At 31.9% G+C, this 60,948-nt stretch overlaps 4 protein-coding genes across 9 annotated transcripts; 1 reads left to right on the forward strand and 3 right to left on the reverse strand.

Annotated features, from left to right (window-relative positions):
- Nucleotides 1-18,803: 18,803 nt before the first annotated feature.
- Nucleotides 18,804-25,485, reverse strand: LOC145635076 (protein CLAVATA3 INSENSITIVE RECEPTOR KINASE 4-like). 4 transcript variants are annotated; one of them, XM_081686367.1, is made up of 11 exons: nucleotides 24,964-25,485; nucleotides 24,634-24,769; nucleotides 24,449-24,520; nucleotides 23,322-23,465; nucleotides 23,172-23,243; nucleotides 23,030-23,089; nucleotides 21,391-21,467; nucleotides 21,122-21,259; nucleotides 20,663-21,001; nucleotides 19,654-20,045; nucleotides 18,804-19,246 (listed from the first exon to the last, which is right to left on the reverse strand). In XM_081686367.1, exons 1-11 carry the CDS (start codon nucleotides 25,052-25,054, stop codon nucleotides 18,920-18,922), a joined length of 1,848 nt encoding a protein of 615 aa, XP_081542493.1. In that variant the 5' UTR covers nucleotides 25,055-25,485; the 3' UTR covers nucleotides 18,804-18,919. The 4 variants fall into 4 exon arrangements, with proteins under 4 accessions (XP_081542493.1, XP_081542494.1, XP_081542495.1 ...); XM_081686368.1 differs by having other exon boundaries at nucleotides 21,122-21,274; nucleotides 24,634-24,751; nucleotides 24,964-25,484; XM_081686369.1 differs by having other exon boundaries at nucleotides 21,122-21,274; nucleotides 24,634-24,746; nucleotides 24,964-25,483.
- Nucleotides 25,486-31,175: 5,690 nt separating this feature from the next.
- On the reverse strand, nucleotides 31,176-35,891 carry LOC145636202 (shaggy-related protein kinase eta-like). Its single transcript, XM_081687694.1, has 12 exons — nucleotides 35,722-35,891; nucleotides 35,070-35,162; nucleotides 34,659-34,718; nucleotides 34,300-34,572; nucleotides 34,144-34,218; nucleotides 34,011-34,067; nucleotides 33,442-33,582; nucleotides 33,285-33,335; nucleotides 33,063-33,158; nucleotides 32,698-32,781; nucleotides 32,404-32,505; nucleotides 31,176-31,761 (listed from the first exon to the last, which is right to left on the reverse strand). Exons 1-12 carry the CDS (start codon nucleotides 35,734-35,736, stop codon nucleotides 31,666-31,668), a joined length of 1,143 nt encoding a protein of 380 aa, XP_081543820.1. The 5' UTR covers nucleotides 35,737-35,891; the 3' UTR covers nucleotides 31,176-31,665.
- Nucleotides 35,892-46,053: 10,162 nt separating this feature from the next.
- On the forward strand, nucleotides 46,054-54,818 carry LOC145635078 (O-fucosyltransferase 8-like). Of its 3 annotated transcripts, XM_081686371.1 has the most exons (11): nucleotides 46,054-46,291; nucleotides 46,441-46,545; nucleotides 48,885-48,974; nucleotides 49,079-49,178; nucleotides 49,422-49,492; nucleotides 50,449-50,537; nucleotides 51,185-51,305; nucleotides 51,402-51,545; nucleotides 51,977-52,311; nucleotides 52,423-52,663; nucleotides 54,285-54,818. In XM_081686371.1, the coding sequence occupies exons 1-11, from the start codon at nucleotides 46,193-46,195 to the stop codon at nucleotides 54,591-54,593; spliced, it is 1,704 nt and encodes a 567-aa protein (XP_081542497.1). In that variant the 5' UTR covers nucleotides 46,054-46,192; the 3' UTR covers nucleotides 54,594-54,818. The 3 variants fall into 3 exon arrangements, with proteins under 3 accessions (XP_081542497.1, XP_081542498.1, XP_081542496.1); XM_081686372.1 differs by having other exon boundaries at nucleotides 46,218-46,545; nucleotides 48,840-48,974; XM_081686370.1 differs by lacking the exons at nucleotides 46,054-46,291; nucleotides 46,441-46,545 and adding an exon at nucleotides 46,848-47,345.
- Nucleotides 54,819-55,016: 198 nt separating this feature from the next.
- On the reverse strand, nucleotides 55,017-60,745 carry LOC145635079 (nucleobase-ascorbate transporter 2-like). Its single transcript, XM_081686373.1, has 14 exons — nucleotides 60,329-60,745; nucleotides 60,079-60,176; nucleotides 59,166-59,342; nucleotides 58,549-58,649; nucleotides 57,757-57,832; nucleotides 57,313-57,372; nucleotides 56,774-56,958; nucleotides 56,567-56,663; nucleotides 56,388-56,474; nucleotides 56,213-56,271; nucleotides 56,029-56,120; nucleotides 55,862-55,939; nucleotides 55,602-55,762; nucleotides 55,017-55,508 (listed from the first exon to the last, which is right to left on the reverse strand). The coding sequence occupies exons 1-14, from the start codon at nucleotides 60,417-60,419 to the stop codon at nucleotides 55,296-55,298; spliced, it is 1,575 nt and encodes a 524-aa protein (XP_081542499.1). The 5' UTR covers nucleotides 60,420-60,745; the 3' UTR covers nucleotides 55,017-55,295.
- Nucleotides 60,746-60,948: the final 203 nt, after the last annotated feature.

Here is a 60,948-nt window from a genome sequence, read left to right on the forward strand (position 1 = left end):
TCCAATCACGGATTCAAGACTTTTTTTTTCCTTTTTTTTTTTTTTTTTTTTTTTTTGGTGTTTAGCTATAATCATAAAAAAATAAATAAAATAAAAATTAAAAAAAAAAACGGAATTTTGATTTTAAATTTTAAATATAATTATTAAGATAAAAAATACCGAAAATTAAGATGCTAGTGTTTCAAAAAAAAATTAAGATGCTTAATTGGGATGGGTTAATTTTTTTTTTTTTTTTTTAACTTCAATTTTCTTATTTGTATGAAACAAAAATTCAAGATTTAAAATTTTCTATTTAAACAAATTACTCGGAGGACAAAAACTTTTTAAAGATAATTAATGTGATTAGAAGACTATGGAATATAATTTGAAGTTAAATTAATACCATTATAGGAGTTTTATGGATCTTGTGAGTTGTGAGTTGAGTTGTTACATCAATCAAAAGGGAGTTGCTAATATTTTATATTCATATGGTAATTTATGGTTGATGATCTTCCACAAATATTTTAAGGTTTATATTATATAAGTAGAACTATTTAATAAAAAAAAAGGTGGGTCCACCATGTGAGAAATTTATGTTTCAACGGTGATTCTGTCCACAACTTGGTGTATGGATGTCGAATCCCAATAAACCTGTAAATAGATATTTTAATTTAGGAGGTTTTAAGCATTAATAATTTTTAAAAATAAGCACTTAATTGAGTTAATTCACTAAATTTAAATTAATTTTAGTGTAATGATATATGTAGCCTAGGGTCATGTATAAGCATTAAATATAGTTCCTAAAATGGAATTAAGAGTTTGTTCACATTTACTTAATTTCAGTTCAGTTCAGCTCCAATCAGTTCAGTTCAACTCTTAATTTTTCTCTCTCATAAAATATTCATTTCAGCTCAGTTCAGTTCAGTTCAGCTCAGCTCCAATCAGTTCAATTCAGTTTAGCTCCAATCAGTCCAGTTCAGTTCAATTCAGTTTAGCTCCAATCAGTCCAGTTCAGTTCAGTTCAGTTCAGTTAGTTCAGTTCAGTTCAGTAAATGTGAACAGGCTCTAAGTTAGGAATAATGTTAATCTTTTCCCATTATTTCTTTTTTTTTTTAGCTTCTTATACTGTTATACAAGTGTTATGTATATCCTTTTCCTTAATTTTAAGGCAAAAGTCGTCTTGATAGCACCAATTATGGATTGTGTGCACCCAATATAGACCTGGAAAAAAGGTCGTTCGGGTCAAATGTAGATCGGGTCAATTTCGGGTTGAGTCATTTTTGGATCAAGTATGTCAGATCAGGTTATGTTAATAATTTTATATTTTATTTTTGCTATAATAAGAACTATCAATTCAGTTTATGAGATTGGCTACAGTTGAAGATGAACAATTATTTGAGTTATTTTGGCACAAGACATTTTTAGTTCAATTATAAGGTAATTTTAGTTCGGGTCATTTTGGGTCAATTTTGGGTCGGGCCATTTCGGGTTTGGGTCACCTTCGGGTCGGTCGTTGCGGGTATCAGGTCAGGATCGGGTCAACTCCATTTTTTTGGATCAGGTCGAATCAGGTCAATTTCGGGTCATTTTCGAGTCATCAAATCTAGGTCAAAATTGCCAAGTCTAACCCAATAACACAATCTTAGATGGTTGCAACTCACACCATGAACTATAAGCTTGGGCATAGTCCAGAACACAAATTATGAAATTGTTGCAATAATGACCTATATGAAATGACACAATTGACTATTTTATTTCACATATGATGATCTATCTATGTCATTTGATCATTTCATGAACTACCTGGACATATGTGCGAGAAATAACATACTACTCCAATGTTTATTACTACCTCCAACTTTTTAAGTTGCAATTTTGAGGTATAATTTGAGAGATAAAATATATCAAAGTTGTAACTAAAAAAAATCGGAGATAGTAGAAGAAATAGTATTGTATGCTCCCTCCGTTTAAATACTTGCTCCATTTCTCCATGTGTGGAATTTTAGGAGAAATTGAAGAAAGTACTCTCTTCGTTTTTAAATACTAGCTCCATTTCTCCATGCGCGGAGTTTTAGGAGAAATTGGATAAAGTAATAAAATAGAGTAAACTACACAACTACTCCCTAAACTTTGCACAAAGTTGCAGATCACTCACTAAACTTTCAAAAGTTGCAAATCACTCACTCACTTGAGGTTTGACCTTCAATAACAGGTAAAATGCAAGAACTCCCTAAACTTTCAGACAACTCCCTAAACTTCCTCAAATGATTTTTAATTAGCTAGTCATTACAAAAACAATAACAATAATAATAATAATAATAATAATAATAATAATAATAATAATAGTAATAGTAATAGTAATAGTAATAGTAATAGTAATAGTAATAGTAATAGTAATAGTAGTAGTAGTAGTAGTAATAATAATAATTATAATAATAGTAATAATAATAATAATAATTATTATTATTATTATAATTATAATTATAATAATAATAATAATAATTATTATTATTATTATTATTATTAAAAAACGATTATTATGTAATAAAATTCTAACAACAGCTATATATATACTCCAACAACTATAGTTCAATATTTTTGGTTTTTTAATTTTTTTTTGTTGTTGTTGTTTTAGTTAGAATATTTTATAGCCACGTACTAATATAAGTAAACAACCGCGTGCTATTAAGCAATCTTAATTTCAACATCACAAAAAAATTCTAAACTTTTTTTCTCGATCATGTTCATTTCACAAAATTTGGAACTTTAAGTATTTTTTTTAATAAACGCACGCAACTGCAAATTCATACGACAATGAGAGTTTTTTTTTTATAAGGAGGCGATAAGGGATTTTTAGTACTAGGTTCTCTACTAAAGTCAATTATAAATTTTGTTGAGTTTAATGTGTATAATAAATCAAACATTCAAACATTTTTTTTTTTTTTGAAGAAAAGACAACCAAACTAATTAATATGTGATATATAATGGCACACAATGAATATGCTCATCTTGTTCGAAGAACAATGATTCCTAATTGTTTGATTTGGTAAATCATTCTTTCTACTCTGATGTTAATTGGATCATCTAATTTTATTTTATTTTTTAAAAAAAAAACAAAAAAAACGAACCAAACTAGTGCAAAGGAAAAAATGAAAAAATAATTTTTTTTTCCAAGTCAAAAATTTAGTTAGTTCCCATTAGCTTACAAATGTATGATTAGATTGTTAAATTAAAAAATTATTTTTAAAAATTATCAAAGTTTAGGGAGTTTACCTATTAGTATAATAGTTTAGGCAAAGTTTAGGGAGTTAACCTGCTATATCAGGTTACTACCTGAAAAATGACCTCCAGCCACCTGAGTAGTGAGTAAATTGCAACTTTTAAGAGTTTAGTGAGTAAAGTGCAACATTTGGCTAAGTTTAGGGAGTAGTTGTAAGCTTTACTCTAATAAAATATAAAAGTAGTGGGGTTGGTGAAAGAATAAAAAATTGTAAAAAATCAAAAGTAGTGGAGAGAATTAAAGGAGAGAGAATATAGAATTAATATTGTTGGGTCCACTTGGTGAGAGAAAGTAATTAAATATTGTAAAAGTTTTCCAAATAAGGAAATGGAGCAAGTATTTAAAAACGGTCGGAAAAGAAAAGTGGAGCAAGTATTTAAAAACGGAGGGAGTAATAAAATATGGATGTTGTGGGGTAAGTGGAAGAATAAAAAATTGTAAAAAGCAAAAATAATGGAGAGAATAGGAGGAGAGAGAATATGAAATTAATAAAATATGATTTATATAGGGTTCACTAAGTGAGAGAAATGAATTAAATACTATTAAAGCTTTTTCAATAAGGAAATGAAGCAAATATTTAAAAATGGCAGAAAAAAGAAAGTAGAGCAAGTATTAAAAAACGGAGGGAGTATTTATTTCATCTCTAATGTTATTTGTGTCTTTTCATACACCCAAACTTATAGTACATGATGCCGGTTGCATCCATTTAGATGCACCCAAACCATAGATGATATTATTGAGGTCAATTTTTCCTTTTAACACCATAAAAGGAAAAATTAGAAAATGACATCATAATTTTCTCAAAAATTTGATAATAACACTATAAATCTCAAATTTTTATTACTCCATCCGTCCCCTTTTGATAGTCACTTTTGGTAGAAAATCACGAGAATTAATAAAAATAAATAAGAAGTAGCAAAAGTATATTGAAAAAGTAAATTTACATTGGGTATGCAAAAAAGTAGAGAGATAAAATAATTAAAGTATATGGGAAAATTAAATTTGCACAAATATTTTTGCAACTGAGAGAGAATTTTGGTAAAAAAAAAAAATATATATTAATGGTACTTGAAAAGGCAAATGTGACTAACATTTTGGGTCACCAAAAATGGCATAAGTGACTATCAAAAGGGGACGGAGGGAGTATAACACAAGAGGAAAGCCCATAAATTAGATTTCACAACTATCTAACGGATTCTTGGATAGAATCCGTTAGTGGGGCCCACTCTAAACACATGTCCTTCATTGATTGGTTTTTTAAAAAAATTAAAATTTTAAATAAAAACAAATAAAACCCTAATCCCTAACCTAATCCAGCCACCACCTGAACCACCTGCCCCCAGTCATCGACAGCCCAAATCCAGCCGCCGGAACCCCGTGACCCTGCTAAAACTACCGACTTCACCACTTCTCCCATTCACCCTCTCCGAAAATCACCCTAGCCCCCACAACCACCAAACGCACCGCACCAACTCACCAAAGGAAACCAGCCCCGCAACCACCTCATGCACCGCACCGACCCAACCAATTCGCGCTCCCCTAACATACCCAAAAACCACCTCACGCATCGCACCAACTCGCACAATGGAAAAAAAATCGGCAAATCTGTGTTAGGGTTTTCGGTCATTTTAATTTCAATCGTTGGGGTTTAAACGTTGGTTTTCAATGGCTAGGGTACGGTGATTCAAGGTTGGGTTGGTGGGATTTTCGGAGGTTGGGGTGTTTCAAGGTTGGCTCAGGTGGGGTTTTCGGAGGTTGGGGTGTTTCAAGGTTGGCTCAGGTGGGGTTTTCGGTGGTTGGGTGTGCCGACGGTGAGGATGGGATCAGTAGAGGGGTTATCGGCTGCACTGGCAGGGTTGCCGATGGTGGGGCTAGTTAAGGGTATAGGTTGATATTTTTTTTTAAAAAAAAAATTCCCTTTTTTTAACTAATCAATGAGTCACACGTGTACTTGGTGGGTCCTACTAACGAATTCCATCCAAAAATCTGTTAGATGGTGGTGAAATCCAATTTTTGGGTTTTTTTTTTTTTTTGGTGTTATAATAAAAGTATGAGATTTTGTGGTGTTATAATCCAATTTTTGAGAAATTTATGGTGTTATTTTCTAATTTTTCCTTTTAAAAATAAATGGTCAAATAACATGTTGGTAGACAAAATTAAAGCTCAGCATATTTAATGTATGGTTATAACATAATGTGGTCACATTTGTTTATTAGTATAATATGGATTATTAATATCAACTTTCTCATTTATAAGTAAGAGTAAACTTAAGACCTGTTCTCTTCAGCTTAATTTCTGTTCAGTTCAGTTCCTAATTTTCTTTTCTCATAAAAAATTCAGTTCAGTTCAGTAAATCAAAACATACCCTAATTTTATTCATATTACAAACCTCAATTCAATATACAAGCTAATTAAGTAACATCGATTTTTATTAAAATAAAATTCAATAAATAAATAAATAATAACAATAATAAAAAAATAATAATAATAATAATAAAATAATAATAATAATAATAATAATAATAATAATAATAATAATAATAATAATAATAATAATAATAATAATAATAATATAATAAGGTTAATTTTTAAATTTTCACCCAAAAATGTAACTGTTTTCGAACTAACCACCCGTTTAATTTTTTATTTTAAATTACCACCCCTTAAATAAAACAAATGCTCAGATTACCACCCATTTAAAAAATCCGGAGGATTTTCTGTTTATAGGCCCCACCTAACACTTATTTTGACCCTTTCGACTGATTTTTTCCCCGATTTTTATCTTTAAAAACGCTCTCTATACTTTAATTCACATTTTCTTCACCAAATTCTACCAAATTTCAAAGAGAAAAATGTGAATTGAAGTTAGGATAACGTTTTTAAAGAGAAAAATCGAGGGAAAAAATCAGTCAAAAGGGTCAAAATAAACGTTAGGTGGGGCTCACAACCGGAAAATTCACCGGATTTTTGAAATGGGTGGTAATTTGAGCATTTATTTAATTTAAGGGGTGGTAAGTTAAAATAAAAAATTAAACGGGTGGTTAGTTCGAAAATGGTTACATTTTTGGGTGGTAATTTAAAATTTTCCTAATAATAATAATAATAATAATGTTAAATATAGAGGAATATATGAGAGAATTTTATAAAGTGTGTATACTTCCCATCTGTTACGGGATATATATATCTACATGTAGATTATCTAGGGATTCATCGGATAAGATCAAATACCCGTCTCTAGAGTATTCTAGATAGTACATGGATAATAGTCATCCACTTATACATCTATATCATAACAAATAATAATAATAATAATAATAATAATAATAATAATAATAATAATAATAATAATAATAATAATATCTCGGCTTCTCACCAATTTCTTGTAAATTGGTTGACTTTGTAGGTTTTCTGATAATAATAACATCATCATCATCAACAACAACAACAACAATAATAATAATAATAATAATAATAAAGAGTTATCTCAATTTTATGATATACTTCCTCCGTTTTCTTTTACTTGCAACACTTTCCTAAAAAGGAAATGTCACAATACTTGCAACACACTATAAAAGGAAACTTACTTTAGGGAAAAACTATACTATTTCCCTTATTTAAAGCACATGGCCCACTAAATTATACTCCTAACAACCACTCATCCTATTTTAAAATTTATTATATCATGTAAATCCCACCTTTCTTAATTACCGCGCTAAAGGGTGTGTTGCATCTAAAAGAAAACGGAGGAAGTATATAACCTGTTTTAACAATTAATGAAAAAATACACTAGCTTATTAGAGTAACCCAATATTTTCTATTGGAATAACCTCATCCATCTGAATAACCCCATTTGATCATCCCCATATGCAACCCTGATTACTCAATAAATAAATTGTCTTATGTGAAGTGGCTACATTGTGGGCTGATCTCATATTAGAATTAGTGATTAATATTTATTTTATTTAATACTTTCACTTTTAGCTCCTTATATATGTCTCTTGGAATTTATATATCATACATGTAAAAAAGAATGACAAGATTTAAAGATTATGAAAGTACACATTAAGAATGATCCAACAATAGTTTCTTAATGTGTGTGCGCACAAAATAAATAAATAAATAAAAAGTTACAATAATTGTTTAAAAAAAATTATTTTACCCTAATGATATTTAGCTCATAGCCCTCGGGGCAACATATATATGGAGCAAAAAATAGAAATATGACTTTTTTATACAAGCCGCGAAAATATGACATTAGTTACATTAGTTTACGTGTGATTTTATCATGTATTCCTAAATTAATATCAAATTAGAAAACAACATGTTTGTTCTTAGCCCTAAAATATTTCAACTAACCTCATTTACACTAATTAATTAGTATAAAAAGTTAAGGCGAGTATTGTATTGCGTTAGGAACTTAGAATACATTGATTATAGAGAATGGGATGTCAACTACCTTATTTAGTTAAAGTTTTAGGATGTACTCTCAAAATCAAATCACGTCTACATCATTGCTTTTGTGGCTATCTCTAAACCAATAAATGGATAATTTTTTTTAAAAAAATGTCTACTTATCAGAGAATTTTCTTAACATCCCTCTACTTGAAAATATTCGCACAATTATTGTATTTGTACATTTGTACTCATATTTTCTTTTCAATTAAATACTAGCAAAAACTTTAAGTTTTAACATGAAATCATTATTATTTAGGAAAATTTGTAATTATTAATCCCAACTTTGGGCGATTTACTTTCATTAATCCCAACTTTCGATTATTATTGAATAATCCCAACTTTGGGGGGCATTCTCTTTTATCAGGTCAAATGACCGGTGACCTGTTTAAAAGGTAATTTTTTTTTTAATTTTTTTTCTTACATGCCACATGTCGCAATGTCATTAGTTATTTTTTTTAAAAAGAAAACAAATAAAATTTAAAAACCAAACCCACCAGCACCATAGCCCCACCACCTCCTTCCTTAACACCACCAGCCAGCCACGAAATCCGGCCAGCCACCACATGACGCCGGCAGGTCGTAAGACAGGGCCGGTTTCCCCCTCCCCTCGCCACCGTCATCAACCCTTTCACCACCTCCCGCCGGCCAATTACCCCCAGCCACAAAAGGCTTTTCATTTTCTCTCTCCTCTCAATTGCCCCCAAACACTCACTCCGACAGCCACAATCTTTGCCACCTGCGCCTCTCCCTACGCCGGTTTTCCCCATCCCTTGCCATCGAATCTCCGTTTCCAGTTTTCCGGCTACCTTTCTCAATCCAAAACCCCCACCGAGCGCTGCCATCGAACCCCCCAACTTAGCTACTTAAGGTTTCGATCTTTCGGGGGTAGGAGGAATGATTTGGAGTTTTTGGTAGTGGGGAAAGGTTTCATTTGTGGTTTTGTGGGGTCGAGGTTCGCGGGGGACGGTGGTTTCAAGGGTCACGGTTGCGCGGCTGGTGATGTTGGGGGTCGAGGTTCGCGCCGCTGGTGGTAATGGGGGTCGGGATTTGTGCTACTGGTGGTAATGGGGGTCGGGGCTCGCCGATCGGTTGGTTTTGGTGCCCCAAAGGCGGTGGCCGACGAGGTTAGGGGTGGGGGTTTATGTTTCACGGTGGTAAAAGGGAAAGGGTGGCTGGGATGTCAGGGTGGGGGTTAGGGAATGGTGGTCCGGTGAACGGAAGGGAGAGGTTGAGGTTTTTTTTTCAAATTTTTCAATTTTTGTAATTTTTAATTTTTATTTAATTTTTTTGACCAATCAGGGCTTGACACGTGTCAAGTTACCTGTTATAATAAGTTATTGACTTTTATTGACCGGTCATGACCTGATAAAAGAGAATGCCCCCTAAAGTTGGGATTATTCAATAATAATCGAAAGTTGGGATTAATGAAAGTAAATCGCCCAAAGTTGGGATTAATAATTACAAATTTTCCTATTATTTATTGTTTCTTTACTTAGTAACATCTTTTTGCGAAGTTTCTCTCTCATACAAACAATTACTCCGTACTCGCCCTCCTTCCCTTATCTACATGTCTATTTTTCATTTTACATGGAACTTGAGGAACTTAGGCCCTGTTCTTTTGAGCTTCTTGGTAGAGCAGAACAGATTTCAGCAAAGGAGAGCAGATTGAAGTAGAGCAGATTGAAGATGAGCAGAGCAAAGCATATTTCATTATTATTATTAGAATTATTTTTAATCAGAGCAGAGATGAGCATATTGAAGTAGAGCATAGCAGATTTCAGCAGAGCAGAGCAGCTCTAAAGAACGAGACCTTAGATATTCTTTAAAAGTCATGATTGGGAAGTACAAATATACATGTAGGGTTAGAGAGAGATAGAGTGAAAGAAAATTAGTTGGTAATTATTGAAAAGATGGAGAGAGAAAGTGTTGGAAAATGATGTCAAAAGTACAAAAAAAAAATTAAAAGAAAATGTAACACCCCAAAATCTCCTTCTACGGAAATACTAGTATAATACGTATAATTATACCGTAGAGATAGACTTGGGCGTATTACCGCCGCGTGATTACGCAAGGCTACTCAAAGTACTTAACTCAACAACAAAACTTGCGGCGGAAACTCAATTTTCTTTTATTAATACTTATAAAAATAGTAACATTGTTATGAGTGCTCAAAAATAAAGACAAGACCAACATTCCTAAACTAGGTGAAGCAAACCCCTGGACTCCCATATGCTCATTCATGACTCCACCTGAAAATAGTCAACACTGCTTACTATTACGGTAAATAGGGCGAACCAAAACAAATAAGAAATACGGATTAGCAAAATATGCTAAGTACGATAAGTGCAAGATAGTGTAAACTCAATTTATTTGCAAACATGCTTTTAAAACCAATTCCGATAATTAGTCCAATAAATTCAAAACCCATTATTCCAAAACTGATTCCAATGATTCAATATTCAAAATAATAATTAATAAAACCAATTCCTTTATTAAGAACCAATTCCTTTTAATCCAATTCCTCTCCCAAGTGTGCACACCCCCAAACTAGTCTCCTTATATTACAAGGCTATTCTTGAGGAAAGACCCGGTCATACAAAGTCCAAGGCCTTACCAATAAACCAAATCCGCTTAGTGGGATTACTAACATGCTTATAAAGCATTAATAATAATAATTCAATGGTTCAATAAATCATTTTAATATCCAATAGTTTCCAATATTATTTAAACACGATAAGTAATCCAAACCATTCAAAACATGATTTAATCAATCATTCAAATACTTTTATTAAAATAAATACCTTCTGTAGACACCCATTTGTGTCTCCCCAAAACCAAACCCAGTGATGAGTATCTTTCACGTCGAATCATAATCGAATGAAGTGAAAGTGTGGAAAGTTTAGTGTTGCGGATAGTTTTAATTTCTTTTCTCTTCTCTCTGTTTTTTTGAAAACTTATTTTAAGAAAACAGAAAATCCAGTTTGGTTGGTCCATGATATGGGTCCAATAGTAGTTTAGTTGGATGGGGATTGACAAGAGCTTTCCAACGATATATTATAAGCCCAATTCCGATGAATATTGAGGAAGTTATGGCCAAATTATTAAACTAAGCCCGGTTTGAGCCTTATATGCGGCCCAATGATCTAGAGGAGGGCCTAATATAGATTTATCATTTCTAATGCAATTAAGAATGGTTTTAGTCTTCTAGATTCTTCTAGAAGGTTCTTTTCATTCCTAATTCAATTAGCATTGATAAATTGACTTTTGTTGACTTTTCAGAGTTTTAATTAGAATCAAAGAGCATTTTTGAGGAAAAATACGATTTTATCCTCCTGTACGACAATTTTTATCTGATTTTAGAAAACGCATGAATTTCTGAAATCAGTGCCAAACGCCAGCTGTAGCGCCTGGCGCCAACAGCCAGCGTTGGCGTTGGTTCGTTTTTTTGTGCGCCAGACTCTGTTTTGATATTTTTATCTTTTTGGCTGATTTTCTTTATAAATAACGTCGTAAAAACTCCGTTTTCATTCACTAGCATTCACCTACAACCAGTTTTCATTCATCAATTCTCTCTCATTCTCTAATCATTCACCATCTCTCTCTTTTTCTAAACTCGCTTTTTACATACAAAATTCCGCATTCATTAGATCTAGAAACCCCTAGCCATATTCGAAGTTGCCTTCGCCCTAGACGTGAAAGGTTTAATTTCTGAGGGTTTGGTCCCAAATCTCTCTTTCAATTATTTAATTTAATTGTTTTATTTTATTATTTTCCTTGAAGTTACTAACGTGTGTATTTTGTTATTAGAAAGAGGTACGAGGCATCAAAGTAAGTGCTTTAATGGTTTTTATTGATATCATGATGTAGAAATCATGTTTAGATTGTTATTTTGATTCCTAGTATCATGTCTAGGGTAAATTTAATATCGAATATGATTAAAAGTATGATGCTTCTTATGTTTTTCCTAATATTTATGATTGTTAGTATCATGTTAGGGTTAAAGATTTGATTTTTATTGCTTAGTGACATACTAGGGTTTGTTATTAATCTTGTTAGTATCATGCCTAGGATCTTGCTATGCTTTAACATGACTATTATTAATATGATTATTATTATTATTATTATTATGGTTATTATTATGATTATATGATTATAATTGTTATAATGATGATTATTTTTAATTATGATTGTTATGATTATAATTATTATTATGATTATTTATTATGTTGCTTGATATATATTGTTATTGCTTGATCACACTTTTTTATGCATGTTTAAAGGGAATTTGTACTTATAATCACGCTTAATAAGATAGTTAATAATCTTGTTTAGGGTTAATTTGATTATAATTCAAGTGATCGCCAATAATAGTTTTATTTGTGCATTAATATTCAACCAACATAGATAAACAGGTTTAGGGTTAATCCTATTGATTGCATGTTAGTCAAAAAGCGCACATGAATACGATCTGAATATAGTAGAGGCCTATTATTAGGACAGGTTCAATCTTTTTTAGGTTGGATTTGTACCTTCATCCCCGAACCCTTATTTGGTTCAAGACCTTATGGAGTTGACGATCTCTTGGATCGTTAAGGGGTGTAACCTTCACCTCGTGAACGGTTTACAAGTTCCTAAAACTTGTTGGCGACTCTTTTGCTCTATCTTCTTCCCTTTTGGACGCCACCGTACTTTAGTGTATGATCACAGTGGGGTTCAAGCTAGAGGGATAACGCTTGAAATTATTCCCTACACCTTCAAACATAATTTATTTCAAAATCAATTTAATTCAACCACCAATCAAATCATGTAAAACATGTTATTCAAACCAATTACTTTCAAAGGTATCTATCCACCTAAACGTACCTTGATCCTTGATAGAAAAACCACACAAAAAGAACCTCAAGAACCTTGATCGAACACACCCTACAAATAAATATAACCTTAATCAATATAAGGTTAACAAATAATTAAAAACCCCCAACTATATGTACATGAACCTTTTAAATTAATTTCTCATAAACATCATTAAAAATATGATTTTATATAATTAAAACTACTCATAATAATTATTTATAAATCCCCCATACTACTAATAATAATAATAATAATAATAATAATAATAATAATAATAATAATAATAATAATAATAATAATAATAATAATAATAATAATAATAATAATAATAATAATAATAATAATAATAATAATAATAATAATAATAATAATAATAATAATAATTGAATAAGAGTAGAGAATAAGAAAAGGTAAGAAACCAAGGAAAAGAGAAGAATTGGATTTGCGTTGGAAAGAATAGGCAGAACTTGCAGAGGCTATAACTCCTTCGATATAACATCAAATTGGGTGATTCTTGATCCTAACCTCAAGGATTTTTCGAGAGGAACAATCTTCTGTGAAACGTAAATACCCCCAAAAACTGATCAGAAGTGCCCGAAAATTGGTTTCAAAGATAAACGGGATGATTTGTGTAAAAAGAGGAGAAGAAAAGTAGAGAATTGGTGTGAATAAGTGGGAAGAATTAAGGGTCTATTTATAGTGTTGAGGGTGTAAAAAGGATAGAGCTTAAGGTGTGATATGATTACTAGAAAATGTGATAAGTTTTTGGGGTTGTTAAGGTACTTGAATCAAATTAAGTCTAGATTAATAGTTGGGTTAAAAGATAAGAAAATTTAAATGGATATACATATGGTTGGGAGAAGAAAGATAGGAACAAAATGAGATAATGAAGAAGAGAATTAGAGGTTAATTTAAAATATAATAATTAACAAACTAAAGTGATAACAATCACTCTTCAAAACATGATCAAATCACGTTTCACAATTTTTTTTTATTATTATTATTTTTAATATAAAAACAAAAATAATAATAAAATAATTGAATAAATAAATATTTTAGATAATATAACATTAGTTAAATACATAAAGTATATTAGATATTTCTCTTGAAATAGTTAGTATAATAAAATATGGACCAACCTTAAAAAAGATAATTAAACCTATATTATTAATTTAGAAATCCGAAAATAATTAATTATTCAAATGATTAAATACTTATATTTAGCGCCAAATTCAAATATTATTTTGGCTCCAATTAATGAATTTACTAAAATACCCTTTTTATAAAATAATTCTTAATTAATTAATTTTAAAATACGTATGAAAATACGGGGTATTACAGAAAAATAATGACAACTTGTCAAAAAGAGAAAATATTGTCAAAAATTACATTCTATAAGTAAAAATAGACATGTAGTTTTGAAACCCCCAAAAAAGGCATGTATAAGGGATGGAGGGAGTATGGCCCTGTTTGGTAGTAAGCTTATTGGGGGTATATTAGCTTATTTGACTAACTTTAGCTGATTGACTAGTTAAACAAGCTAATACAAGTGTTTGGTAGTAAGCTTATTGAAAGAGATTATTCCACTAAATAAGCTCTTTTTGAAAAAGCTCATTTTAGGAGCTTTTTCAATTAGCTTATTCATTAATTATTGTGAAATGACACTTATAACCTCATTTAATTTAAAATCATACTAAACTACCTACCCCACAATTAGCTTATTGGTCATTTCACATACTCAATCACCTTTAAGCTTATCAGTTATTTACCAAACACTTTTATATAATCAGTTAATACAATAAGTTAGTCAAATCAGTTAATAAAATCAGCTAGTCAAAATCAGCTAACTCAATCAGTTTCAGCTTTCAGCTTTCAGCTTTTTCCCAAACAGGGCCTATAAATTTCTTCATTAACTTATACATTAGTTTAATATGAAAAGTAATTTGTTAAAGATCTTGAATTTTACAATATACTTCCAAAGTAATATATAGTTGTATAAACAAATAGAGCTAACCTATTTTGTTAATTTATGGGAAATTGGAATTATTATATTGGGCATTTCACCTGAGCATTCAGCCAAAGTTAGTATTATATACTCCTGAATCATGATATATAATAGAAGTTCACATCATATCAAAACAACATGAATTTTATAAACCTAGAGTATAGTGAAATGATCAATGTTGGATTAAAAAAAAAAAAAAAAAAGCCAACATGCAAATATTAAATAACATGTACTTTATTATTTAAAAATAACATATACTTCCACCGTTTCTTTTTAGTTGACTCGTTTCTTTAGTCACGTTTGTCAATGCACTTATTCAATCATTAATATCTTTAATTATCGATAAGCAAAAATTATGAAAAGTTGATATTTTAAAAGTATATAACGTGACGAATCTAACAAGATCCCACATGATTATATTTTTCATTAATTACGTATAAAGCATAAGACACGGTCAACGAGAGGTGTGTGAATGGTGCTAAAGTCAAATAGTGCCAACTAAATAAAAACGAAGGTAGTATATAAATTGAAATAACAAAAAGTACATATTAAAGTAACATAAATTTTATAAACCTGAGTACTCCAAAAGTGAGATGGAAATTGCGCTTCCATCCATCCAAAATGGTTGTAAATAAATTCTTGCCTGATTTAAAATAGTTAGAGCTATTAGTTCATCATTGTGGAACTACAAGGATTGTAATTTTTGAGATGGTTATATACACCCCGGTGCACGGTACACTCATGAACATTTTGTTCTCATTTTGATGATTATATTCCATTTAATCATCAAATGAAAAGAAAAATCTAACTTTGTGTTAGTTGGATGCACGCTAGTACGTTACACCTGAGTGTGTATAAAATATTTCAGGTGAGACTACATCAATTGGTATTACATGCACCATGGTGCACCTAGAAATAGGTGCACCAGGCCCAATCTCCTGCCCAGCCCAAAGGTATCTGCGCCCAATAGAAAGAAGCCCAGCCATTTTTAAATTTTTTTTTCACCATTGAATTTTGATATTCTCTTTATTATTTGAAAATCTAAATTTAAACTATAAACAACCATTTTCAATTTTAATCTCTCCTTTTTTATTTTTTGGATATTTTTTTTGTTGTTTTCCTCATTAACAATTTTAATTTTTTATTTATTTATTTTTTTTTTTTTTTTTTTTACCTCTAAATTACTGGAAGCTCTAAAATTTGCAACATAAAATGGGAAAAACTCTACTTTCTCTATCCACTTTAATATAAAGTATCTTGTATTTTGTTAAAAAATGAAAATTTGCTTTTTTTTTATTTTATTTTTTTATTTTAGAGCTTTTTAACCAATTTTGGTGGATTGTGCAATAAAATTAACAAATCTGATGTTAATCGTTCTATATACCTCATATTTTTGTTCATATATTTCCTGTTTGATGTTCATATAAGTAGTCTTTTATGTCCATATATATGTGCTGTATGAAGCAATAATTTGTGTATAAATTTTATCAAGTATTTGGTATGAATAATAATTTATTTGAATGTTCTGTATTTCCTCTTTTGTTGTTTAATATTTATTTATAGACGAACTACTGAACACCTTAAAGAAACTTTTGAATATCCCCCAAAAGCCCCAATAAATGATAAGCCTCTAGAATTTTCTGATAAGCCACTAGGAAACACTGAACCAACCTAAAAAACCTCTGAACCCCCTAGAAAAATTTCTGAACCCCAATTACAAACCACAGAACACCCTTCAAAAACATTTTAACCACCTTAAAAAACCTTTGAACTCTAACCACAAACCACTGAACACCTTACCAATTAAAACCTATGAACCCCCTACAAAAATTTCTGAACCCCAACCACAAACAACTGAACAACCTACAAAAACTTTTGAACTCCAACCACAAACCACTAAACACCCTACAAAAACCTCTAAACCCCCTACAAAAAATTTTGAGCCCCAACCACAAACCACTGAATACCCTACAAAAACTTCTAAACCCTAACCACAAACCACTGAACACCCTACAAAAAATTCTGAACTCTAACCACAAACCACTGAACACCCTATAAAAACTTTTGAACCTCAATCATAAACCACTAAACACCCTACAAAACCTCTGAACCCCCTAAAAAACTTCTGAATCCCAATCACAAACCACTGAACACCCTACAAAAACCTCTGAACCCCTTATAAAAACTTCTGAACCCCAACCACAAGCCACTAAATACCCTACAAAAATCCCTGAACCCCTACAAAAATTTCTGAACCCTAACCACAAACTACTGAACATCCTTCAAAAACTTCTGCACGTGAAAATACTGCTCAGAATGTTGCTCGGCCTTTAGACTTTCCTTACAAACAACTTCATATGTTATAACTGCAATAAACAAACACAATTCATAATAACCATTATTGGAGTTCAAAAATAAAACAACAAAGTTCAAATACAGGAAAAAATGTTCATAATTACGTTTACAATTATTTTCTAAAAAGCATATATACATACTCAGAGATTTATGTAAAACGGAAAGGTTCATTAAAGTAACCTAAATGTTCATAAAAATAGAAACAATGTTCATAATATGATACTGCTAATAACAATTTTGATAATATATACAATAAAAGTGCGTTACTCGAATTATATGAACAAAATGTTCAAAAACATGATATAAAAAAATTATATTCGATCATAAAATACAAACTAAAACATCAATTCACCAATTAAATAATAAATGAAACTGAAAATCATCAAAAAAAAAAAAAAAAAAGCAATTACAATCAAGAATCAAATTCAACACACACTTTCAGTAGTTTAATTAACATTAAATATCAAATTAATCAATTGAATAATATATATGAATATCTTTGAAATTGATCACATAAATGCTGCACTAAGTAATCATATGAACCGAATGTTTAGAATCATATTAAACGAATTCTGCAGTAAGTAATCAAAATCTCATCACTAATTTCAGCAACTTAATTAAAATTAATCAAACATTTGATCAATTATTCATCAATTAATCAATTGAATAATATGAAATTAAAACTAATTAAACCTAAAAATTATACGATCAGTTAAAATCATCACTCAAAAATCAATAACAAAATGAAAAATCAATAACTAGCATCAACAACAAAAAAACCTAATTAGTGATAATTATCAAATAAAATAAGAAATCTAACTTACAGTGTCGAGGTTGGCGATGAACAACAGTGATGAACAAATTCAATAAGGAAACAGAGGAATCAACAATGGAGAAAAATTGAGGAGAGAGAAAATCGAGGAGAGAGAAAATCAAGGAGAGAGAAATTATGGATGATGATTAAAAAAAGAAGAAGAAGATAATTGAAGAGAGGGAATTGAGAAATTAGGAAATAATTGAAAGAGAGAAGATCAGTGAAATTAAATAGCAAAAGAAGAACATTGAGAATTTGAAAGAAGAAAACTACAAGTAGCAAACACGTGGCTTTAATCTAATGGTGGACCACATAGAGTAAGGTGGACCATGGTCCACCTTATAATTTGCGAGACTACATAACTTTGTAAAGCTATGTATGTTGTTTCATTTAACCCAAACTATGTGTTGTCCACTTTAAATAAGTAAATAATTTTTTTTTTTAAAAAAATTATTAGCTTGTTATTATGTAGTTTGGGAAATAATGACGTGGCAGCCCATATAGCTGATCACTATGGATGCTCACCTGTTACGTGTTTGTTATTATTATTTTTTTTTTTTCTTACATTTAATTTTGGATGTCGTTGACTTTGTTTTAGTTCATAAATATTTAGGTGCATATTTATTTGATAGGTATATTAGTGGCTAAGGTTTGAGGCCTAAGATCAGCCATAATATAGGATTTTAAAATTGTGGTGAGCAAATAGAAAGCAACTTACTCTATGATTAATACTCGTGTTTTTTTGTTTTTGGAATATCTATGATTGTTAGTCCATTTATTCATCTGACAGTTTAAAATTATCATCTTCTTGATGGGACCTTAATTTGTCATTTATTGATTTACTTCTTCTGCTAGCATTATTAAGGTACTCTTAAGTACCCTTTCTATTATTATACACACCCAAAAAAACAATGTATTTAAAGTCATTTTGTTGCGAGTATATAGAAATAGATGGCAATCAATCGTATACGAGATGGCTTGGTGAAAAGTTGGAACCATACAGCCAACGGGCTTTTTAAAGCGCTTGATATTCAATTCACTCTCCAACAAGAAAACTACCTTAAGAATTTAACCCCATTTTGTGGCAAGATGTGAACTGATGTATTATTTAGAGATAAAGAAGCAATATACAAAATCATAGGACTATTTGCCATTCATACAATAATTACAATGCGAATCATCTAGGGCCAGATAGCTCAATATCTTCAAATACAAAGGAATGTTCCTCGTTAACATCGCTGTAATTCCTAGAGAAACTGGTAATACAAGATCTATCCTCAGGAAGAGAGCTTCTGGCATGCAATTCATCTCCATGTACAGATTGCCCTGCAATACTTTCTAAAATCTTCAAAACTTCAGACATCTTTGGCCTGAGACTAGGATTAGCTTGAGTACACCGAAGAGCCAATTCCACCGTTTTCTCTAGCTCGTCAGCATTGAAATATCCCTTTAAATCCCTGTCCACAAGCACGTCCAACTTCTTCTCTTCATATAATGCCTTCACCTATAAAAAAAAATAAATAAAAGGTGCAAAGAAGTGAACAAAACATACTAAGCAATATGCACATATACTTTTGTTGTAGGTAAGATGTATTTGTAGGTAACTTAGATGAAAAGGACCCTACTGGACTGAATTCCTCCCGAGTCAACTCAACCCCGCTTTGCAAGCCAAGCCATTGGAAAGGGGGTGGGACGATAAAGGGAGTTGTATACATGTGAATCACTTCCTTATCCTCTTCCGTACTTTTCTCACTTTGCATGGACTTCCAAGTCCAACATGATTTATTGCCAATCAAATGATGGCCTAGTAAATTACTCCAGAAGGAGATTATATAACTTACTCTTCATAAACAAGCATATGTAATGTGAATGGAAATAAAATGATCTAATTGTAAAGCGGGCATAACTTACCCAGTCAAACATGATTCCCTTCTGAGCCTGACCTTTGCCAGCATCTACTGTCTTTTGCCCTGTAACAAGTTCCAAAAGTAGAACGCCAAATCCAAAGACATCAGTTTTATCCGAAGATTGCCCAGTTGAAAGATACTCCGGGGCAATGTGACCAACAGTACCACGCACAGCAGTAGTAACATGAGAATCCCTCCTGTCCAAAAGCTTTGCAAGGCCAAAGTCTCCCACAACAGCTTCAAAACTCTCATCAAGCAAGATGTTAGCAGCTTTCACATCCCTATGAATAATTTTTGGATTGCACTGCTCATGTAAGTACAAGAGTCCACGAGCAGCTCCCTGAGCAATATGCAAGCGCTTGCACCAATCTAAAGTAGGCCTATCCCCACATGGGTCTGAATACAAATAAATAATATTTATCATTAACAGTAAGAATGCACCGACTTTCCTAGACTTCTTCAAAATGCATCTGATGGTAAGAGAGCTTACATATCAGCTATTAAGCATTGGATATGCAAGTTTTCTCATGAAAAGAAATGAGCAAGCTAGAAAGCAGATTCACATCATAGAGTCAAAGATTACTGTTACAGCATAGTTTGTAGACTCGGTACTTCATACACAATTGAACAAAGAGACAGTACACATATATTCATCATTTCATATGCATATCTATATCGGATATGTGACAATTAAACCCAAGTACGATAATTTTCTGGTATCAATATAGGTCAAAACATGTAAAATTTCAGAAAGTGTTAGATTCTGAAACTTTGACAAGTAACCATATTGAATAGTTGAATACTATGCTCAAACTCGAGTTCATGTAAGTATGTAACAAAAATATAAAGAAGCAAACCATCTACTCATTAATATCCAGTCTGAACTGCAAGCTTACGGGTAAAAACTTTTAATTATTTCACTCAAACAAGAAAGTGAAGGTGAATTTAAACATTAATTGCTAGAAGCAACTAATCATAATTAAAGATGATAAGGAAAGAAAATAAAGAACAACCTCTCAACCGATCTGCAACACTTCCATTTGGCATGTAAGGATATATGAGTAATCTCTCATTAGGTGTCATACAAAATCCATATAAACGCAGAAGATTCCGATGTAAAGCTAAACCAATCATCTCCACTTCTGTTTGAAATTGTACTTCACCAGTGAAACTGGGGTCTTTCAGCCTTTTAACTGCAATCATAGTCTTGTTTGGTAGACAACCTTTATAGACAACTCCAAAACCACCCTTTCCTAGTATGTTTTTGGGATTGAAGTTTCCTGTAGCTGCTTGAAGTTCACGAAACGAGAACCTCTTCACATGACCAATACTGAATTCATAGTCTTGCTGCACTGCATATTCCAATAATCAGAGGTTTTCACACCATAGTTATCATCACATAAACACTCAAATAAATTATAAATTAAACTAAAAAAAGAAAAAGATGAAAATATTTTAGCTTCAGAGAATACCATATGATGTCATGAGAAGACGGGACTTGTAGTAGTGGACCCATCCAATTATCAGCAATATCAAAATCACAAATGTGCAGCCAACACCAACAGCCACTGGGATTTCCCATCGACGATGATGACTTGATTTTGAGATAGCTGTATGACTTGTGTCTGGAAAAGATTAGGTAACACAAGTAAATCAATGAGTGTGTGTGTGTGTGTGTGTGTGCGTGTGTGTGTGTGTGTGTGTGTGAGAGAGAGAGAGAGAGAGAGAGAGAGAGAGCTACCATTTTCAGGCTTCTTTCCATTGATGCAAACTTGGGAAGAAGAAGAAGAAGAGCAAAGAAATGTGTTCCCTGTCACACTACATATAAATGCAATGTGTCACTCATAATAACTCATTTATAGTGAGGAGAGAAAAACTTGATAGCATTAGTGAACAATTTAATACGATTTCTGTGTAACATGCAATCATACATAGTGATTAAACATTATGATACAAAGTGTTAATGTCCACCTCAGATAATAACAAACAAATTGAACACATTTGGAGAAAGAATATCCAATAGCAGCTCATTATCACCGGCTAAGCGCTAGCATGTTTCTTCTTGTTGTTTTATAACCTTCTAATAACCATTTTACAAGATTAAATATCAGTTGTATCAAAGCAACAAATGTTATTGTTTCTCAAAGCGGCACACAATCTCCATCAGCCCACAAGTAGTAAGACTAGAAATTATGTCATCAACTCTGAAATTTTGCAATTTCTAAATAAACTACATATGCTTAACAGTTTTCATTTAGTATAGATACACAATCTATGGTTATAAATTAATTAATTTTTAAGTTCATGAAAAAACATGATAGGGGATACATCTATGTAGATTAAGGATAAAATTGTGGATAAAAAATTGTAGCCAATTGGTAATGGTCATGATTTGATGATAGATAAATGAGATCTTTCATGAAGGGTAAAATATTCTAGACAAACCCACGAATACCTCAGTCTATAAGCTCTATATAGATGAAGGTTCTTCATTCTGTCTCTTGATACTCTTATCTTTATTTGAAATTTTTAATACCGTGTTCTCTATGGAGTATGGACGCAAACCGCCCATCGGTTTTGTATTTCACAGACTTATTGCAGTCCTTATGCACTATGAGACAAATAAGGTCTTTAGATAGCGCTTTAGTATGCTGTAATAAATTGAATTAGTGGTAGGGGCACTATTGGGAATGACAATGTAATTCTCTTATAATTTTATGAGGTAGCTTGGTAAAAAGAAGTGGTAAGACTAGAGAAGGAAGAAAAGGATGCAGAACATGTATATATAGAGAGAGACCAATGAGAGAAAGAGGAAAATGCAGACTATTGTAGAAGTTTAATTTACTTTGATCTGCTTGTTGTTGAGAGTGTCCAGCCACTAGAAGGCCTTGGATTTTATGCTCAATTTGAAGATTTATTAGCAATAAATTACAATGAAAACGTATCCCCAAATTTCTTGTCTTCCTCTATCTATTAAATCCATTTTCCAGATCATCATCTTAATCTCCATCTTCTTCTCTTACTCCGTAGCTTCCATTACCAAATAGTCAGTCTTATAAAAGTGTCAAGTAGTTTGTAGCATAGTCAGCCCCCATTGTGAACTTAAATCCCCCATCATTATATGCCTAGATATCTCATTTTCATGCCTTATCTTTTCAGCGGATACAAGTGTCATCAGTCTTACATTTGTACCAAACATTCAAAAGATATAGTGAAGATTGTACAGACCCACAAACTTCTGTAATCTGTCAACTGAAAATGGCACTGATCACTGATGTACACACACAACAACAACAACAACAACAACAACAACAACAACAGATCTAATATGGAGTGGAGTAGAGAAATTCAACAAGTTTTAACAATAGAAAGGTTTATACCTGTATGCTTTTGCTAATATTCTTGGCGTGGGACCAGTGAGATTGTTAAATGACAAATCCCTGCCAAATGCATAATTTCATTTCAGCGCCAACAATAATCATACAGAAGATTAACAAACAATATTAGTGACAGGAGACATACAAGAATGAAAGACCTGAAAGATTTGCAACGCGTTTAGGAATCTGTCCAGACAATTTATTTCTACTTAGTTTCCTGCATATTGCACAGGAGTTATATTAAAGGTCACATTAGAAGGAAGGTGAAAAAACAAAACTTTAAAGCTATACTTACAAGTAATTTAGACGGCTGAGGTAACCAATCGAGTCAGGAATCTCACCGCTAAACTGGTTACCTGAGAGGTCTAGAGTTTGAAGCTCTTGGAGTTTCCCAATCTCATCTGGAATTGGACCAGACAGCTGATTGTTCTGCATCGAACTGTAGAGCACAATGTTATTAGACAAGTTATGCCAACCAGCTGCAAGCTGCAGTTTCAAGATGTAATTAGCCTAGGAAATAAAGTTATATCCTAGGCCACCTATGATAATTCAGCAACCATCATATCTAAAATATCTTCTTTATTTTGCCTTTATTAAAGGAAATTGTCATTCTCTTCAGGTTTATGTCCTGCCTAAAGGTTTGAAATGTTATTGCCAATAGAAGTTTGCATGCAGGTGAATATGGTATGGAGCAATATGATTAGCAATTAGAATTCAAGGCTATAATACTAGCAGGTAAGAAAAGTGATAAACTTGAAAAAAATGGTCTTTTCCCGTCTACATAATCGATTGACCATCAACAACCAACTGATTAAAGGCAAAGCAGGAAGTACCTCTAGGATCCGTCATATAAGGTACTAAATTAAGAAATGGAAAAGAAATTAAGTCTAATCTCAGCATAAAAACATCCTTTGTAATAATTTCACACTTCAATTTCAGTGAGCATGTAATGCATTTCAATGAACACATACATTAAATTTCATCTCTATTATCAGCATGACAGCACTCATACTCCCCTTTTTTTTAAACAATCAAATTATAGGTTGGGACCATATAAGATAATTTAAAACAGATAAAACCAACTGTAAACTATCCACACAAAGATGCATTAAATGACGCCGACAGTGGAATCTCCGGCAAGAACTATCAACTAATCAACTACTGTATAATGGTAAAGACTGATGGTTCATTAAAAATCTACACATTCTCGTGAAGGGGCTGGTCTCATTTAATGCACCAAAAATTTCAGAAAATGTACAAAATAAACACAATTGTAATCCAAAAACAGAAAGTACAGGAAACATTCATAAAGACAAACATCTCATAAACAACAGCTCCTCATTCTTCAATCAAATAGAGCCATAACTGTCAATATTATTGCCTTATTATATCTCTGTACTTAACAAATAACAAGGAACTTACACTGAGCGAAGTCGTGTCAAGTTCCCAATACTAGAAGATAGGGTTCCTGACAATCCCATACTAGCCATATCACTGTGAAAAACCCACAACAACAAAATTCACAATTCAAGCATAAGCAATACAAATTTTCAAAATAATATTGTGATTTTTGGGTAGAAAAAAACTTGGAAAATAATGCAACTTACAGAGAGATAACAAAACCATCATTAGAGCAAGCAACCATATACCAAGTGCAAGGATCAACTGAATTAATATCCCAACCATCAAGAACATGGTACTTTTCATCTCTCATCTTGTTCTTCACTAACATCAATGCAGCCACTATAAATGTAACCCCAAATCAAAAAATTCATATTAATCACATAAAAATTACAAACATTCCAGCAAATAATAAAGATTCAATAAATGGGGTTTTGAAGCTAAACACCTAACATTGAAATAATCCCAATATTATAAAATGAAAACAAAAATCAAGAAAAAAAAAATGATTAAATTAATGGGTTTTAGAAACAAACCTTCATAGTTGACACCCTTTGGTGAAAGATTACTATCAGCAGCTCCAATCACATCAAAAAAGCACAAAAATACTGCCAAAAACAGAACCATGGCCAAAAAATACAATCATAAAAAATTTAAAATTCACTAAAATGGGGAAAAAAGAACCACTGATAGATCTCGAGTGAGAAGTGAGAGTGTAATGTCAAAAAGTTAAAATCTTGGATTCTTCTGAAAAAAAGTTGCAGAAAAAACGACAGTTTGTAAGGAAAATGGTGCCAATAAAGAAGTTCTAGCAGATGATGCTGAAAGGAGTAAGAAAACGAAACATAAGGGTGTGTGTCCTTGGATTTTGGGGTTTGAAAAATTAGCTCAAAAACAAAGATAATTTTGTCTCGAGATTTGAATGATTAGTGTCAAATTTGTCTAAGAATCTGGTAGAGTGGAGAACAAGGGTGTCCTACAATACAATATAGTCATTGGCATTTGGTGGTACTCACTCATTCGTGTTACTCCCTATGCCTTGCAAATATGGGCACTTGAATAGATAAATTTTCAAAAATATCGACCCGTATGGTAAGAAGAGGAGGCTCATTTGAGGGGGAAGATATATTGACTCGATAATTGAAAGTTGTAAATTAAATGGCATAGTGTAAGTATGTAGTTGGAATGTAAATTTTTTACAGTTGGGTGTATATTTGTTTTGTTGACATTGCTTTTTAGAATACATGTTGTCTTAGGACATGTTCTCTTCAACTTAATTTCACATTCGTTTAGTTCAACTTCAGTTCGCTTCAGTTTCTAATTTGCTTCTTTCATAAACAATTCAGTCCAGCTCAGTTCAGTTCATCTTCAATCAGTTCAGTTCAATTCAATTCAGTAAATCAGAACAAACCCTTAGTATCTTTTGTGGAGTACATCAATTGTTTTTTTTCAAAGTGGTACACTTTCAACGAAGAGTTTACGAAGACTGAATTGAATTTACATTAATTAAAACAAGTGGGGTTACTGGACAAAAATAAAATTGTACGAATAATAAACTTTACTCGTGTGGCTTGAGAAGCAATTACAACATATGATAATAAATTAGTCTACTGGCCTGTGTAAAGTATGGATTGTATAAAGTAATACAATTAGCTTATTTCAGAACTATGTAATTTTCTATGAGAAAAGTAAAGAATTAATTGACCAATTTGGTTTAAAAAAAAGAGAGAGAGAGACTCTTCACGACAATTTGGTAAAAAAAAAAAATACTCTGACAACAATTTAGTAAAAAAAAATAACATTATGCGACAATTTAGTATAAAAAAAAGGCGACATTTAGACCAAAAATCTGTTTTTTTTTTTCGGGCAAACTCTTCAAAAGTCCTAAATAAATTGTTTTGTGCTTTTTTAAAAAAAAAATTTACATTAAAATTTAAATTATTATTTATTATGTCATCTCCTTTTAATTTTGCTAAATTTTGAATTACATAAATTTATTTGCGACCCTTTTTTAAAAAAATGCTAATAATGGATAGAAAAATTAATATTTACGGATTTGTGATCTTTGATTATTTATTGATTATTTATTACTATACATATGTGTATATACAAATGTACATATAATAATAATAATAATAATAATAATAATAATAATAATAATAATAATAATAATAATAATAATCAATAAATAATAATAATAATAATAATAATAATATTATTATTATTATTATTAATTATTGATGATTATTATTATTATTATTTATTGATTATTATTAGTATTATTATTATTATTATTATTATTATTATTATTTATTGATGATTATTATTATTATTTATTCATTATTATTATTAGTATTATTATTTCAATTATTATTGTTATTATTATTATTATTATTTATTGATGATTATTATTATTATTTATTGATTATTATTATTAGTATTATTATTTCAATTATTATTGTTATTATTATTATTATTATTTATTACTTATTGATTATTATTATTATTATTATTATTATTATTATTATTATTATTGTTGTTGTTGTTGTTGTTGTTGTTGTTGTTGTTGTTGTTGTTGTTGTCGTCGTTGTAATAAGAGCTTAAAAGAATGAAATTTGGCTTTATATCATTAGCAATATCATTAGACGTAAATTAAGAGCTGAACTGAACTGAACTGAATTTCAACGGAAGAGAATAGGCCCTAAGGAGATTAAAGTTAAACATTTGTTTTGGTCGTGTAATGCATAGATTGAATCAACTAGCCTATTTGCATATATGCACGAATTGATTCATGTATGAAAGGGTGAAGGTAGGTCGTTGGGTTTCCCGACTAATAATTGTGACCGTCTGACTAGATTTTTAACAAGAAAATTGATAGAATAAGTTTGATTTATTAATTTTTCACATTGAGATATGAACATAATACTAATACATTAGCTAATCAAAAATATAATGCTTAAATAGACATCAGGAAAGACACATGTCATTTCATGCATGATGCTATTTTTACCTCCAACTATAATTTAAAAAAAAAATTAAAAAAAAAATATTTTTTAAAATATCCATTGATTGATTATATATAAGGGTTTTCATATATTTACAAACCAAAAATTATTGACTAACATTATACAAATATATTTAGGTTATTGACTATAAAATTCATTTCATTAAAAAAAAAATTATTTAGATACATATACAAAGTATATAGAAAAAAAAAATGAAGAGTAATAACTTTGATGTTATTGGATATAAATTTTTTTTTAAGAACTAGGGCAGCTAACACACACGTTGCACGCGCCATAGCTAGTCATATTCGGAAGTTTTTTCGGTTTGACCCTAAATTATAAATTTAGTTGTTGATATGTAACAACTATGTTTATGGGTATAATTGTCCAAGACAACTAAGTTTTTATTTTTAAAAGACACCAAGGCTACTAACATTTATGATAGAAAATAAGTGAATAAGTATATTTGTCCAAACATTTTTCATTAATAAAAACTTATGCATATTAATGAGGGTATAAATGTAAATACACTTTTTGAAGGGTAAATTTGGCATCACACTATTCATAAGAGTAATGTTATACTTTTTATAAGACTAGGGTATCCTATGCGCTCGATGCGCGCGAAAGAGTTAGTTGTTGCATAGAAGTTGTATTAGCGCGTAGTTACACCTTTGGTTTGGGTGGTAGATCTGGTAGTTTTAATACGTACTATTTAGTTTATGTGCCTATATAGTGGTTTTGTAGAAATATAAAAAAAACCACCAAAATCTTTAATGATTATTTCCTCAAAAGTTTGACAGTGTTATTTCAAAATTATTATTAAATAATATTTAATTGATTTGCATCCCTTCATATCTTAAGCTAGTTTAGAACTCTTAATTGATTTGCATGATTCAATAATACTTAACGTATTTTTCTTCAAACGAATTTTTTGTGAGCTTGGTCATACGAAGTAATAATATGTGAAATGTTCGTTGTAGCTAAAAACTTAATAATGTAAGTTCAATGTTCTACGACCATCTAATATCTATATCTATATCTAATACTAAAGCAATAACCACTTAGTTATATTTTTCTTCTTAAATTCTCTCCATATTTAAACATTTTTTTTCTATTATCGATTTCCTTTGATTTTAGAATTTTAAAGTTATTTATACCTCTTGATAACATCTGCTCAAATATCATTATTTAATATGAATGTCATTTAAATTCCACGTTGTTTATGTGCGTGCCTAAATAATGTACAATTAAAAAGCTAATAAACATTAACAATATTTGTAATAATTAAAGGACAACAAAATTGTAAATAAGAAGAGCAACCGCGAAGGAGTAAAAATAAATCATCTCGTGGTAATAAACAACGTACGTCTTCGTACATACAATTTGTTTTCCTTTTTAAATAACAATAATAACATATGAAGTACAAAACATTATAATTTTTTTATTTAAAAAAAAGGCATTACAAGTTTTTGTTAAAAAAAAATTGTATTAATTGATGGTATGTTTAATGAAAAAAAACCCAATTAAATATATTAATGAGAGTAAACATATTAATGAGGGTAAAAAAGTAAATATACATTTTTGTACATATTTTTGAAGGTATAGTTGGTACTTGGTAGCACACTATTCCTAAGAGTTATTTTCTACTTTTTATAAGGTAGGGAAAAGAAAGAAGAAGATAGAGAAAAAAAAAAAAAAAAAAAAAAGGTATTGGATATAGATTAAAGTTTTCTATTTTTGTTTAAAAATAACTTTTTTTTGTCAATACCTCATAACAAAAAAAAATTCGATGTAAAATTAAAGATAATTGTGTATGGCACAAGACTTTAGCTAGTGATAATTAAAAAGCAATATTTATGAAAGAAATGGCATCTCTCTCTTTTGCTCCTTTATTAAGTTATTGAATTTACTAGGGGTGACCATTATTCAGATAAAAATCGAAATTCAATCCGAATCGAATTATTAATTCGATTGGATCCAAATTTTTATTCGGATCAGATCGGATTAGAATTTTTGAAAATTCGGATTTTGGGATCGTATCGATTTTACCTTGTTTGGATCCAAAAAATCGAATTAGCCAACATATGAACCATACTTTTACAACTAATGATTGTTTATATTAATCATGTAAAATGATGTTGATAATTACCTTAATATAAATTATGCAAAACTATATTTTCAATATTTGTATTAATTAATAATGTACAACTTTATAATTGCATTATTATTTTTATAATCACTTTAGGCCCTATAATTTTGCAATGTATTTTTTATTTTAATCAATTTGGATTTTCGGATAAGATTCATGTAATCGAATTGTAATTCGAATTGAATCGGATTGAATTTGAAAATTAAAAACTAAATTTTATTTCAGATCGATTAGTTTGGATTTGGCAAAATCCAAATCGAAAATCAAATAGACACCCCTAAATTTTATAGTATTAGAGATGAATTTAATTGTAATTAATTGATTGAAAATTTGTGTATTAATAGATTGATTGTACTAATGGACATAAATTAATGAATATTATTTTATTTATCTATAGATAATAATTCGTATTCAAGTAATTGTTTTTTTTTGCGTTTAATTGATTGATATAGAGTTTTTTTTTTTTTTTTTACTTTTTTTAGTCATCTATTACCCATGTACACTACTTCCTCTGTCCCTAAATTACATTCCTACTTCTCTCTATTATGTGAAAAATAAATGCTAAAAATTGGAATGTAATTTAAGAACGGAGGGAGTAAAACAAAATATCCAAAAAAGAAAACATATTAATCTACAAATAAAACATCAAAACATATCACTAACCAAAAGAAGCTTTGAGAGGTGCCCATTATTCAGATTAAAACCAAAATTCAATATAATCCAAACCGAGTTATCAATCAAGTCGAATCAGAACTATAAATCAAATTGAATATTTTGAAAATTTGGGTCTAAAAACAAATTTGAAAATTCAAATTTTCGAATGGATGACGTTGACGTTTTCAAGGCATTTAATTTTAAAATATTAATCCATCTGTCCCATGATACTTGGGGCGTTGAGGTGGACATATACTTTAAGAAAACTACAAGTAGGTCCATTTAATATATTAATTTACTGTATCAAATAAAGGTTTCTCTTTTGTGTTTTTACATTGTAAGGAGACAAAAAGTGGGAAAGATAAGGGTAATGAGGAGAGAGAATGTAGGATTTAATTGGGTTTTGGCCTTTTGGGTTCCAAAGAGACTATTGGAAAATATATTTGTTATTATTTATCCCATTAAATATTTAATAACATGTGAAGTATTTTGAGACGAACAAAAATGAAAACTGTGCAAGTATTATAGGACGGAAGGAATATTAATCAAAGTTGGCTTTGACAAGTGTACAGGTCAAAGCAAAGCATTTATTTTAAAACAGAGAGTATAAAACATCTTAATCTAAGAGTTTTCCCATATGCCTTACTTGACTTAGATGATGTAATGTGAATATGCCTTTGTGATCTTTTCAAGTTACCTATCACAACTTGGCAAGTTGGCATATACTTGGTAATACTAAGAAGCATAAGGATCTCAGCAAGGATTCTCAAAGCAAACATATCAACCTACTTTACTGTCAACGTCAGCAAACAACAGGAACTATCACCTACTTAAAATAAGATGCATCAAAGATGTAATTCGAAATTCAACTCGCAAAGCAAACTAATAAACTTATGCAACAGAAAATTGAGCTTTACTAAATACTAATTTAAGAACTGAATGATAGTAAGCAAACATACTTTTCACAGGATGATTGATAATAATGGTACTACACTTCTTCCTGTCCAAGGTCTGCATTTGGTGCAATGAAGATAGAAAAACTACTGGATGACATACAGAGTAAACAAAAAAAAAAAAGACGAGAAAATACACCCACCAACTACACCTTTCTGTCTCCACCGCTCTTCAGCGGTCTTTCCTAACAGCCATAAACAATTACAACCTCCTCTCTACTAACTTTAATGAGTACATTATCAGATTGACCTTTTCTATCAACAATTTACAGACAAAAAAAGCGCGTTGGCGGTGAGAACGAGTGCACGAGAGTTAAGCAAGCAGAGGCTGTTGGAGCTACTGATTGCCCACTCGTTCTGGCTGAGAAAATTATATAGGGATGCCTCCATACATTGAGACTAAGATCTTGATCACGGTTTTCCACAGGATCTCACTCATCAACCAGCAAAAAACATCTATATGTGCTATATTGATAATTATGTCCCTGTTGGATGCATCAAATTGTGACCATACTGTCGCCTAACATGCTCTGGAATCAACTTGTTAATTAGATCTGATGAAGCTCCAGACAGCTGCAACAAGAAACATCAGCAACCAAAATTAGGAATTCTTTATCATCCAAAATTACGAAATTGTTTGAATACTACTAGTTTCTCAATGCAAAGATTCAAAAGTAATGTAATCGCTGACTGCATGATCCCAAAAGACAGCCTAAGGTTTTATGCCTAATGAGCGAAAGAATATACATGCTACAATGTCAGATAATCCTAAATGAGACTCTCAGGTTTAGATTACACTAGACAATCTCAAGCAAAAGCCATGCAATTTTCTTCACAACTAATATTCAAGATAAAACAAATAATACTATTCTCCAGTAGAAATAAAAAATGTAATGATTCTCCTCAGCAGTGAAAGAGGGTCCTTAACTCCTTGTTACTAGATAATCCTTCAAATCATTACTAAGTTCTCCAGCTTCATGATACTATCAACTCGGTATGATAATGTAAAAAAACCAAACACCGTAAACAGGACCTGAATTTCCTTATACAGGTACAACACAATCAACTGGCATACTATCATGGAGTGGTCAAATCATGATTTTTACTTATAGATAAATCCAGCAGTCAAATGTATCAAGCAAATTTCCATCTGGCTCAGTGTAAAAGCATAAAACATAGCTAAAATAAACATAAGCATGAGAAAAACAAACATACTTCCTGTTTAAAATTGAAGAGAGGAGGCAATGGGCGACCATTAGGAAGACGAGCATTTGGTTCCCGGAGTTCATCAAAGAAAGGATGTGCACATGCTTCCAACTGGGAAAAAGTAAAGATAAATCGTATCAATACTTCAATGAACTGAAATTACAGATGAATTATAATCCACGAAAACAAGACGCGAAAATAAGCTGATCAAAATGCTATTGGCTGATTAATATAATTAAATTTAAATTAGACCAAAGCATAAAGGATTAATATAATTTAGTTGCAGAAACTTTTCAAACTTACAGCAGTGCAGCGTAAACTAGGTGAGTACTGAAGCAGCCTTGACGTCAGATCAATGGCCTCTGGAGGCATGCGTTTGTGGAAAACCTGAATCGAAAAAGAGATATAAACTTTAATCTTAAAAACTCAACTTAAAGAGAAGGGGAAGGGTTGGGATTCTTGAGAACTGAGCACTGTGCTAATAAATTCTTCATTTCTGTTGATTATTTAATGACATGTGACAAACGTGCAGGATTATAGAAGTTTCAACAGCATAAGCTTAATCAGTCTGACACAAGTATGCAGGCATGCAGCATCTGTGCATCTATGATGGCCTCCAAAAATTAACTCAACAAAAATTACAAAAAGCACATATACAAGTAATATACCTTGTGCCAGGGAGTTGCTTTAATCTGGGGAAACCTAAAATCAGAGTAATTCGGATTCATGCATCGAATTTCTTCCCGTGTTGGTGTACCAAGGACCTTCAAATATACAAAGTACAGATTTTGTCAAAAAAACAGAAAAGAACAGGCAATAAGTTACAACATGACCCTAAACTTTCCACGTGCTGAAGCTGAACAGCCCTTCAATTAAACTTTTAGGCATACCTTGATGATCTCAACGAGCTGATCAACAGCATTTTCCCCGGGAAACAATGGCTGGAAAATTCAAAAGAACACAAAATGAAGATCATGCTCCATACAAATACAGATAACACTTGAAAGAAATCCACAAATTGAAATTCAGCTATCATAATATACTCACCTGACCAAGCAAAAGTTCAGCAAGAACACAGCCAGCAGACCATATATCTATTGAGGATGTATATTCAGTGGCGCCAAAAATAAGCTCAGGAGCTCGATAAAACCGAGAACAAATGTAGGAAATATTGGCTTCACCCTTAACCTGATTGGACAAAAAAAAAACAAGAGGTTAAAACACAAAATTTAAGGTTGTAACCCCCCATTCCCTACCCGACAGAGGAGATTAAGTGGCAGAGAAAGTTAAAGTCTTTTTTTTAATTATGAGAAAGCAGTTAATATTTAATATGCTACCATGCGAAAGCAATTAGATAGAATACATATAGAACCAATCATCGCCATTTTTATGCCTTCACTATTTGTTAAAAGAAAAAGATCATGCACATATATAGAGCAAATGAGTAGAACAGGAAAAACAATATTAGTATTTTAATCTGCAATGTTCACAGCACAGATCACAATTAACAAGGAGAAAACATGTCTCGGCAACCACTACAACAGAATTTTTCGACTCCAAAACATTATGAAAAATATAGTTAGTGAATAAAAAAAAGAGAGGGAGTTTTGACATACAAGAACTTTGGCACTTCCAAAATCACATATTTTCACTTGGTGGGTGAGAGGATCAACCTACAGGGATCATTTACATCAAAATTCAGCTCATTATTTGATTAAGCTTGGAAAGAACTAATGGAAAATAACATACCAAAACATTTTGAGGCTTTAAATCCCTATGGCAAACTCCAGGAACATGGTGCAGATAAGCCAAGCCACGGAAGATCTGCAATGTGATTATACTTAAAATAATTATACTTTAAAAATGACAATCGAAACAGAAAACCAGCATGAAAATATAATGTACCTGATATGTGTACAATTTAATGTAGATGAGTGGCATTCTTTGATTAGCACTACTATAGTGCTTCAAAACCCGATACATGGTCTCAGGGACATATTCCATCACCAAGTTTAGGAAAAGCTCATCTTTACTGGTTGTTGAGAAGAAACAATGCTTGAGCGAGATAACATTCGGATGGTCTAACACTCGCATCAGCTGCAACTCACGGTTCTTATACCTTCTATCTTGCAACACCTTCTTAATTGCAACAGTCTCTCCGGTTTCCAGACATTTAGCCTAAACAAAGACAAAATCAGAGGGAAAAATCAATATTTATTTCACTTCTGGATCAAATTAGGTCTAAGCAATCTATATATATATACCTGAAATACAATTCCAAAAGACCCAGTGCCCACGACTCTTTCTGCCATGTAACTAATTGTCTGTAAGAACAAAAATCGTGTTAAACAAGCATAAACATGTAAAAGAACAATTTACAAACTCAATGAAAATGCACAAATCCACATCTTAAAGTATGAACATCACAAAATATCTTACATTTTAGAACAAATTTAAGCACAAAATAAAAGCACAACTCATGATGATAGCTAAGAATGATTAATAATTGTTGAACTAGTGATGTCAAGCAAAGCAGATAAAACATATAAACCACAAGCACTTAGACTCGTTCGATCACTCGAATCAAACACCATCACTCTAAACAGGCGAAAAGAATCATAAACTCGAGACAAGCGAAATGAGATCCAATTGCCAAAATAGAGCATACAACACACCTGTTTAGGTTCTCCATTTTTACCCCCAATTGTAGTTGAAATAATGTGTCCTGTGACAGCACCATTGCCGTCTTCTACCGTCGAAGCTAGCTCCTGCAACAGCAAAAATTAATTTAGTTTCCAACATCAACGTCATACTCAATTTCAAAATTAATCTAATTCAGCTAAACGCTCTAAAAAATGTAAATCGACCAATTAAGTACTGTTAGAGTAGTGAAAATTCTATGAAATTTTGAAAAAATTCAAAACATCACAAAATTCTGCAATAGTATACATAAACAGCTTAAAATCAAGCACATTTCAGATCTACAAAGTCACAAATTCTGCAAAAATCAAGTAAAATTCCAGCTAAAAATTAAAAAAAAACAACAGGAATTTCAGAATAAACAAAAATCAAATCCATCAAAACAAACACACAAAAAACAGAAATTCACTCAAAATCAACAAAATTACACACAAATACAAACTAAAAAGAAGATCCATTGATAGATCGGCAGCAAAACCCTAAGAAAAACATAGAATTCGATCTGAAATGAAGCAAAAAACAGGGAGAATTCGAAGCTAGAATACCTAGATCTAGAACATAGAGAGAGAATCTAGAAAAAACGGTGAGAAAGGAGGAGTAAGAGAGAGAGAAGGAGGAGGAGAGTACCTTGTCGTCAGCCATGGAAGCTGGGAAAGAGGAGGAGGGAGGAGAGAGAAAGAGAGGAGTTAAGAAAAGAGCATGGAAAAATGGAGTTTAGGGCCAAGCAGAGAGGAGAGAGAAAGAAAAGGGGAAGACCCCAGTTACGACAATACCCATGTGATTACAGCTCTTGCTCTTTCCCCCTTCTTTTTTTTTTTTTTTTCTTCTTTTTCTTTTGAGGAATTATTTATTATACGACTACCTCATCTTTAGGCTATTTTCATTGTACCTGTATTATGCATACATTCTCGTATTACAGATACTCGTACCAATGATGTATTGTATATTTGTATATCGGCTGATGTAGACAGTAAGGTGGGAATTCAAAAAAAATTAGCTGTAATTTGGGAATTAGATAATTTTTCAACAATATTTAGGAAAAGGGCTCTTTTATTTTTTATCTGATTAGAGTGGTTAACACGTGAGATGTAGCAACACGTGAGATGTAGCCATGTAGGTTGGCAATATAAAGAGGAAAAGTAGGTAAATAAATATTTTTAAGGGTATAAATGTCTACACACTATTCTAAAAAGATACAAAAAAAAAAAAACATTAATGAGGGAAAATAATTAAATAAATAAACATTTTAAAGAGTATAATTGTCCAAATACTCAAATGAGCAAGGGCTTGTAGTTGGGATGTCTTTATTAAGCGACGCGCTAACTTCGTAGACTAGGGGTGTAGTGATAAGTATGCAAGAGTTGCTAGAATGCTAGGTCGTCGCCTCGAAGCATCACGCTACATTGTCGAATGTGGTGACAAATGAGCATGGGCTTGCAATTGGGGGCACGGGGTAGTGTAGCACGAGAGAGCGTGGTACAAGGGAGCGTGTGAGGAAGGACTCTAGTATATGGATTGGTTATTGGAATGTGAGGTCTTTTACGGCGAAATCAATAGAAGTGGTGGTAAAAGTGATGAAGAAAAGATGTGTAAACATCATGTGCCTCCAAAAACAAGATGGACAGGAGAAGGAGCTCGAGACTTGGTTTTGGGGTATAAAGTGTGGTACATTGGACAAGAAATGTACAGGACTGGGAATGGTGGAGCTACGAATGAAGTTGGATTGATTCTTGATGAGAGGTTGTCAAAAGAGATGATCGGGGTCTATTGGAAGAGTAATATGTTGATAAGGGTGAAGTTGCTAAGTGGCAAGGAGATTGTTAATGTTATTAATGCTTATGCTTTCCAAGTTGGTTTAGATGTAGAAAAGAAACGACAATTGTGGGAGGACTTAGATTAAAAATTCTACAATGTCATTCTTTAAAAATGACACCACAACTTGCTGATGCGGCAAAATCTGATTGACCTATATTTTGTATTTTTATTTTCATTTTGAATTATTTTTAATGTCCATAATGTATTAAAATTGTATTTTTTTTTGTATTCTTTTTGGTACATGTATTTTTTTTAGAAATACATAATTATAAATTATGAAAATCAAGTTTTATAATAAAAATTAATTTTCGGATCATAATATGCTGCCGGAGAAGAAGAATGACTGTCGGAAACATTGCCTGAAAACCGCCGGAAAACTGACTGTATCCTTCCCGAGAAAGTCGCCTGAAACCTTCCTAAAATTGACCAAAACCGATCCTAAAACCGTCGCCAAATAGTCCAAGAACTGCCATGCCGGAATGCCTAGAAAACCGCACCAGAAACCCACCCCAAAACTGATCAGGAAACCCACCCCGAAAGACCCCTAAAAAAGCACCAAAAAGGCACCTAAAATACGCCTAAAGCCGCTTGAAAATTCGTCGGAACCTTGAGCCGCCGCCTTAAACCTTCGCCGGGAGAGCGCCGAAACCTGCAACCTAATCGTTGTAGAACGGTTCAAAGTCTACAATTATTTGGTGTTCTTCAATTGACAATTGTGTTCACTTTAACTTCTTTTGATAGCACAAGCAGGCGGCACACAATTAACGATGATGGACATATTTTTTATACCTTCCTCAGCCTCATGTGTTCTTCAATTAAAGATGATGAACACAATTGTCAATTGATGAAGAACACTGAATATTTGATTTGCAATTTTTATTTATTTTTTTAAGTTTGATTTTCAGAATTTTAATTATAATTTAATTTTTGGAAATGATATTTTTAAATTATTCTTTATAATAATACATGTATTTACAAGTATATATACATGTATAGTACATTTAGCCTTTTAAAAATAAATAAAAAAATTGACCAATTATAACTTGACACATCTTTATGTTATGGTGTCATTTATTGAAAAATGACACTATAGAAATATCCGGACTTAGATGAGGTGGTAAAGGATGTCCCCCCACACAGAGAAACTATATATTGGAGTGGAATGGGCATGTTGAGGTAAATCGAGATGGCTTCGAGAGTGTTCATGGAGGCTTTGATTATGATTAGAGGGACGTAAGTGGTGAGGCTGATAACACGATATTATACATGATTTATATGCGATATTTGGTCATGTTTTATTGTGTTTTCTTCATTCTCTTAATCTTTTTGAGCTATTATTCTTCCTATTTCGATATTGCTCTTCTCGGTTTGTTTGTTTTTGTTTTTATAGGAATAGGGCTCGATTTGCGTGGAATTTATTTTAATCGCGAGATACTTCTTTATATGGAGCGTTTCTAGCACCAATGGAGCATCAATGAAGCATTTAGGCAGCCTACTCCACAGCTCGGTTGTGGCGTGTAATCTGATGGCCACAACCTGGTTGTGGGCGTCCATTATTGGAGCAAAGGAGAGGCGAAGACAGCCCGCTCCACAGCCTGGTTGTGGCGGTTTTCTTCGTGCCACAACCTACCTGTGGCAGATCGTTTCGATGGCGTTTGAGAGTCCTATTTAGATAAAAATATCTACTTTTATGCTAGGATATAAATAGGTTTTAGATAATCTTTTATTTATCACTTTATCACTTTTTCAGATATTATTTTTAGACTTCCTTTTGGGGTATTACGTTCTTCCATATATATTATTTTCTAGGGTTTTGCTTTCAAGATTCAAGATTTCATAATTAATTCCAAGTATTGATTTCTTCTCTCAATTCTCTTATTTTATTATTGTTAATTATGTTTTCTTTATTGATTATAGTTCTTGATTTCATTAATATGTGTGAGTAGTTTCCCTATTCCAAGATCTAGCGGAACCCGAATATGATTAATGCTTGATTTAGTTCTTTAAATTCTCTAATGATAATTGCAATTGATATGCTTAATTGATTGTGCTCATGCCAATACTATATTAAGGATAATTGGTATTGTTATTAATCCATTGTTTTAATCGCAACGGGAGTTGGGTTTTGACGGGTTTGAATAAATCAATTAAGGGTTTGAAGTTCATCACGGGAGTAGTTGAATGGATGATTAGGAAGTTAGAGTAATGTGCTCAAAGTTTTTAATTTACATGATTCCACGGAAGTAGGCTTGATTGTGATTAGGGAAGCCATTGATAACTCGGGAGAGACCATTGGTAATATTCAGGGATTACTTTTCCTCTTTAATCAATTGAATTATATGTTAGGGGTAGAACTATTATTGCATTAATTGTATTCGTGGTAATGCTTGATCTTGGATGTTTTTATTATTTGATTATCATTTTTTTAGTTAATTGTCGTTCTTGATATTTAGTTATTAATTCTCAATTATTTGATTTGGTTACTTGCTTAGTATTTACTTGAGTCTATTTAATTAGTTGAACCATAGTCTCTTGGGATCCGACCCTTGCTTGCCCGTCTACATAGTAGTGGTCTAGTTAGGTTTATTTTTGTTAGGTACGCGACACGCCTATCAGAGGCATATATATATATATATATATATAAAGAAAAAAAAAAGATAAATAATTGAATCACACAAGGAAAATTTTAGAGGCAATTAAAACCATATCAATAACGACATATAGGTAAACAAACATTTTATAATGATATAATAGTCCTTACACTTTTCATAATTGATTTTTCATACTTTTTAAAAGGTAGAAATAGTGATAACCGAAGTAACCTGAAATGTTTTTTTAAAAATTGAAAGTTACTGGATACCCTAAGTGGCTTGACCCAATTTTACCCCAATAAAATTAAATCTACAACCCAAAGTGAAATTACTTAATGCCCAAAATGATCTGAACCAAAATTATAATTCATCAATCATCAATAATTCATCAATCAATCAATAATCAATCAATCAATCAATCAATAACTATATACTAAAAGACACACCAGCAATGACACATGTCTGTTTTTGGTGTGTCCTTAGTATTTTCTTAAAAAAAATATTTAATAGAAAATTATTTAAGGAAATTATTTGTAAAATTTAATTACTATATAAAAATAGAAATGATATTTATCTTTTTTATTTTTATATATATTCACATTCAATTAACTAATTAATATGGAAAATAGAATAGTAAAATATAATCTTTGTAAATATTTTTTAAAAAATACAATCTTCTAATATAAGTTTTTATGTGGCATACATAATATCCGTTTCAAGGATACAATTGAGATAGACAAAAATTAATGACTAAAAACGAGATATTACAATATATGATCACTGATAAGTATATACGTACATAATTTTTTTTATCAATAATCGTGCATGACACAAGACCTAACCTAGTATTTAATATTGTAGAACAACTGAACGAATATCAAAGTTGGGTATGTACCTCTTATAGGCTTCTATCACAAAAAAAAAAAAAGGTTGAAAACTTTTTAAAATGTTAAAAAAAAAAAAAAATGTATATTAGTTCAGTATCAAGATTGTCTTTACATAAATGCTTTGACAAATTTTTAAAGCTTAATAATATTAATATCATGATTTTGGCTTAAAAATAAAATAAGAAGCAAAAAGTATACAGAGAACGAAAAATAAAATTCTTTTAGTCATACCTATTACACTCTGTATTATTTTTGAATTCGTGTTTAAATATATAATTTTACGATTTAAAGGTCTGATCTTTAAAAGTATTGATTGATTTTATAAAAGTTGTTTAATTTATAAATCACTTGATTGAGTTAGTTTAAATATACAGCTCCTGAGTATTTGATATTATAATTGTCCCTCTACCCGGGACTGGTTAAGTAAGACCATGAGCTTTGTATGATCTAGTATTTCCTCGAGTATAGTTTAACTTGCTTGGGGGTGTGCACACTTAGGTGAGGAAAATTGGTTTTGGAAATATATCTTAAAATTGAAAAGTTTATAAATTGGAAATCTATTGGTTTAAAAAGCTTCTATTGACAGATATTACTACCCTTGAAGGTTTAATTTTTGGAAAGTCTAATTTCGAAAAGTGACTAGTGGCAAGTTTAAATTTAAATGGTTATTTTGAAAACATGTTTGTCTAATAAGAGTATTTACATGCCTTGCACTTATATGTACTTAGCGTTTTGCTAATTTGTTTTCCTCTTTGTTTTGGTTCGCCCTGTTTAACATTTTTGGTAAGTAATCTTGATTTCAGGTGTGGAGTTGTTCGAGAGCATGCTTGAGTCGGGATTGGGATCACATAGTTAGGAGTTAATTTTATTTATGACTGGACAAGTCTTTATTAAAGTATTTGAAACAGTTGTTATGGTTATTGATATTATCATTAATTTATAAAAGTTTGTTAATTTTTTCGCCGCAATTTGAGTAATTAAATAAGCCTTATGTTTTCAAGTGGTGGTAATACACCCAAGTCTGTATCTACGGTATTTGTATGCGTATAAATATAGTATTTACGTAGAGGGAGTTTGGGGGTGTTACATACCACCTTTTGCACTATAAGTGCAAAATGATACACCAGTCATCGGAAAAGTGTCGTGATGAATATTCCGTCTATATTTATTTATATATTTTTGTTATTAATTTTCTGTTTTCTTTTCAAAATACATATTATGTTAACAATTTTCTTTACAGTTCAATCCAATTTAATAATGCCCCACATTCACCAACCAAAATAATGTGGAATTTTTTTTGATTTTTAAACAATTTTTAAACTAATTATTTCAAAATAATAATGCTTTTAAATACCCTATTTACTATTGTGTGGTACTAGAAATTGCTACAGGTATTTAAAAAAAAACACATTTATATACATATGGACAATTCAAAAAAATAAAAAAAAAGAAGAAAAAAAAGCCTAACAAAGGGGTGAGCCATTATCTATTCAAAAAAAGGTGGGGCATTAATAATTTGGAATATAAACGAAACTGTTAACATAATATGTACTTTGAAAAGAAATTAAAAAGAAAATTAATCTATAATAATAATAATAATAATAATAATAATAATAATAATAATAATAATAATACAAATAGATGAAATATTCCTCGAAATAGTTTTTTTGTTGACCGACGTACTATTTTGCACATATATATAGTACAAAAGGTGGTATCACTAAGTAAGTAGTTGAGTTCGTATTATTTTGCACATACCGTTGATAGTGGATATTATTTTAAGCCAATTTTCCAAAAAAAAAAAAAATAATAATTCAGCAAAAATGGTTGTATATAATTGTACCTCTGGCTTGATTTATCCAACACCTATCCACTATGATAGGTAGTTTCACAAGAAAATGTCAAATTGTAATTGAGGAGGCTCTCATCATCTTATACTCTTTGTATGGCAATTGAGTACTTGACCAAACATATTGTGGTACACTTGTCTACCAAAGATATGTCCAAAATTGACCATATTCATTTGATTTTTCTACTTTAAATGAAATTTAATCAACAAAAAAATTGTCATTAATAATACAATCTTTGACCTTCTTCTTCTTCTTCTTTTTTTTTTTTTTTTTTTTTAATATAACCTTTGGATTATACCTGAATATTACAATATTTGGGGGGTTTTAATTTTAAATAGGCAAAAACTAGTTGTAACCTGTAAATAGGCAAAAACTAGTTGTAACCTGTTTAACAGGTTAACTATGCCACGTGTTTCCCTATGATTGACTATATTTTTTTTTTTTTTTGAAATTTCTCTCTCCTCCCCACCAAAACCACCACTGCAAGGCTCCACCACCTCTGGCGACCCACCTTCGTCACCAGACCATCAAAAATGTGTCGTCGACTAGCCCTTTAATCGTCCTTTTCCTTCGCGACCACCAACTGCCTGAAACCCAGCCCTGAAAACTATAAAATTAGCCTGAAACCCAACCCCGAAAACCATACACCCAGCCCCGAAAACTAGAAACTCATAGGCCTCGAAACCCCACCCTTTTCCTGGCCACCGCTTGCTCACCCCACCGTTCACAAGCCTCGACCCCCTACCCCTCCACGAACCCAAAACGGCTTCCACCCTTATCGAACCCTCTCAAAGCATGTCGAGGTCGGGCTCAGGGTTGCCATTTCCTTGCGTTAGTGCCGCCATCGTGGCGTTTGCCGGGGTTAGGTGTGTGGTAGGGAGGAGGGTCGTCGGCGAAAGGTGCTGCTGGTTGGGGCTTGGTTTTTTTTTTTCTAATATTTTTTTATCAAAAATATTTATTTTGAAAAAAATAATAAAAAATTGTTAGTTTAGACCAATTATATAAAGACACGTGTCATAGCTAGACAACTTGTTTAATCGGTTACAAGTTTTTTTTTTTCTCGTTTAAAATAGAGACCCCCCAAAGGTTGTAATATTCCCTTGTTTATAATTTGTTTTCTCCATTTTCTTGGCAGATTGTAATTCGATAGGATTGATAAATTTTTTGTTTGTGAATTACACAAGTATTACAAAATAAATAAATAAATAAATAAATAAATAAATAAAATCTCGAGATAATTTGAGAATTAATATTTAGAGCTAATTCTATAAGAGGGTCCCACCTTGCTAATAGTTAAAATTTATAATTAATCTTCATACTGATGTTATCATGGTTTAGCATCCAAAAAAAGTCTCCAAATTAGTAGCGAAAGAAATAATCATTGGTAGTAATAAACTAATAAACATATTTTGTGTAGTGCAATGCCTATGCAGTTCCCAACCCATTACCGATAATAATATACGCCTTGTTGTCTCAACTTTCAACTAAAAAGTACTTAACCTACTTACGTCTACACGGAGGTCATGGATAATACTTTGACTTAGCTTCATCACAATAGTCAACCATTGCACTAAATATTGATGTTAGCTTTGATTTAGACATGTTTTTTCTTATTACCTTATATTGTTAAAAAATGTTTCCATCATATAATGATCTCTTTTATATTTCCTGAAATTATTGATGTATGTAAAGTTACCCGTCTTTATCTCGATTAGAAAACCTTCCTTCATTCTCCTAATATTGCAACAAGCAGATTCGTTGTTGGCATGTAAACTAATGAAGGGGAATAGTGAAGAGAGAGAAACAAAAGTGGACAAATTGGCCTGGTCACGTGTTAACTACAATAATAGAAGCTATACTAGAATATTTATGAAATTTCCTTAAAATTGATAATTGTGACAGTATTAGATAAACAAAGAGAGTATAAAAGAAGCACACAATAGTTTTATCTTTGTAGTGCTAATAACTAAAACAAATTAACTACCTTAGCTTGTTTGCCTTATTCTTATCTACTAGGGCAATTTGGAGTGAAGATTTTGGTAATTTTCACTCATTATTATTCTCTTACTCTTCAAGGCGCCATCCTTACTAAGCTGCATTATTTGAGTGGTTAAACCATCTAGGGTTTGGATCAAAAGACACTTCTTTTTACATGAAAAAGAATGTAACTTGCTTGCTTAGGGCCTGTTCTCATACGTTGAAGTTCAGTTTAGCTCAATTCAGTTCAGCTCAGCTCCTAATTTCCTTCTCTTATAAAATATTTATTTCAGGTCAGTTCAGTTCAGTTCAGCTCAGTTCAGTTCAGTTCAGTCAATGAGAACATGCCCTAATTTCACTCAAGTAAGAAATTGCAAAATAAAGTTAGAATATTGATTGCCATATTGTGCTTCTTAGAGTTGTTTTGCTTTACAATTTGAGATACCCTAACTAACAAATACATTAGGAATTATCTTCGTAAGGAGGGCTTCATAATGTTTATTTTTCATACCTTTAAAAAAAGATAATATATAAAATAGATGTACCCTAAAGCCCTATTTACTTTACCTTAACAAGCTCGGAAGCGCACACATTGTGTGCACGGTGATAAACGACCAACATAAATTCCATGTAGATAGAAACTTGAATAAAAATAATCATCATTAAGCATTTCATTAAATAAGAAATTGAAATGATTTTAGATTTGTGTTGTTATTTTTCAGATATATAGAGACAATAGGTGTAAATTTACCTTATAAGTCATACGAACTGAAGTATGTATTTGATAGAGGAGAAATTGAGTCACACAAAATTTGATGTAATTGTAAACACATTTTTTTTTGTTTAATTTGACATTTTGATTTTATATGAGAAAAATAATAATTTGTTTTAGGTAGTTTTTTTTTTTCTTTTTATTTTTTTGTATCCCATGTTAAACTGTTTCAGGATTGTTGGCAGTTTTTTTTTTTTTTTTTATTTTTTATTTATTTTTTTATTGAATTGAAATTATTTTTGCTGAATTTAAATTAATTTTTATTAAACTACTAAAATTAATGTACTGAACTGAAATTATTTTGTTTGATTTTCTATTTAATTTTTCTTTAGAGTTATTGATTTTTACTGTACAGAAATTAATTTTACCGAATTGAACTTATTTGTATTGAATTGAAATTTTTTACTAAATATTTTATTTAAAAGTTGAACTGAATAGAGCCGAACTATAGTAAAATAATATAAATAATTAAAGTAATCTATCTATACTTAGTATTTAAAAACACAAACCATAATTTTTCATATGACACATGTCATCACAAGTTACTCACTACCACATATGACACATGTCACCCCTTTTGATTTTTTTGTTTAAGTCTTTATACATTCTATAACTTGCAAATTCAATTAAGAAAATGGAGTGTTTCATTTCCATCATAATAAAATAAAGTTGAACCAATTGATATACATCACATATACATATGAATTGAATTATATAAAAATTGTCTTTTCAACTAATAAACTTAAAATATAACTTAAACCAATATGTCATTTCATACCCTACAATCTTTATGTATATATACGTATCTAAATTTCTTTATCTTTTTCCACAGTTCTACCCTCATTTTTTTTTCTTTTAAGTTTTAACAATGAAACAAGTACTTCATATTTCATATCAAAAGTTTCAATTATTGAAAAACATACCTACATATGAAATAACCTAGATAAAAACCCGTGCATCGAACGGGCCAAAAGACTAGTTTTTTTTAAAAAGTATACTCCATAATATCACTTGTGTAGCACATATATTTCATACTTTGTAAATTTTTTTTTAGAAAGGAGTAAAAATAGACAATAACCTCAAAAATCGTCAACCTTTTACAACACATTTTTTTTGTTTGTTGATTTCCAAAAAACCATTGCTAAACATTTTTCAGAAAAATCAGAAATCAATTTTGAAAATAATACCCAAAAAAAAAAAAAAAAAATGCAAGCTTGGAGTTCAACAAGAATTAACACAAACAACCATATCAAAAGAAGTTGTTGCCGTTGTTCTTTGTTCCCGCCAACTGCTCCAATTTTTTTGGTACGCTCCAATTAAAAAACAATTAAAATTTATTTTTTTTAAAAAATCTCAGTTAATTTCTTCTTCATCTTTTTCCTTTGATCTCAGTTCAATTTCTAACCCTAATTTTCTCATCTCAAATCAAATTGGGGGAAAATGACGGAATTTAGGGTTTGCTTCTTCTATTTTACTCTCTCTCGTCGCCTTCATCTTCCCGATTACTATCAATTTGGACGGTCAAAGCCACCCAACTAACCACCTACATTTGGAATTTGGTGATTCGCAATTCTTAATTAATTTATGAATTCATGTTTATCGCAATCGAATCAATTAGGTTTTATTTAATTATTTCACGATTTGTTGCTTGAATTTCACTCACATATCGTTGTCTATCTACCTAATGAATATTTGTAGCTTCACTTTGAATTTTTAGCTTAGGTCAGTTTGATGTTATTGTTTCAGCTAATTTGACACTTTCTTGATATTAAAATTCAAAGTTTGTAAATAAAAATTTAAGTGAAAAGTCTTTTTTGTTGAATTGGTATATGAAGTTTGTAGGCGTGTGAAAATAGAAATGCCCACTTGAAAAGGAGGGAAAATTGTTGTGCTATTAATATTTCTTGGGGAAGAACAAGCGAGAATTTTAGATTATTGGATTTTTTAGGGAGAGATTGTAAGTGTAATGGGGAAGCTTGGATCACCTAAGAGTCCACATCCTCATCCGGCTAATGTTGATTTCTTGTTTGGGATGAGAGAGTGTCCAGCGAGGTGTTTCGAGGGTCCGGCCAATAATGATCATTTTTCAGGTAGAAGGGTGTTAGGATCAGATTATCATTGGTGCAAGAATTTTCTCTTTGGTGGTGTATATGGTAATAATAGTATGGCAGCAAAGCAATCAAATTGTAAAGGAGTATATGGCGGGAAAAGGCATAATTGGTTTCACAGGCAATTAAGGTTGTTTGGTTTTGCTATTGGGTTGATGGGTTTGTTCTTTTGGTTGGATTCCCTTATGTTTGTGGACTTCAATTCTGCAAATTTTCGTAAAAGTTCTGTCTTAGAAATGAACTCGTCAAAGGTACCAAACTTTGTTATTTTTATCTTTAATCAATAGATATATATTTTAATGCTGGATAGTGTTGAGAAATTTGTAACAGATTTATCGGAAATTCGGAGTTTAGATTTGGGCCTTAATCTTCCATTCCGCGATTCTGACTTTGTTTATACGCTCAACAGTTCTAGTTTCTGATTGGATTTTCTTTTTTAATTATTATTTTTTATATAGAAATTACAACCTTAATTTATGAGTGGAATAGAACTTATTAGTTAGGAGGCATGGATAAACTTCTTTTCATAAGTTAGCTGGAAAATAGACCAGATTATTAAGTAGAAGCCTACTAATAGGAGGTTGGAATCTGTATCTTAGAGGTAATCTATGGCGGTTTTATGCTTCTCCCTGTAAATCACCTGCAAGATCCTTAAAGAATATATTCTCGAAACAACTACAGAAGTACCAAAATGAAATTTCTAGATGCTAACCTTTCCTAGTCATCTTCTATACTGCGAAGTGCGAACGTTGAGTGTAGTAATCTTGGTGTGGGTTGGTGTCTAGTTTTTTTTTTTTTTTTTTTTTTTCCCTCCCACAAGTTAGCAAGTTTTAGGAAGGATGTACAAGTAGAGCATGGTTCAGTGCCAAGGATTCTCTTTTGTTAATGTTACCACAATGGTACTTTTATTTAAACAGTGGTCTCCGATTCATTGTATAGGTAAGCTATAAGTATTTTTGAATAAAATAGAAATACTGAAGTTGATATTTTAGCAGTAGGTGATCTTCTCAGCTTGTGGTAAGCTCAATGAACTATTTTGATCCGGATGTTTTCTTTGCTGTAAAACAAACTCTTACTTGGTCTTTCTTAGCAGCAGTAACTACGCTAGCTGCTTTTAGTCAAAAGATAGCTTATAACGCTGTTTTGTGCTAATCATTTATTACATATGGTGGTCCATAGAAGTTGGCCAAAGTCAAAAGTGAGGGTTTACTTATGTGATGACTCTCTTCTGACCCTATAAATTTCTACATTAGGCTATGTGATGATTGATCACTTGTAATAGTTGAGTCGATAGCTGCTGACTTTGAGGCATCAATAATTACTATATCAATCAGATGATGGTTTTAGATGTTGGTAATTCCTGAACTAATCTGTGTCTGAGGCTCAATGATCTCTGTCGATCTCACTAGTTGACTTCCTTATTTCTATTAAATATTCCAAAGAGAAATGGACTAGTCTTATAAATTGGATCTTGTCTATGGTTCTTTCCTACTGCAATAACACCAGATGACCTTCACTATACTATAGTGTGTGAACCTTCTTACTTTTGTCTTTGTTTTTCTGGTGGTTCTCTCCAGAAACCAGGGTTTAGGATAATTATTTTACTGTTGGAATAAAATATTTTCTTCGTTTATTGGTTTTTTAACTTCATACTTCAATGTATTTGTCCCCTTGCCACTCATGTTGTCAATTACGTAGTAGTTTTTTGCATTTGGTGTATGTGAAAATTTCCTTGTAATGCATAGGGACGTAACTAAAGGGATGCCTATTGATTTTGAATATGTTCATAGAAGGATGTACGAGGTAATTCTAGCAAGGAAGAAAGTTCTCCTTTGATGTATGGCCGTCTTCTGAACTTGGCTTCAACAAGTCTTGCACAGGTCTTGCTTCAGCATCTACACTATATGCTTCCTTTACTCATATGTTTCTTTTCTGCCCTCGTGCTCGATTACTGATAAATTGAGTGCATATATTGATGATGTAGCAAGAGTTTGGACGTGTGCCAAGTAAGTCGTGGAAAGAATTATCTTCGCGAGCATCAGTGTGGAAACCTTGTGCAGACGTGCAAAGGCCAGAGGATCAAGGTAGTTACATTTTTCTATGCTACCTTACTAATTGCACCCAGTGTACAGAAATTCTTCCTTTTCAAGCCTCTTGGTCATCTAGTAACTTCCTTTGACAGCTTAGCAATAAATACAGCTAGGTGGATGCATGTGTTAACTGAGAATTTGATCTATTAGGGTTGCGCAAATTGATTTCGGAATTTTTTTGTGTACTAATATATTAAGCCAAAATTGATCCTTTTCCTTTCCAATTTCGAGGTACAGGAAGTCCTAAAAATAGCAATGGATTTATATTAGTTAGTGCAAATGGTGGTCTCAATCAACAACGAGTTGCCGTAAGTTCAAACTCACTTTATTTTCAAATCTCATCCTACTTCTTAGGCAGTTAGAACATAACTATCTGATTTGTTACTTTCAGCATCATGATGATTTTATTTTATAATCTAAAAATTATCAGAAATTATCTGAACTTACGAGAACTTATTAGAACTTATTTTATTTTCAAATTGAACTTGGGTAACCCTTTTTAACCCTAATATGACTTATTTTTCTGAAATAAGTGAATATAAAGTGATTTAAACAGGGCCTAAGAAAACTAGTTTATTCACTAAACAGTGAGCCATGAAAGAGTTTTGGGATTCTTTAGTTGATTCTCGGGCCCTCTCTTTTTATATTCTAAAAAACAGGTACTGCATTTTTTTTCAGTTGTTGGATACAATGAAAAGGTGCTGCTTAAGTACATAATTAAGTTTTATATGCACAATATTTAGACTCACCTAAACAATGACTTGACCTGATTGTTGTTGTGCAAGGCTGGGAAAACTTGTTTCTTACATGAACACATTTTCTATCAGATTGGTAACAAAATTATTAATTAAAACATAATCCTTTGTTAAATGAAGTTGCTATCAAATTGGCAACAAATCATCAGAGTATCAGACACAATAGAAGTATCACTGTATCGGATACATACAAAAATCTTTATGTAATTCTATTACGGAGTATGTAATAACCCTTAAAGATTTTTAACATACATTTGTATCCATGTGTATTTGAGGTGTTGTATGTCATGTCAGATTTGGGGTACAACAACATACTGGGGTGTTGTAGTAAATGTAGATTCATTTAGTTTTTTGTTCATTTCTTGTGTCCTTAAAAAGGAACCTGTTTGATAAGGATACCATTAGCAAAGGTGTATATTTCCTCTTTATAAAAAGAAAGGAACCTGTCTGCTGTTTAACTTTTTGTTTCAAAAACCAGAAACCTGATGGAATATTTTGGGTGTCTTCAGGTCTGCAATGCAGTTGCAGTTGCATCACTACTCAATGCAAGTTTAGTTCTCCCAAGATTTCTGTATAGCAGTGTTTGGAAGGATCCAAGGTGCGATTCCGTCTTGCTGCTACATATTTTTATAGCATTAAGCTATTAATTCTTTCTACTCTCTGCTTCCTTATGCAACCCCTTCCCTTCCCCTCCCCCCCTCCCTCCACCCCGAAAAAAAAGTAAATAGTGGAAGAAAACAGACTATTCTACTTATTTTCTTCTGTATTGATGATGGATTTAAAAATTAGACATTGGCATCTTCTAAAATGTTCAAAAGAAAATTTACACGAATTCCCTGGTTTTACTTTGTCACCTTATTATAATATTTTTCCTCTTTTCCCAACTTGTTCGGTCAAATTTACACCAAAACACTTACCCAGGAGGTGGCAACTGGCAACATTTAGATAAAAGGATGTTATCCTTTCTGATAATCTATAGTGATTAACATTTAGACTTACTTCATGATCTTTATAAACACCTCTATACAGTGGGATCATTACTGACAGTTGTGTATTGCAATTCACCATTCTAAGACAAAAGATCATCAAGCTAGTCAAGTTTACCCGTGTTTTTATAGGCTTTATTTTCAGTGATGGAAGTTTTAATTACCATTACACAAGAATATTTTAGATCAAATCTATGTGTGTTTTGAGTTATGTAATACTTGTTGCTAATTTGTGCTATGAAATAATACAAATTGACAGCCAGTTTGGTGATATTTATCAAGAAGAGCATTTCATAAACTCATTGAAGGATGACATATCCATTACCAAGGAACTCCCTCAACAGTTGAGATCAATAGACCTTGAAGCAATTGGTAGTGTAGTAAGTTGTTTTTATTTGTTGCCTTTTTGCAATCTTCAATCTCTTGAATTGGACTACAAATGTGTGGATACTTTCTCAAGTTACTTTACTTTTTAGGTTACTGATGCAGATCTTGATAAGGAGGCAACACCAACTGATTATATGAGACTTGTACTTCCAATCCTCCTGCAAAATGGCGTTGTGCATTTACTTGGCTTTGGAAACCGTTTTGGGTTTGATCCACTGCCTCCTCACCTTCAGGTTAATAACATTATTTCAAGGTTTTTTATATATGTTTTTTTTTTTCAACATATATGTAAAGATGTTACATATGTAACAAAACCATGATCGTCTAGCATTATGTTCATGTCTCCTTTTGGTTAGTTTGAATTTAAACTACTTTTCTTGCATCCTGTGGAAAATAATCAAGATTTCATCCTTAAGACTAAGTGCTCTTTTAATTAGAGTTTATGTCTTGCTTCGTTTGTGAAAGAACCTGCTTTTCTTTGCTGTCGAGGTTCTGAAATGTGATATAATGTAATTTTAATAAGCTGCTGGAAATTTTCTGGAAAATGAAAACTGAATCTTTTTTACAGTTTGGATCCCTGATCATTAGTTCTCAGTATGTTACTTTTATTAGTTCATCAAATGTTTGAAGTTCCTTACATACTGATTTATTATCTTTATTCCAGAAATTGAGGTGTAAATGCAATTTTCATGCTTTGAAGTTTGTGCCCAAAATCCAACAAGTTGGATCGTTATTAGTAAGAAGGATTAGGGAATATGACTCATCAAGAAATCGGATAGACAAGGAGCTCCTTGGAAACTTTATGCCTGACAATGACTCAAGAAGGGATAATATAAGTAAAGGTCCTTCCAAGTATCTTGCTCTACATCTGAGATTTGAAGTGGATATGGTGGCTTATTCCTTTTGTGAATTTGGTGGTGGAGAAATTGAGAGAAAAGAACTCCAAGCTTACAGAGAAACTCATTTCCCATTGCTCCTTCAACGACTTAAGGGGTTGAAGTATGTTAGCAATCTCATTCTGTCAGATGTTGGATCGTTTATTCTAAGCCAGTTGTCTATTACTTGCCCCATTTAATTTGATATAGTTCTGTATCTTGATGCTGTGTACAGGCCCGTGTCTCCTGAAGAATTGAGAATCTCTGGAAGATGTCCCTTGACACCAGAGGAAGCAGGAATTCTTCTTGCTGGTCTTGGTTTCGAGCGCCGTACATACATTTATCTTGCTGGATCTCAAATTTATGATGGAAAGTCAAGGATGAAGCCTTTCAGCAGCCTTTATCCAAATTTGGTAACCAAGGAAGATCTTCTGGCTCCCAGTGAACTTGAGCCTTTTAGGAATTTCTCTTCTCAGGTAAGCTGTTTCAGTGATACCCATACGTAAAACATCTTTTTTATTTTTTATTATTTTTATTTTTTTATTTTATAAATCTGAAAGTAGGTCACGCCACATATATATGGATGTTTACTCAGTTATAAATTTCAGTTCCAAAATGTTATTTACAAATCCAGAACCCAGGCTATCTTTTACTTTTGGCACAGGTCAGAGCTCCCAAAATTAACACATTTCCCCTCATTTAAGACCCCAAAATTAACCACTGCAAATGCCTATACAAACCAATTTGTCCAATTTGATCATTCTGAATCAATGCATATAATCATTCTGAATCAATGCATAGTTCAAGCAACTTCCCAAGAAGTCACTCATTTCAAAATTACATCCAGCTAAAGCACACTTATCTATTTAATACCTTGGCCTATAGGCTTTCTGAAAGAAGGTGCAACACGTTGGAAAAATGATACCATCAAACTCTTTCTAGTGCTCTTTAATCTGTACACTTTACATGGTGTTATAATAGCCATCATACTTTCATTCATCTTATAGTAATTTTAATATATCTGCATTTTTGACATATTTTAAAGGAATGGAAACCAAATAAAAGAACTGCCTTTTCACAATGATGTCAGCTAGCATTGTTATTGCGGTTATGCTTTCAAATTGAGAAGCTACCCAAAACACACACACAAACAAACGTACAGTATCATGGGCCTGAAAGGAACTGAAGCTTACCTAATATTAAAATATATTACTCAATGGCATATTAGCCGACCCCAAATCATTTTGGGACTAAGGCTTTGTTGTTGTTGTAGTTGTACTCAAAGGCATATGCAAAGCTCCTGTTCTGATAATGGATTTCCAAGTAATTATAGAATGAAAGAAGTGTATGATTGGAAAATTGGCAAAGTTATCGTGTAGCTTTACAATGGAAGCTCTGAAAACATACACCTTTTGTGTTCAAAGGCAATGCTGAGTTTTAGCGATACTCATCTGAGGCTTACTTTAGTCCTATATATCATTATATGTTTTTATAGACACAGCTTTGTTTGATATACTGGAGTAATTATTTTTTTGTGCTCGAATCCCCAATACTTTATAAATAACTAGTTACATACTGAATCTATATGGTACTCACATTGTTCAGTTTCATTCCCATTTCTAATACCGCACACAAAATGCACCAAAACAAAGCACTGTTTTTGTTTTATAAACCTCCATCCGCCAAATGCTAGTTCTGTTGTTTCATTCCCATTGGCACAAACTGATTATTTGTTCCCAATTAGCTGAATTAATTATAAATGAGCACCACAAGCTAAACCAGCTTACATTATGAGGTATCGATGCACTGCACCGCCATGGTGTATTGAAGTATGAGGTATCGATGCACTGCACCGCCATGGTGTATTGAACTATGTTTACACTTGGGGTATTGAAGACGAGACTTGTTTTGCTAAAATTTGTATTAGGCCATGTCTGTTACAGATATGTGGGTTATGTGTACTATGTTAATTCCTTTAGAAAAAGGGTTTAGTGAATATGATTCTAATATTTTCTAATCATCTTGACCATTTTGGCCTATAGGCTTATATATAGCCTGAGCAATATGATTCTAATGTTTTCTAATCATCTCCCGCAGCTTGCTGCACTGGACTTCATTGCATGTGCAACGGCTGATGTTTTTGCCATGACTGACTCGGGAAGCCAACTATCATCATTAGTATCTGGGTTTCGCACTTATTTTGGAGGCGGTCATGCTCCTACCTTGCGGCCAAACAAGAAGAGGCTATCAGCAATATTGTTGGATAATGACACCATAGCATGGAACAGTTTTCAGTATAGGGTAACAAAAATGATGGAAGAAGGTCAAAGGGTTCACGTGAGACGATTTGGACAAAGCATATATCGGCAACCTAGGAGCCCTGAATGCATGTGCAAGGCTCACTAGTCACTAGATTTTCACCTGAATTTTGCTGTGAATAAATCAACCATTCAACCTGATGAATAAGCCAAGATAAGCAAAATCTCTCTTCCACACTTTCCTTTTATTTTCGGTGGTCAGAGGGGGAGGGGGCAGTTTTGATTTTTAATTTTCCCCCCAACATTTTATACTAGATCATTGATGTAAATACACTTTATTTTTTTGGGTAAATGAATATAAAGTTCAAGGTAATCCTCCTTATTCTCGTCTGGACATAACTTCAAGAATCAAGAGTTACTTCTTGGTGTGAAAATGATACTTAGGTCTTTGACTATATATAGTATATCTCACTGCTGTTTGTCATAAACCACAACAGATATCAGTGCTGTTTGTCATCAGTAGTCAGAAACGTCAGAAGATACTGCTGAAGTGTGGACTTTGGTTAAAAAGAACAAATAAATAATTTCTATTATTGAGAATTGAACCCGAAATACCGAGTTGAAATATACATAAATCAATTGCCGGGGAAGGCCGAAAGGGGCCAAAGAGCAAAACTTGATTTACTCTATGTTAATAACATTTCTCCATCATCACCAGGATTGTGATAATAATCACAATGCTATCAATGGTAACTAAACTACTTCTAAGGGGTTTATGATGGAGCGGAAAACTGGTTTAAGGGTTTTAAAACTACTCCTCTGTCCCCTCTCTTTAAGGCTCAACCACGCTTTATGATGGAGGGAAAAAACGGTTGAGGTTAAAGGGAAGGGTGTAGAACTCCTCATTTCGACTGTCTCCTTTGAACGTCCGGAATTTGACCCACCATGGCATTCCTCTGTCTTTAGCACTATCCTTGTATTCAAGGGTGTTGTCTAGGAGAACTGAGATAATCAGTGCTACTGCCGGTGAAGAGGAGAAGATAGTATTGAGGAAGTCATTGAACTGCAAATTACAACCACCAAAGCTAGAGTTATTTTTTGCTGGGGAAGAAAATTTAGCAGGAGGTAGAGGTTTAAGTAGGAGTAATGTTCTTACCCATCCAGCCCTGGTATGAGAAGGTCCATGTAGAGCGCTGGCCGAGTATTCTCTAAAATAGTTAGGAATAGACAGACCAAGAAACATAGATACACCAACAATGAAAAGATTTCTCATTGAGTTCATATTTGTGAACTGCAAGAATGATAGCCCGACGGAACCTGGAAAACCATCAACCAACAACAAAACCAAGCAAATTAGTTTATGAATCTCTGTTGTCTACTTCCACTACACATATCCAAAATGATTGTGTGACTTACCAACAAGGCCAAAGAAAACACAGTACATTGCAGCAAATATAGTGAAAGGTATTGAAGCAAAAAGAGCCCCAAATTTTCCTGCAGATATCAATCAGAAAAACTGAGAATCTATTGACAGATTTATGATATCTTTTATAGGAGACATAAGAAGGTAGTTTAGGCCTTACCTAATATTGAAAAAAAGATCATGAAACCAGCAGAAATCTGTATAACTCTACGACTTCCGACACGAGTGCTTCCAATCAGGCCAACATTTTCTCTATATCCAATACATTTTATATTAATAATGTTCAGTTATATAGCTAGCAAGATCGCATTAAAGGAAAATCAGGGATATGCATGTAAACTCACATAGAGACAGCAGAGCCACTTAATGTTCCGAAGAGTCCACTGAGTAAGATCCCAATACCCTGTGAACAAAATCTCTATCAGTAAAAGCACACACACCCACCAAAAAAAAAAAAAAAAAAAAAAAAAAAAAAGAGAAGGGCATCCTCCAACTGTGTAGGAAGTCACTATATATAACCTGCCAGCCTATACCGCGACTCAGAACATGAGCTGGTGGGGGAGTGGCGCTTGCTAGACGAGCTGCTGCTTTAAAAGCTCCAGTTGACTAAAAAAGAAGAAATTACACACATATAATCATGTCCAAGTCGTAAATAGGAAGTACACTAATGCTTAATTTATGGTGACTTTGTATGCTACCTCAATTAGTGAGACTAGTACAGCAGCCATCATTCCAAATGCATGACCAGGATCAAAAGAAGGTGCACCCCATTGTAAAGGGTATGGGATCTTTATCCTACACAAGTAAAAATCAAGGGATGAATGAGCATTTTCCCAAAAGCGCGGGATATGGCAACAATGTAAGGAGTTTTCCATCACTGAGATAGATTCTTGGCATTAGCTTACCATGGTGCAGTAGAGATGAGGTTAGCCTTATCAGTTCGACAGTTCATTTGAGTTTTAGCAGGGCGGTGTTTGTAAGCACCACTAGCCGTCAACAGGTGTGCATATGCCCATATCACAGTAACTGATAGAACAAGAGCAAAGCGCTCCAGCATTGGCAGTCTCCTTACCTGAAAATGCTTCAGATACTGCACAAAGGAAAAGAAATTAGATTGCTAAAAGTCTTTCCCTATTTTGACTCTTTTTGTCAGACAATCACCGTCCAAATAGGAAGAACTTTTAACCATGATAATGTCCGCTAAACAAGTTACTCATTGCTAAACAGTCAAGATTTTGCATGCTTTCAAATACTTTCACTGGTTTAACTATTTGTGTATCATATCAAGCTTATCTAGTTGTTTTAGTGGAATCCACTAAAAACCAATTAGCCCCAATAATGTCCACTAAAGACTATAAATAACTTAAAAAAATTCAAACTTTGAACAAAAAGATGGTACTATCCTCCTAATCATACAAAGGTTGCAATAATATTGACAAAATACCTGAGAGAAGACAACAAACAAAATAAGCATGGGAATGCCAATTTCAACACATCGTCCCACCTGAAAATTATGCAACTATATTAAAATTTTAGAAAAATGTGCCTATTTATTTTAAGTTGAACAAGAAGAGTAAATTAATACGGAGTATTGCAGGAAAATAAATGAATTATTTAGTTACAATGCGGGAGCCGATACAACACCATTAGAAATTTGACACATCAACAAAACATGGGAGAAAATTAGGAGTCAAAATGTAAATTGAATTTAATGGAACTTGTGCCTATTATTTTAGCCAATAAAAACATTACAAATTAGAGTTGTATGTAGGGACCACATACAACAATTATATGTGTAGCCTTTACCGTTACGATGCAGACCAGTAACTAATCTCGAAATGACGTTAATTTAAAAATTAAACCATGATTAAAGACTGATTGTACTTACCACAGGAAATCCCCTATCAAGCAGACCAAAACCCACCAGTGATATAACTGGAACCATTCCCAATGGGCTAAAAAACCTGTCATACCATAAACTAATCTTTGTTAATTACAACATTACATTTTAATTTATTTCTTCCATTTCACATTTAAGTTTACAAATATTATCCAGGGTAATATTATATATAGCCCATATATAAGCATTACACTCTTGAAAATTGTATTAAATTAATATTCACGACAAAAACAACGCGTAAATTAGTATAATTAGTGTATATTTTTAGTGTATTTAATGTTTATATGTAAACCTAAGGGCTATATAAAATATTTTTTTATTAGATATCAAGTCGACTTCAAAAGTCCAAAGAATCCACAATGGCTCTTGGATACTAAAGTTGTTATTGGGCAGGACAATCTACTAAAAGTATGCACTGTTAAAAAGAACAAGCTAAGCATGTAATTGTAAATGGAAAGAGATAGAGGAAATAATACGAAGTATCTAGGTAGTATTTCATGTTAGACATTTTCTACAAACATTGAGTTAGGACAAACTTGGAGATTGATTTATTGGCCCCTATGTCACATTATTTCAATGCCCGGGGCCTATGGGTGCAACCGCGTGAACAGGCTAGAATAGGGCATCAGGCTTACGGTAATCTTAGAGATTGATTTATCACTACTCGACCCCCCTATGTCACATTGCTTCAATTGCCGGGGCCTCATGGTCTTATGGGCGCTAACAGTCTAGAGTATACTATACTTACTACGGAGTAACACATAAAAGAAAAAAATTAACCTTGAACAAATAGCCCATAACTGGCTATATCCGAGGATTATTTGCAAACTTGAAGCCACAATTAGAGCTCCTTGGACTGCCCTCATAGTACTATTAAACCTCTGCAATCAAATACAAACACATTAACATCAAGTATATACTGTAATTATTTTTGTACTAGCATAGTAAAAAATAAATATATAGTGGAATTCCAACAATATGTGCACATCATATCATATGGTAAAAGTGTAAATGGGCATCATTTTGTTGCTTTCTAGGCTTGTGATGACCATACCATAGCCTATTGGACTAACCTTTTCCAAAAGTGACATTTTGAAGATAAGTATCACATAATTTTTAAGGTATAAAAAAAAAAATGGAATCTTATGTGCATATTCATAGACAAGCAAGTATATTGTATATTGATACACTACTTACTTTACTTTCATGAACTTAAAGTTGGTTCCTTTACTAAAAGCCAATTACATAGGTGGGTCTAAATCTACTTTTATTACTTTCTTTTATTTATGTTATTACAAAAGGGCCCTCAACTAGTACTTAAAGATTATGTTACACTATACAATAGTGTAAGAGATAAAAAGATTGGAAGATCTTCAAAAGATGACACAAAAACTAACCATGTGTGGATCTTCAATCCTTGTAAAGGCGGAGTCATGGATGATGGAGATGATCGGGACCATGTAAGCGTACGACGCTCCGATCACCGTCGGTAGCCTGGTTCCGAATAGGGTTTGTAGTAGAGTATTGATTCCTTGAACAAATAGTAGTGTTTGGACTACTCTTGCTTTGTCACCCTACATTATAAAGTTTGTAAAGATATAAAAACCATGTCTATGTATTAGCACCCATGCGTTCACACAACAACAATAACCAACATGCATAAATTCCGCTAACAAAAACAAAGCAATTGCTCGTCAATTTGTACTTATAAAAAATGATTCTCTTAATTAATTATTCTAATTAAGGCGTATGTAATTTTTTTTAATCACTTTTAACAAATAAAATTGGTCATGTTTTTTTTTTTTTTTTAAATATGTAACATAAACCCCAATAATTAGGTTCGGTGCAAGAAACAACACGATTTATGTTGTGCAAAAACATGTTCCTTATTGTTAAAATTTTCATGGTAATTACTACAAACATTCCTGTCACCCAAGCATTTACAACTTAAAACATACATCAACTTTGTTAAAGTTATTATTAATTTTACTATGTGCCACAAATTACATTCATGTTTAATACTACCTCCGTTAACTATTATTTGCAACAAAGGAATATTTTATATCTCACAAATAATATCCTTTTGTTGCAAATAATAGTTAACGGAGGTAGTAATCAAATTAACTTCATTTATAAAAAAAAAAAAAAAAAAAAAAAAAAAATAAAATTAAAAAAAAATAAAAAATTTGTAAATGATTCCAAAAGTTATTCCTTAAAAAAATGATTTCAAGAATTTTTAACAAAACCCCATGATAATTAATTAACAAGGTATAAATAAAAAAAAAAAAAAAAGAAAAAGAAAAAACTTACATCAGAACCTCCCATCAAAGGAACAAGGAATGTAGGAATCATAACAGCAGTTCCTAACGATAAGATGTAATGCTGGAAACCCAAAGCAACAGCTTCCCCTGTTTCAAACCAATCAAATTAATTTTACTTATTAATTGTCTAATTAATTAAAACTTCATGTTCATTAAAATTATTGAAATGATGGGCATTAAATGTTTGGTTATATAAATAAAAATAAATGAATGAAGTTAGAATTTTTTAGAAAAATTACCCCAAGAAGGATTGGAATCAATACAATACTCTAAACCTTGCAGTTGATCCATTGGTGGGTGACTTATCTCCTCAGGTTTTAAAGGCTCCATTTTTCAACTTTTTTTTTTCTTTTTTTTTTTTTTACAAAGAAGTTTTTTCCTAAAATTTCAATTTGGAAGAAAAATGACACTCCTTTAGTAGTAAGAAATACTATCGTTTTGCCTCTAAATTGTCAAAATCGACTCTGAACGCAAAAGTTGAAGTAGAAAGGAATACAAATAGAGATAGTTACATGAAATGGAGGAAGGAGAAGAATGAGAGTTACAAAGAAAGTCAAAAGAAAATGACACACTCAATTAATGAAAGGAAAAAAAAAAGAGAGTGTAAACAAATTTGCAAATAGTAAAGCATTATATACAAGCACAAAGAGGAGCAAGTGCCGCCCACTTTTCCAAATGTGAAAGGTTTCCGTTAGCTTTTGAAAAATTCCCAGATTACCCTTTAAGGAACTGCCAAATCTCTTTGTTACCGTTGCTTTTACTGCCTTTTTTTTTTTTCACATTTAATATCACACTTTTTCTGATGGAAGTAGTACTATACACATGTACTAATATTCTTAGAAACATAATTAAGGAGGGT

This window comes from Chenopodium album, chromosome 6, assembly GCF_948465745.1.
Source record: "Chenopodium album chromosome 6, dcCheAlbu1.1, whole genome shotgun sequence".
NCBI lineage: Eukaryota > Viridiplantae > Streptophyta > Magnoliopsida > Caryophyllales > Amaranthaceae > Chenopodium > Chenopodium album.

Bases quoted from the DNA above. Each gene is read 5' to 3' on its own strand.
- LOC145635076 (XM_081686366.1), bottom strand. From the start codon at position 25,054: ATGGTTCTGTTTTTGGCAGTATTTTTGTGCTTTTTTGATGTGATTGGA. The intron at 20,046-20,662 runs GTTGTTCTTTAT...ATTTGTATTCAG, and splicing joins TGTTGCAGATCGGTTGAGAG to ACCCATGTGGGGATAGGCCT. The intron at 19,247-19,653 runs GTAAGTTATGCC...TTTTTTTTATAG, and splicing joins AGGGAATCATGTTTGACTGG to GTGAAGGCATTATATGAAGA.
- LOC145636202 (XM_081687694.1), bottom strand. The intron at 32,506-32,697 runs GTAAGTTTGAAA...ACTTTTTCCCAG, and splicing joins CTAGTTTACGCTGCACTGCT to TTGGAAGCATGTGCACATCC. The intron at 31,762-32,403 runs GTATGTTTGTTT...TTCTTGTTGCAG, and splicing joins TCTTCAATTTTAAACAGGAA to CTGTCTGGAGCTTCATCAGA.
- LOC145635078 (XM_081686370.1), top strand. From the start codon at position 46,953: ATGGGGAAGCTTGGATCACCTAAGAGTCCACATCCTCATCCGGCTAAT. The intron at 51,306-51,401 runs GTAAGTTGTTTT...TTTACTTTTTAG, and splicing joins TTGAAGCAATTGGTAGTGTA to GTTACTGATGCAGATCTTGA. The intron at 51,546-51,976 runs GTTAATAACATT...TCTTTATTCCAG, and splicing joins CACTGCCTCCTCACCTTCAG to AAATTGAGGTGTAAATGCAA.
- LOC145635079 (XM_081686373.1), bottom strand. From the start codon at position 60,419: ATGGAGCCTTTAAAACCTGAGGAGATAAGTCACCCACCAATGGATCAA. The intron at 59,343-60,078 runs GTAAGTTTTTTC...TTTATAATGTAG, and splicing joins CTTTGATGGGAGGTTCTGAT to GGTGACAAAGCAAGAGTAGT. The intron at 56,272-56,387 runs GTTATATATAGT...TTTTGTTCACAG, and splicing joins GTCGCGGTATAGGCTGGCAG to GGTATTGGGATCTTACTCAG.